This window comes from Hemibagrus wyckioides, linkage group LG11, assembly GCF_019097595.1.
Source record: "Hemibagrus wyckioides isolate EC202008001 linkage group LG11, SWU_Hwy_1.0, whole genome shotgun sequence".
NCBI lineage: Eukaryota > Metazoa > Chordata > Actinopteri > Siluriformes > Bagridae > Hemibagrus > Hemibagrus wyckioides.
The window spans coordinates 18268410-18329357 of record NC_080720.1 but is presented as its reverse complement, the minus strand read 5'-3'; the positions used below and the strand labels follow the sequence as shown (position 1 = coordinate 18329357).

General features: G+C 41.0%; 1 protein-coding gene across 3 annotated transcripts; it reads left to right on the top strand.

Moving 5' to 3' along the window:
- Positions 1-5689: 5689 nt before the first annotated feature.
- Positions 5690-41561, top strand: shmt2 (serine hydroxymethyltransferase 2 (mitochondrial)). Of its 3 annotated transcripts, none has more exons than XM_058403250.1 (12): positions 5690-5845; positions 25096-25278; positions 31404-31483; positions 33567-33767; positions 34173-34254; positions 35622-35744; positions 38273-38412; positions 38752-38914; positions 39274-39373; positions 39544-39699; positions 39800-39907; positions 40848-41561. In XM_058403250.1, exons 1-12 carry the CDS (start codon positions 5813-5815, stop codon positions 40973-40975), a joined length of 1497 nt encoding a protein of 498 aa, XP_058259233.1. In that variant the 5' UTR covers positions 5690-5812; the 3' UTR covers positions 40976-41561. The 3 variants fall into 3 exon arrangements, with proteins under 3 accessions (XP_058259233.1, XP_058259234.1, XP_058259232.1); XM_058403251.1 differs by lacking the exon at positions 5690-5845 and adding an exon at positions 6479-6611; XM_058403249.1 differs by lacking the exon at positions 5690-5845 and adding an exon at positions 10066-10152.
- Positions 41562-60948: the final 19387 nt, after the last annotated feature.

Sequence of the window (60948 nt, the reverse complement as noted above, 5' to 3'; positions counted from 1 at the left end):
TCCAGCTATGAGCAGCATCTGAACATGCTAGCAGTACTTAGCCCCAGGCCTGCTAGTCGATAGCTAGATGGCAACATGTAGGAATATAAAGCTTAAACATCAAGAGTGTAGTGGTCCAGTGTAATGTAGCAAGTGCACCAGTGGCGGTGTACTGAGGGACAGCACACGATTGATTTAGGCATGTTTGGCCACTGGCCCACTTGTCAAAAGAGTGAGGGCTTTGGGAATTAACTAATGCTCTGAGGCAGGTCATGCTAAATGGAGTGAAATTTGAGGAAAACCCATCTTCTGCCCTTATATGCATATCAAATGAGACCAGCTAATGTCACAAGCTCAGAAAATGGCTTAGAGAACCAGTCATCCATTCTATGTGAGAATACCGTCTTTATATTTTGTGTTTAAATGCAGCAACAAAAATATCAAACATAATATCATACAACATATCAAACATTAATTGCCTGCCACATTATTGTATTGAAAAAGTATCAAACATTCAATATCTAAATGATTATCTGATTATCTCCTCATCATGGCACCTGTTAGTGGGTGAGATATATTAGGCAGCAAGTGAACATTTTGTCCTCAAAGTTGATGTGTTAGAAGCAGAAAAAATGGGCAAGCGTAAGGATTTGAGCGAGTTTGACAAGGGACAAATTGTGATGGCTAGACCACTGGATCAGAGCATCTCCAAAACTGCAGCTCTTGTGGGGTGTTCCTGGTATACAGTGGTCAGTATTTATTGAAAGTGATCCAAGGAAGGAACAGTGGTGAACCGGCAACAGGGTCATGGGTGGCCAAGGCTCATTGATGCACGTGGGAAGAAAGCCTGGCCTGTGTGGTGCGATCCAATAGATGAGCTACTGTTGCTCAAATTGCTGAAGAAGTTAATGCTGGTTCTGATAGAAAGGTGTCAGAATACACAGTGCATCACATTTCGTTGTGTTTTGGCAGCAAAAGGGGGACCAACACAATATTAAGCAGGTGGTTATAAAGTAATGCCAGGTCGGTGTATATTGGCAACCCATAGAAAAGTAAATGAAAAGGGAGCAACAAGAATAACACAAATACCTTTCAGAAACACTGATGGGGCTGATGTTTGACCAAAAGTTCTGGTTTCATATCTGCCAAACATAAAGCATTCAAAAGGAAAAAGTCTGAGGGTGCAATAACGTGGCGTTACATTGCTATAGAGACATTGAAAGGCTGAAAAACTTTTCACGAGTCCTTGGGGATGAAAGGGGTCAAAGAAGCAATATGTAAAAGATGTTAAAATTTCCTCCACTGAAAAAGTGCCATAATAATCACTATGAAAATCTAACCCAACAGATTGCATTCTTCAGGTTAAGACATTTTACTGAAAATTTAATTACGGCATAATTTTGAAGGTATGTGAGAAAATACTGGTATTCAAAACAAAGATCCAAGACAGACTTATAAATTGATGCTGTCTAACAGTGTATGCACACATATGCATGAGGTGTGAACATCTCTCTCTGCACCCTGTGCCATTACTTGCTGCTTGTGAAAACAAACAGTGCAGTTGTACAGTATTAGTTTGTAACTACTTTTACATATATGTGTGGAACTTCTGTTATTAAAGCTCTCACAACAAAAACGTGTCCCCTGGATCATGGGACATCATAGAATGGGAGATCATAGAATTTGGGTGTTTGATGTCTTAAGAGTGTGTGTGTGTGTTATTTTCTGGTGTTGAGAACTGCTATTTTAAACTGAAATAGGTATTGATGCTAAAATTCTGGTATCATTAGATAGATACACTACTCACAAAAAGTTAAGGATATTTGGCTTTTGGGTGAAATTTATGGAAAATGGAAAAAGTTCACACTACAGTGAATATCATGAAAGTAGGATATTTAAGTAGAAGCATGCAATGGTGATTTCCTCATCTCAAACAATTTATTGAAACAAAAGCCAATAACAGTGGTGGGTATACCACAACAAAAAATGTCAACGTCTCAATAATTTGTCATGTGCCCTTGACCATCAATTACAGCTTGACAACGACGTCTCATGCTGTTCACGAGTCGACTTATTGTCTGCTGAGGCATTGCATTCCACTCTTCTTGAAGGGTGGCCCTCAGGTCATTGAGGTTCTGGGATGCAGGGTTACGAGCCTCTACACGGTGACTCGGCTGATCCCATAGGTTTTCTATGGGATTCAGGTCTGGAGAAAGTGCAGGCCACTCCATTTGAGGTACCCCAGCCTCCAGCAGCCGTTCCCTAATGATGCAACCTCGATGAGCTGGAGCATTGTCGTCCATGAAGATGAAATTAGGCCTGTGTTCATGTAGGTGCACAATGACTGGATTAATGATGTTATTCAGGTAGTATTAGCTTGTCACTGTACCATTCACAAGATGTAGGGCAGTTCTGTATTGAGTAGACACACCTGCCCAGACTGTAACACCACCACAACAGTGGCTGATGCATAACGCTCTCCTTGACATCTCCAACAGGACTGTTTAAATACCCATTCTAATTGAACCAGAAAATGGACTGGTCGATTCATGGATCAAACACCAGTTGTGAATTTTGCTGTTAAGCACCTTGTTAGAGAACAGCAAGTTATGCAAAAAGTACTGAAACACTGAACAGTTGGACATGTGCATTCAAAAGTGTAGAGAAGGTCAAATTAAGTTCACCTGTAAAGGTTATAGTGCATTTTAGGTGCATCCTGAAATTTCACCCAAAAGCCCAATATCCTTAACTTTTTGTGAGTAGTCTAGATAGATAGATAGATAGATAGATAGATAGCAGCTTATTCAGTAACAAGATACAACACACACAAAAATATAATCTCTATCTAAAAATATATGACTAAGAAGAAAGAAAACCTTAGATATACACTGATCATGCATAACATTATGACCACCTGCCTAATATTGTGGTGGTCCCCCTTTTGCTGCAAAAATAACACTGATCCATTATGCACACCTTTCATGCAAATCCTTACGCTCAGCCATTTTTCGTGCTTCAACACATCAACTTTGAGGACAAAATATTCACTTGTTGCCTAATATATCCCACCCACTAACAGGTGCCATAATGAGGAGATAATTGGTGTTATTCACCTGTCACTGCTCATAATGTTATGGCTGATGGGTGTAGAATTCAACGAGTTAAATTAAATGTAGCAGGGCAGATATGAAACACATTTGTGGATTTAACCATATTTATATCAGTACTGTATTCACATCACATTACACATGTCACTATGTCAGAGTTTCTCAAACAGTGATGATCATTTCCTTGTAAAGAAATAGTATTTCTTAGTTTTTTTTTTCAGACCCTCTCTGCTAAAACAGTGCATTGAGAATGACGTTTTAGGGAAAAATGAGGTACAGGTGAACAGTTCTATTCTGGCAGGGAGCTCATTTCAGGGCCAACAACATGCAAAGCACAGGCTAAAAATGTTGCAAATTATAGGTTTTAAATTATTCTTGAGATTAGGAATATATATATTTAAACATTACAGATCCTCCAGTCTCCTGCCAAAGATCCTGGAAGTTGGATTGGCTATGCTGCATAGTCTTATGTGTGAGTGAGTGTATGAATGTGTGTGTATCCGTAGTGCTCTGAGATAGACCAGTATCTGATCCCATTCCCACTACACACCCAGTTTTCCTGGGATAAGCTCTGGATCCAGCATGAGTTTGACCAGGATAAAGCTGGTACTGAAGATGAATGAATATAGTGATATAGAATGTTTAATCAGATGCTCTTTACAGCAGCTTTAGGTGTTAATGGAGCGGTGTGAGGTTTATCGAGCCCCTTTGAGCCGAACTGCACAGAAAACATTGTTAAGCATTCTTATCACCCTCTCTGTTGAATCTATGGTCTGGGTGTTATATTTTAAGAAAAAACAAAAAAACAAAAAAAGGAACACTGTTGTAGCTGAGAGCTGGGATCATCTCTGAGCCTAACTCATCTGAAGAATTAAAATGAATATAAACATTGCATTTCAGTGTTCAAATTATAGTTTCTAAGTTAGTCTTGAAATTATATGATTATACAGAGACAGACAAATTAAATGTGAGGGCTAGTTATGTGGTGGGTGGCACAGTAGGTTGTGTTACTGCCACAGAGCTCCAGGGTCCCTTGTTTGATCCTGAGATCAGGGTACTTTATGGATATACAGGCTCTCCATGTAGGCTTTCTGGTTTCCACCAGCCCTCGAAATAAGACAGTAGGAGGACTGGCTATGTTAAATTGCGGTAAGTGTGTTTGTGCATCTGATTGGCTCTGGCATTCCATTCATGGTGTATACCGGGGTGCCCCATCTTACCTGCAAAGAGTGTGTGTGGCTTCTGATTGGTTAAAATAAAAACTTACAAATATAACAACGCTTTCTGGATTAAACTGGAGACCAAGCTGACTTAATATTCCTTGATTTTTCTTTTCTGTTCTTATCTGTTTCATGAAGATTTCAGACCTTCAATGAGAAGAGGCCAACCCTGCACATAGGGCGAAAGGCAGGGGTACACCCTGGACAAGTCCAAACACAAACATATTTAAAGAAAATAGAATAAAAACAAAACTATGCAGCAGAATTAGATATATGACTATGTTTGTGCAAGTGTACAATATTTACTTATGTGCAAAACAATATAACAGTGGTACGTGCAAAAATTTAATACAACTGTAGATGGTAATAGCAGCTGTAAATGGTAATAGCAGCAGCAGTAACATTAACTCATCATGGCACCTGTTAGTGGGTGGGAAATGTTAGGCAGCAAGTGAACATTTTGTCCTCAAAGTTGATGTGTTAGAAGCAGGAAAAATGGGCAAGCGTAAGGATTTGAGTGAGTTTGACAAGGGCCAAATTGTGATGACTAGACGACTGGATCAGAGCATCTCCAAAACTGCAGCTCTTGTGGGGTGTTCCCGGTCTGCAGTGGTCAGTATCTATCAAAAGTGGTCCAAGGAAGGAACAGTGGTGAACCGGAGACTGGTAACGGGCGGCCAAGGCTTGCCCGTATGATCCCATCCAACAGATGAGCTACTGTTGCTCAAATTGCTGAAGAAGTTAATGCTGCTTCTGATAGAAAGGTGTCAGAATACACAGTGCATGATGGGGCAGGGCTGTTTTGGCAGCAAAAAGAGGACCAACAGAATATTAGGTAAGTGATTATAATGTTATGCGTGATCAGTGTATGCTGTATTTGCATCACACAACTCCAACTGACTGTACATGACTGTAGAAAGGACATTGTTAATAATCACACTCTCTGTTGTTTATAATAATTTATAATGACACTCTCCGGTGTCACCCAAATGAGGATGGGTTCCCTTTTGAGTCTGGTTCCTCTCAAGGTTTCTTCCTCTTACCATCTAAGGGAGTTTTTCCTTGCCACAGTCGCCTTAGGCTTGCTCACTAGGGATGACTTTGTCTAACATTAATCTTGGACTTTTGTACTATATTTCTTATGTTCCGTAAAGCTGCTTTGAGACAATGTCCATTGTTAAAAGCTCTAGCCAAATAAAATGGAATTGAATTGAAAACTGGACACCCCTGGTGTATCCCCTCCTCATGCCCTGTACTCCAGGATAGGCGAACACAACACTTTTGTTATCTGTAGTCTTGACATTTTATCAGTGGTACAGCTCAGTATCAGTTAGTTCGACCTGGCTAGTCAAAAATGTAAACGTGGCTTGGCTCGTGCAGGCTATGCAATGATAGAAACTACAATTCCCATGAAGCCCTTGCACATTGTGAACTCCACTGGCGCAGGCTGTCTGCTCGTGTGTGCAGAGTCTTGGGTGCTTCGAGCTTTTACACCACGTTATCATCATGCTGACACTGCCACTGAGATATTTAGTCAGGGTGAGTATAAAACCATGTTTGTTTTTATTTATTTATGAGACACTGTTAATAGCACATGTTGTTGCTTCTGCATTAAAACGTGTTTGTTAATATGCTGTAGTAGCTCTGTAGTGTCTGTGTGTTAGCCAGCTGGCCTAACGGGAAGATTTTCTCAGCAATATGTCTGGACTTTTATTCTCTTCAGATAAATGCGAGTTTAAAATGAAAATAAATGACAAAAAAAAAAACCTCTCTTCCATTACTGCTCCAGGTTTAGCCTGCTAGCTTTCCTGTGGAGCTGTGTGCTAACTGGGTTACGTATAATGACAGTCACATGCTTATCAAGCAACAACCCATTAAACATTTAGCTGGGCTTTTTTTAATGCAAGCTGGATATTTTTGTTTGTTTGTTTTGCGGGTGAAAATATTTTCGTCTCGTGTCGTGCGGCGTTTATTAGTTCAGTTGTTAGCCGAGTAAGCTAACGAGAAGTTTCCGAACTGCACCAAGCTTTAGGCAAATAATGAAGTGCTCTAATGAGTGAGGCTTTACTTATCAGGTCCGTGTTGCTACTTTTATCTCCGCCTCACAGACTGGTAAACGTTAAACTGTGGCTTTTTGGGTGTAGCTGAAAATAATGCAAAGCTGTGTTTTAGTGCTGCAGGGAAACTTCCAGTGGAGTGAAGCGATGATGCAACACTTTCATCAGAACTTGAAGCAGTGTTACAGCAGTGAGGCCAGTGCTCTGTGCAGGGGAAAGTACCTAAGGCATCCTCCAAGAGTCGCCAGGTGACGTCATGAACTATTCTGCCGAGCCTTGGGCCGATCGTTTCGTTCTGCGCATGCGCGAAATTACTACCAACAACACATATTAGTATTATTTTAACAACAGTATTATAAATACCCAACACTGATGTAAATCGTTTCGTCATGCCTGAGACGAGAATTAGGCGCATTTCCGCACATGCGCAGTACAAATCCGAACGCACTTAAAATGGGTTAGAATTCCGCAGTATCTGTCCTATTTCAAGAAATTGAAATATCCATGAATATCAGTAACAAGAAATGAATAGTGATAGCTGATATTTCAGACACAGTATAGGCAAATTTTTTGTTCACTTTTGCAACAAAGGATAGTTTCCAATGAAACCACAGATAGAGTGGACAGAGCATTGCATGTTGACGTGTCAGCAGACAGACTGAGGCCATGTCCACACTAATACGTTTTCGTTTTTTTTAAAAAAAAAAGCATATTTTCAGCCTTCCGTCCACAGAGACGCCGTTTTTAGTCAACGAAAACATGTCTTTTTGAAATCGCTCTCCAAAGTGGATAAATTTAAAAAACGGCATTTTTTGCGTCACAGTGTGGACTGTGAAAGCAGAGGACTTGACGCGTTTTTAGTCATGTGACCAATTCGGCTAATTTCCTTCACGTATTGCCGTGATGTTTCAAAAAGTAAATAAACACCAGGCAGAAATGACACAGGTCGAAGCGTCTTACGTTTCACTCATACGCAGTACAGGGACGTAGGATTTTTCCGACGTTTCAGTGTGGATGACCAGCTTTTGGGAAACGATTGATAAGGATAATATGGACGCGGAGGCATTTTCAAATTTAGTGTAGACGTAGCCTAACTGCTTATAGCAAGTCCAGGAACAAGTTGTGTCCCAAATGACATACTATGCACTATTTTAGAAGTATTGGCTCAAATGGAACACAGTTTTATTTTTTTTGTTTTGCAAGAATAAGCTGTTTGCCTGTCAGTGCCAACTGACATCATACGCACGTAATGTGACACCACCAGCTTTAGCAGAATACAGAGATAAATGTTTAAAATGTTGACACATTGTGGGCTAATTTTAAAGACATTTGTCTTATCTTGTCCACCAGAGTGTCATCACCCATCTTGAATTTTTTTTTTTTCACGTCCAGTGTCAGCGCCTGGTAGCTCCTCCCCCTTCTGCTAGGTAAGCCAAGCTGAGAGTGTTGAGTGCATGACGTGTCCAACCTTCCACACTTCATTATTTCAGTCGAATGAGCACATCTTCCGGGGACTTTTTCAATGTAAACACATTATTTCTACTACAAAATGTAGTAGGGCTTAAGCATTTGGGACGCAGCTGCATTTTCGGTGTAAAGAACTGTTGCTAGAAATGGGATTTTATGTAGTGAACACAGACAAGTGGAGTGGTGCAAAAAGAGTAAAATGTACCAATATTTATTTCTGTTAAATATCAGCACTCCAATCAAATGAGTGGACAGGACCTAACTGTAGTGTAATAATAAATACAGTGTCCTAGTGAGCGCATGGAAGAAGAACCTGCTGCTCAAGTGAAAGATTCCCACAACCTGTCAATCATGATTGTTTCTTTAACAGTGTTTACAATTGAAAGAATTAATGTTACATTCCCAGTGAGCTGTTTATAAGCGTCCTGAAACGGACAGTTTTTTTTTCATTTCCTGAATATGTTGTATTTAATCTGAATCAAAGTTCTGCTCATGCTGTGGCAACGTTAGCGTACCGAGGAGCGTGCGAGCCCATCTCAGCACTGTTTGTAGTGTTAATGAGTTTTAAATGATTTCCTTCTCAGCATTCAAGACCATGGATGCTCTATTTGTCAGAAAATAACATACACACATTATCTATCTGCAATACGCCTTTATGCTTCAGCTAACCTTATTAACTACATCAGAAGTAAAAAAAAAAAAAAAAAAAAGCTTTATTTCCCCCCTTATTTTACAGTGTGTATGTTCTGTGAATTTCAAATCCTCAGCCAGCTTAATTGAGGTCAGTTCCCATCCTTCAGCTGCATTAAAATTCATTTGATGCCAATCTAACCTCATAGTTATTTTAGTTGTTTCAAATTTTTAACAGGAGGCATGTTTTCCAGTCACTCTAGGATTTTGCAATTTCAAAAAATAAAAAAATACTGCAGATTTGGGACGTGTCACGTGATGTCATCACAACAAACACTAAAGCCCTCTGTTATGTACATGGGTTTGAACATGAGTACAACTATGATAGAAAGTCAGTACAGTGCCAAACGTTTTGGGACACCCCTCCAAATCATTGTTTTTCAGGGGTTGGGCTTGACCCCTTAGTTCCAATGAAAGGAACTTTTAATACTTCAGCATACCAAGACATTTTGGATAATTTTGTGGGAACAGTTTGGGGATGACCCCTTCCTCTTCCAACATGACTGCACTAGTGCACAAAGCAAGGTCCATAAAGCTCCATATCTATATATTTTTATATATTGTTTATATATGCATTTTATTTATATTTGTTTATATACTGATTATATATGCTAATTATTTGCACTGCGAAAATGCACTTCTGGTTAGATGCTAACTGTATTTTGTTGCCTTGTACCCACATGTGCGGTGACAATAATGTTGAATCTAATCTAATCTAATCTAAAGACATGCATGAGCGACTTTGGTGTGGAGTAACTTGACTGGCCTGACCTCAATCTGATAGAATACCTTTGGGATGAATTAGGGTGGAGACTGTGAGCCAGGCCTAAACTGGGACATCTGCCTTTACATGCACATGAATGTAATATGGAGTTGGCCCACCCTTTGCAGCTATAACAGCTTCAACTCTTCTTGGAAGGCTTTCCACAAGGTCTAGGAGTGTGTTTATGGGGTTGTGTGTTCTATCAGATTGAGGTCAGGACTCTGTGCAGGCCAGTCAAGTTCCTCCACACCAAACTCACTCATCCATGTCTTTATGGACCTTGTGTTGTGCACTGGTATGCAGTCATGTTGGAACAGGAAGAAGCCATCCCCAAACTGTTCCCACAAAGTTGTACCAAGATTATCTGCATGACTTGGAATAGTTGCAGGTTGCAGGCATTGTATGAGATGTGGTTTTTTTTTTTTTTTTTTTTTTTCCTCTTCAGCTGACTGACTTTATCCTCATGACATGTGCTGTGTAATTAACACAGTAAATTAGTTTGGACATTGAGTTTTTTGGATCTTGTAATGTTTTGACATATTCCCTTTGTAGCGCACTACAAATAGTTTCACTATAAACCTGTTGTCCAGTCAAAGTACACTACATGTACACACAGTGTAACACAATACAGAGCAATACAGGCTTAACATGTGCTGGTCATGACTCTGTAGTGGATATCAAGATGTTTAATGATCACTCAAGACGACACATTTTGGTTGTTGTTGTATTATTGTTGTATATCTATTTAGGTTTTTTTTTTTAGCTTTCTAGGTTGTTTGTAACAGTGGATCAAGCCGATGTCTCAAGCAGTCAGTCTGGTGTCTGTGATGGTGCTCTCCTTACATAATGCAGTCTTTCTAGAGCAAACAGTAAGTGACAGTGATTTCAGACACAGAGATAAGATTTTAGCTAGCTTCCCCAGTGTTAGCTTGTTACTCTCAGCTTCGTGCTGTGTTCTGATCATTTCTATTGCACATGGATAGAAACTCCACACAGACCATAACACAAGCTCAGCATCTAATCAGTGACCCTGGAGCTGTGAGGCAGCCATCCAGACCAGTGCTTTTTGCTTTGTTTGTTTTTGTTCAGTTACAAAATTACAAGGTAACACAGTAACAACAATAATAAACAAACTACCTATGGGTATAGTTCAATAATTTAGGAACACTTGAAGTCCTATAAGTATTGTGTGTTTATATAGATTTTTTTCTTTCTGTCTCTATACCGCTGTAACAATGCAAATTTCCCTGTTCTGGGATGAATAAAGTAACAATAATAATAATAATGTAGTATTATTATTATTATTATTATTATTATTATTATCATTATTATTATTATTATTATTATCTTTAACTGGAGAGGCGTCGATCTTGTATCATTCGAATGCTTCATTGTGATATTCACATGTCAGAGTTCACCAAACTTTAACTAAATCCTCTTCACAGCGAGTTTGTGAATGGTCAGAAGTCACACTTCACTCTGCTGAACACTGACAGAGAAAGTTGCCCTGCACAGGAACTTTTATACTACAGATTTTCTAAATCCTGCTCAATATACGGACACGCAAATAATAATTTCTTCTTGTAGTTTGTTTTTGTCTTGGTTTTATGTAGTAATGTGCTGTGCAAAGGATGTACCTTTTCATTACTTTATTTAGCATTAATTATGCCATTATGCAAACAGCATGAGTACCATAATAATAATAATAATAATAATAATAATAATAATGTGCTGTTATTTGTTTATTTCAGTACTTATTATTATTTAAAATAAGCAAATCATTTTTCGGCTGCTTCCTGTTTGGTGTCGCCACAGCAGATCACCTGGTCCACATATTTGATTTGGCACAGGTTTTACACCAGATGCCCTTCCTGACACATCCCTCCCATTTCAGCCGGGCTTGGGACCCTCGTTTAACCCCTCAGTGGCTGGGTTGGTTCTCTGCCCAGGAATCAAACCCAGGCCACGGCGATGAGAGTGCAGGATCCAGGGAATTGCATTAAAAATAAATAACAGTACATTATTATTGCTATTATTATTATTGACTATTAATAGTTGTTATTATTATTATTATTATTATTATTATTATTATATACGTCAGTATAATACATCATTGCCATCACACTGTTTTAATGACTGTAGGTTTTCTCTCTGGTGCTTCTTCGAGGTGAGTGAGGTGATGTAAATCTCAGCTCCACTGCTCCAGGCTTGTGAATCAAATTACTGCATGGATGGTTAATTTTAGCATCTCCTGCTTGGTTTTCAACACATTTGCAGCTGTTGTGCATCATTGGAGGAATGTCACCACTTTTTGAGCCTCGCTCCTTCACATTTTCGCCTGAAAGGTTCAAGACAGACGTAAAATGCAGTTTGTGGTCCCGAACCAGCGTTTGATTACACTGAGTATTAAGCACATTGTCTGTGGTTCCACTGATCATGTTTCTGGGACTCGTCTCTCTCTCCATCAGTCACCGAAACTCTCGTCTGCTTTTCTCTGCGAGAACTGTTATGAAGAGGCTGTTTAAAGGCTGTGTGTGTAACAGACACCTGAGAGATGTCTGCGTAAATGTCTTAAATGAAAACTCCAGTGTTTTTGTATCTAATCTCTACCCACCATGTCTGTAGCCTGCATGCAATTACCTTGCAGAAGTGTTAGAAAACTCATTTATACTGGAAAACTGCATTAGGCTTGAGGTGATTGAGGATAATATCGGGAACCGGCGATAGATCCGCGATAGCTATTAAGCTGGATGAGCTACATGTGGGAAGGCATGCCGTCTGCAGCTTTACAACCGACCAAAATATCTTTCCATTATGTCTATTTTGTGTCCTATACGACTTCAGAGCAGAGGAACAAAACCTCTTTTTCTGACGCAGCGTGGCTTTCCTTTTCTGTCTTAATCAGATCACACAGCTCATGCTTGCTTTCCACACCTAGAATGTTTTCACTTGACACGTGTTGATCATCAGCGCTACTGCATTATACACAGTTTGAGTATCTCTGCTATTGTCCAGCACAGAGAACATGAACACAGAAGAGCTTTGCTTACAACTGACCAGCATTAAGCATCATAAAAACATACACTTCTGTCATTCGTCACTTTGTGTATTGTGTAATTGGACACTTCATCTTTTTAAGTCTCTTTGCTTTCTACTCAGTAGGCATTTTGGCAAATGAAAGCCTGAAGTAATCCTTCTTGTTCATGTTTATTACACTCGCTGTGATTTCTTAGCAAACACCGGCTTATAGAAACTGGCTCCAGGTCATGTGTGAGCAGTTTGGGCTGAAATGAAATCAGCCTAAGCCTCTGCCCCAGACCAGTATGTGTATTTTTATAATAATAACAATAATAATAATAATAATAATTATTATTATTATTATTATTACAATTTAATTCATTGGTGGTGCTGTTCTTATTGGTCCTGCGAATGTTATACAAAATAAATAAATAAATAAAACGATCCGCTTTGTTTCTGGTCCATTAAAAACACTTCAGTTTCACCTGAAGTATGATGAGGTAAGATCAGGACAGTAAGAGCTAGGGTACAGATACAGAGAGGGTTTATTTTGCACAAAGACAGCTGAAGAAATCCTTAGTCTACACGAGGAGGTAAACAGTCAACGTTTACACTGAGGTATACGTCCAACACACTGAAGTCTGTAGTGATAATATAAGGCTGCAATAACTAAAAAGCATGAGCAATGACAAAAACATCACAATTATCCTTCTACAAATCCAACAATAGGAATAGATCCTACCCTTCTGGCCACCAACCAAGCATCAGATAGCAATGTCACATCAGATGCAGGCATTAAGCCTAATAGGAGCCAACATAACTGCAGTATCTGCTACCTGAGTCTGTTCAGACATACAGGCAACAACAGCGAATCATAACAAGCCGACAGGAGGATGACAAAGACAACCATGAAACAATGAAACACAGTAGGATTTCACGGCCATATTGCCACCAGGAACCCAGCCAGGCACCATACCAATCACTCTTAACTTGATCAAGATGCTGAACACAATCCTTTAGATCTTTGATGCTTTGAGACAGATTTGGCGTAGGGTCAAAGTTTAACAGCAAATAATTGTGAACGCCAAACAAATCAAGCCTTGCTTCATCCCCCTTTTCCTTGAAAGAGATGGAGACATAATGACTATAAAGACTAGCCTCTTTATAGCAGCTCATCCTGCGTTTCAGGATCCATTCACTGATCTTGATTTTCTCAAGCTTTGATGAAATCTCTTCAGTTTGATAGAGGGAAGCATAATTGATGTAGAATTTAGTCTGATGTCTCTGTATACTAGGAGTGAGGAAAATATTCGTTTAATAATTATCAGTGTATTACAGTGCTTTCTTTTATTTGGTACAAAACTATTATGAGAACCACTGTGAGGTGTTTCCAGTGGAAGCTTGTGTTAGCAGAAAAAACTGTCGCAGTTTATCAGAGAACCTTTGAGCGCGCTTGCATATCAAAATTGGCCCCAACACTGATGAGGTAGAAAAGATAACTAGATCAATCACAGTATTTATTGCTAAAGATCTGTCTCCTGTCTTTAGTCGGAGGGAAAAACAACAGCAAAGCTTTCATTTTCTGCTATACGCCTAAACACAGACAAGGTGCACCGATCAGCCATAACATTATGACAGGTGAAGTGAATAAGACTGATGATCTCCTCATCATGGCACCTGTTAGTGGGTGAGATATATTAGGCAGCAAGTGAACATTTTGTCCTCAAAGTTGATGTGTTAGAAGCAGGAAAAATGGGCAAGTGTAAGGATTTGAGTGAGTTTGACAAGGGCCAAATTGTGATGACTAGACGACTGGATCAGAGCATCTCCAAAACTGCAGCTCTTGTGGGGTGTTCCCGGTCTGCAGTGGTCAGTATCTATCAAAAGTGGTCCAGGGAAGGAACAGTGGTGAACCACAGACAGGGTCATGATGGACGGCCAAGGCTCACTGATGCACGTGGGGAGTGAAGGCTGGCCCGTGTGATCAGATCCAACAGATGAGCTACTGTTGCTCATATTGCTGAAGAAGTTAATGCTGGTTCTGATAGAAAGGTGTCAGAATACACAGTGCATGATGGGGCAGCAAAAGGGGGAATGTCATAATATTAGGCAGATGGTCATAATGTTATGCCTGATTGGTGTATAATATACCACATTCACTCTGTGTTTGCTTTATACAGCAACTCGGCGCTAGGAGGCGTGGAGTTTGGGAGAATGGGGGTCTTGTAGCAATAACCTGCGATTCATGGATGTTGCTTCTTGTTAAGGAGAAAAGAATCCACATGTCTAAAATTCGAATTGAAATGCATTTGATTCCTCTGAATTGTAATTGAATTAGCTGAAGATTCTCCACTCGTATCTCCAACCCAGAATCTTGAGTCAGAGGCCTTATGCTGTCGAGCTGCAGTATTAATGGCTCTAAGCGAGCATTGCTTTTCCTTGCGCCCCTTTTATGTTTTTATCTTCTTTTTTTTCTGTCCTTGTTGCTTTTGTTCATTTAAGAAAACAGTGTCCCAGTTCAGTCTCAGGTTAGAAAAATGGCTTATTTGACTCCCAAAATCAATTGTTTTTCAGCTTCTTGCAGCACGAGCAGGCCACGGCAGAAAAATGCACGCAGACCCTAGGGCTGATATCTGCAGACTAACTGGATCGGCAAGCTCGTGTTTGTTTCCTCAGATATCCGAGGTGGAATAAAGGATTTTAAAAATGAGGTCAGGCCACTTGACTGCAGTGATGATGCTGGTCGTGTTTCAGTAGCTTTGAGGCAATGGGTCATTTTGCCAAGTTAAAGCTTTCGTTCCTCAGCCAGACTCAGCGAGATGCAGTGAACAACAAGACCCTTATAATACACACTTGATTAATTTATCTCTTGCTTTGTTTCTTTCTCCAATCCAGCTGACAACTCGTGGTCTCTGCTTAATCATTTGACTTAATAATTAACTTCTGCTTGTGTAATGCAGATTTCAGGAGAGCCAAAGCTCACCTCCGTTGTCCACCAATGAAAGCGATGCTTCGGTGGCACGCCCTCCGCTGGGGTCAGAGGAGACGGACCTGAACGTTCCTGACGCACAGGAAGTTATTCAGAATTAACTGGCCTTTGCTTCTTATCTGGTTAATATTTGTTTACTTTTAATCCTGACATCTTTATCGGTTTCTGCAAAACTGTTTGTTGTGAGCTAAAGCCTCACTTTCGGATCAGTCTGAAGGTCACTTAATAATTGATTAGCTTATATATTTGAATGGTTTCATGTTTATTTTTAGGCACGCTCTGCAGAAGCCCCAGATTTGCAGCAGTGTCAGGTTTGGGAGGGGAATGCTCCAGCTGCCCGTGTTAGCGCTGGCATCACACCGCTGTCAAATCCAGACCTGATTGAGTGCGCACTCAAAAATGCAGAGTTACTCCAGATGCATATTAAAAAGATTTCTTCATGTTCCTCGGCTCCGAAACGGCCGGCGAGAAGAGGAGCCGTTTCAGTGCCGGTGAGCTCGGTCTTCACCTCAGCGACACCAGATGTGCCCCATCATGCACCAGTGAACACGGGCTGACAGAGACTGACGCGTTCCAGTATCACTGCTCGTATTCGACTCCATCTCCAGGATTATGGCGATAATGTTCCCCAGTCTCTGCAGGAAATTGGCTTTCCACCCTCTTGATTGTTCTGTGTCACGCAGGGAGAGCCGAAGGCTAGAGGAGCAAAGCTCTCTTCCACCTTTCTATCTCTGTCTCACTCTCCATCTCACACTCGCTCTCGCTCTCTCTCTCTCTCTCTCTCTCTCTCTCTCTCGCTCTCTCTCCCTCTCTCTGCCCTGGTCCGTGTCATCCTCCGCCAAATCGGCGGGTAATTTGTAACGGCTGCTCTCCTATTAGTCCCTGACAGGGAAAGAAAAGAGCATGTGTCACTCTGACTGATTCTCCGTTTGCTGACACTCTTCAGCATGCTCTATCCCTCGTCCAGTGCACTTCCTCCTTCACCCCGTGTTACAAAGCTGATTGTCATCCGGCGAAGGCTTGATGGACAGTAGTCATCTGTAAAATTGACTCCTGCCCTTGAAAAACAAGAAATAGAAACAAAAAATAATAAGTCAAATGAAATGACTTTTGTCCGTTTCTTTTGGCTCCTGCTCTGTGACTCTGGAAGAACAGATGTGAACTGGCAAAATGACAAGTGTGTGTAGACATGGCATCAGTCCTGCCAGATAAGAGTGTGTGTGTGTGTGTGTGTGTGTGTTTGAACTTGTCTGATGCCCGGTACAAAGTTCTCACTTCAGAGTTCACCTTCAGAGCCTGCTCTCTCTCTCTCTCTCTCTCTCTCTCTCTCTTTCTTTCCCTCCCTCTCACTCTCTCTCTCTCTTTCTTTTTTTCCCTCCCTCCCTCCCTCTCTCTCTCTTTCTCTCTCTCTCTCTCCGTCTCTCTCTCCCTCCCTCCCTCTCTCTCTCTTCCTCCCGCTCTCTCTCTCTCTCTCTTTTTCTCCCTCCCTCTCTCTCTTTCACTCTCTCACTGTCGCTCCAGTTCCATGACAGATTCATTCCTTAAGACTTCAGCTGAAAATTACAGTGAATACATGAAGTATTTTCATCTTTTCTCTCATTTCAAGAATATTTAAATACATGCCGCAAATGTTGATCATGCCCTACAGAGAGGGGTGTGTGTGTGTGTCTGTCTGTCTGTCTCTGTGTGTCTCTGTCTCTGTGTGTGTGCGTGTCTGTCTGATTGCATGTGTAATTGTAACTATAGATAATACAACTTTGTGTGTGAGTGACTCAAGCTGATGCACAGACAGTTCAAAAGCTTCTGTGGGACATCTTAGTGCTTACAGCTAGTCTTAACTCGCATGGTGTTTGTGCATGTACACACACACACACACACTTACACTTCAACATTACTCCACCTCCCACTGTATCACAATGGCTCTCTGTCCCCACTGGAAGAGCAGACAGCAAAGGACAAGTCCTGTCAGAGAGTAATGACCTGTGCTGCGTGTGTGTGAGTGTGTGTTTGTGTGTGTGTGGACGAGGTGGCCCATGAGAGACAGGCAGACACATTCAGCGGGTGTGCTGGCACAGGGTGCTGCTGCTGACAGAAATCCAGAGGAGCTGAACCACTTCTCTCTGTATTACTGTGCCAGTGCAGCTCCTGCTCACCTCAGTCCTTTCTGCAGCGGAGGACAGGAACATGTGTGTGTGTGTGTGTGTGCGCGTGTGTGTGTGTCTTTGCTTAAGTCTTAAAGCTGTTTAAAAGACAGTGAAAACACCACATGCAATTTTGCACATTTTGTGACAGTTTTGTTTGTCTCTGTGTGCATGTGTGTGTGTTTCTGTGTCTCTGTGTTCATCTCTGTGTGTGTGTGTCTGTGTGTGATTCTGTGTCTCTGCGTCCCTGTGTCTGCGTCTCTGTGTGTGTGTGCTTGTGTCTCTGTGTGTGTTTGTGTGTATGTGAGAAATGTGGGTACAGGAGCACCCTCATTAGCATGTCATGGCATCTGTCTCTCTTAGCACGTCTGTCAGTGTCGCAGTAAACGTGTAAATGATTCAGTGCCTCAAATCAAACTGATGGAATTTTTCCACTCCTGTACACACTCTCTCCACACCTCTGCTCTTGAGCTTTAAACAGCCAGCTTCACTTCCATTCAACTTCAATTACATTTTCAGGGCAGAAAGTCCGCCTGACTCTGCTAGTGGTTTAGCTAGTTCTAAAAACTGTTAACCAAGCTAATATCCCATAACATTTCCTAGTATACTTAATAATACATATCCACTGTGTTCAAAACAAACAGCTCTGGATATAAGCCTCCAGATTTTTGTCGTGTAAAAGTTCTGACTTTAGTTATGCATTAAAACTAATCTAAGAAAACTTTCATCCAACATGTACACTATATTGCCAAAAGTATTTGCTCACCTGCCTTGACTCGCATATGAACTTAAGTGACATCCCATTCCTAATCCATAGGGTTCAATATGACGTCGGTCCACCCTTTGCAGCTATAACAGCTTCAACTCTTCTGGGAAGGCAGTCCACAAGGTTTAGGAGTGTGTTTATGGGAATTTTTGACCATTCTTCCAGAAGCGCATTTGTGAGGTCACACACTGATGTTGGACGAGAAGGCCTGGCTCTCAGTCTCCACTCTAATTCATCCCAAAGGTGTTCTATCGGGTTGAGGTCAGGACTCTGTGCAGGCCAGTCAAGTTCATCCGCACCAGACTCTGTCATTCATGTCTTTATGGACCTTGCTTTGGTCACTGGTGCACAGTCATGTTGGAAGAGGAAGGGGCCAGCTCCAAACTGTTCCCACAAAATTGGGAGCATGGAATTGTCCAAAATGTCTTGGTATGCTGAAGCATTCAGAGTTCCTTTCACTGGAACTAAGGGGCCAAGCCCAGCTCCTGAAAAACAACCCCACACCATAATCCCCCCTCCACCAAACTTTACACTTGGCACAATGCAGTCAGACAAGTACCGTTCTCCTGGCAACCACCAAACCCAGACTTGTCCATCAGATTGCCAGATGGAGAAGCGCGATTCGTCACTCCAGAGAACGCGTCTCCACTGCTCTAGAGTCCAGTGGTGGCGTGCTTTACACCACTGCATCCAACGCTTTGCATTGCACTTGGTGATGTATGGCTTGGATGCAGCTGCTCGGCCATGGAAACCCATTCCATGAAGCTCTCTGCGCACTGTTCTTGAGCTAATCTGAAGGCCACATGAAGTTTGGAGGTCTGTAGCGATTGACTCTGCAGAAAGTTGGCGACCTCTTCGCACTATGCACCTCAGCATCCGCTGACCCCGCTCCGTCAGTTTACGTGGCCTACCACTTCGTGGCTGAGTTGCTGTCGTTCCCAAACACTTCCACGTTCTTATAATACAGCTGACAGTTGACTGTGGAATATTTAGGAGCGAGGAAATTTCACGACTGGATTTGTTGCACAGGTGGCATCCTATCACAGTTCCACGCTGGAATTCATTGAGCTCCTGAGAGCGACCCATTCTTTCACAAATGTTTGTAAAAACAGTCTGCATGCCTAGGTGCTTGATTTTATACACCTGTGGCCATGGAAGTGATTGGAACACCTGATTCTGATTATTTGGATGGGTGAGCGAATACTTTTGGCAATATAGTGTATTATGGTGCCAATTACAGCTAACTAAAGCTAGCAGAGGCTATGCTTCTAATGCCATGATGCTACAAAAAGACCCCAATAACAAGCAGCTATAAGCATAGTGTTTTGGTTATTTAACACTTTGCCATTTATCCCAGACATTACATTCTCTAGAGCTAATGTGAACACGGCTCCTCTTGTGAAACTCGACAGTAATGTGAACACCGGTATTAATGAAAACTTTTCGTTAACAGAGATGATATGCACTCGTTTTTCCACATTCACGCAGTCAGTGATATCAGACAGGATGTGTGAAAGACCAGACAGTGGTGGTGTTGATTTTGGGCGAGTCTGTGCACACTAGTCTCCTCTTCTTGGCTGACAGGATTGATACCTGCTGTTGGGTAGCTCATCCTCCTTACATTATAAAGTGTTGTGCATTTTTTGAGCTGCTTTTCTGCTCCTGCAATTCTTCTCTGGCCTTTGTCACCTCCAGCACAGTTTCTCCAACAGAACCTCTCTTCACAGTAATTTTTGTTTGTTTCAGGGTTTTTTTCCTTTGCCGCCCTCCTGTGTAAACTATCCAGACTGCTGCGCTTAAAAACGTGCAGTTTCTGAAAATAAACTGGAGCTCTTGACCCGCATCTGTGTGATTTCCTGTGCTGCCACATGATTGGCTGCCCGCAATAACCGCATGAATGAGGAACCAGTGTTCCTATTAAAGTGGCCTGGGAGTGTCTATGCTTATTTTTTTAATAGTTGATCATTCGTAGTAAATTACAGACCCCCTCCTATCATAGACCTTTTCACTTCCAAGTAGCAATTCTGATCTCAGCCAACAATCATGTACGTAGTTAACATTTTCCAATCACATTCTTGTTATCGCTCTAACCTGTGATATTTTCTGAACCTTACCTGATTTGCCCTTCTGCTTCAGCTGAAGTAATAAACACTTTATCCATTATGTCCAGTTCCCCAAGGACTATTATGATGCTCATTAGCGTTATTTATTTACTCACCCGATTTCCCCACTTACACCATTTACCCATCATATCCCTAAGGCACCGTAGGTGTCTGCTTTACAGCATAAGATGGCTCCTGATGAAGTGACCAGGAGTTGTCCACCCGTTAAGCGAAGCCGGTCTCATACATCGTCTCCTAATGCTCCCACATCATTGGGCTAATTGTTTTTTAATAACGTTTTTTAAATGAAGCAGTTCATCACGCTCCTGGCCTCCCGTGCAGCGTGGCGCTTTGGTGAATTGGAAAAAGGATGGGCAGCAGCTCCATTATCTTTATTACTGTTAGTTATGATGTTTTTGTCAGCGTGTTTATTATGCGCTAACATCGGCTCGGAAATTTTCCCCCGGAAGAACATCATTCCAAAGAAAGCTGCTACTGAAATAGTGAACCGTTTTGAAGTTTTTAAGCAATTTCTTTTTCATAAAGCACCAAAGAATGCAAATGAGTGGAAGTAATGATATGGGAGAGAGGAAACTGCCAGCAGAAGGGAGAGGATACTGAGAGGGTGATTTAAACTGCAGTCAGAGCGGCTGTACACGGGGAGGTGCGCTAATGTAATTATTACTAGTGTTTCTCTGAGATTTCAGCTCCTTCCAAATTCATCTTTTCAGTCATTTTTTACCAACTGCACATCTGGAAAGATTTGCCACATGTTCTGCTCACGGAATAAGATTTCCGGATATCCGTCTGTTATTGTAATTCTGATTTGCACATTGATTTCTGTATAAATTGCAGGGATAGGAGTGTCTGAATGATGGTTCATGGTTGTCACACTGACAATGCACTGACATTCTTAAGTAGGTGTACACCGATCAGGCATAACAATATGACAGGTGACTTGAGTAACACTGATTATCTCCTCATCATGGCACCTGTTAGTGGGTGGGATATATTAGGCAGCAAGTGAACATTTTGTCCTCAAAGTTGATGTTAGAAGCAGGAAAAATGGGCAAGAGTAAGGATTTGAGTGAGTTTGACAAGGGCCAAATTGTGATGGCTAGACGACTGGATCAGAGCATCTCCAAACTGCAGCTCTTGTGGGGTGTTCCCGGTCTGCAGTGGTCAGTATCTATCAAAAGTGGCCCAAGGAAAGAACAGTGGTGAACCAGCGACAGGGTCATGGGCGGCCAAGGCTCACTGATGCACATGGGGAGTGAAGGCTGGCCCGTGTGATCTGATCCAACAGACAAGCTACTGTTGCTTAAATTGCTGAAGAAGTTAATGCTGGTTCTGATAGAAAGGTGTCAGAATACACAGTGCAGGACGGGTCAGGGCTGTTTTGGCAGCAAAAGGGGGACCAACACAATATTAGGCAGGTGGTCATAATGTTATATCTGAGGGGTATATATTCATACATGTGTGCATAGTACTTCACACGACTGTAATGTGCGTGTAGGATACTATGCTCTGTGCTCAGAGCTCAGTAACTTCACCTAAAACCACCAGAAGGTCAGCATTTCTGACAGGTCCTTATACACTGTATGTGTCTCGACGTGTTCCAGACAACAATGCAGGATCAACAGCATTATCGGAAACCGGAAAACGCTTAATCACTGTGAGACTGAATGCCAGAGCTCTAAACAGCTGCTCTTCATAGCTGCTTTCGTTCATTTAGAACTTTTCTTCGATCATGCGATTTAAACGGGAGAAACAGTCTGTAGAGTTACATGAGAGATGATTTGCCGGACCTTTCTGCCCGAAAATAAATGTTGCAGAAGACTGGTGTAATAAATATATGTGACAGTCTTCCTCCAGCGGAAATGATGTATGAAATCGGCGAGACGCATTCATAATGTCAGGTGTAGCGGCTATACTGCTCGGCTGTTCGGATTGTGAGCCGTTCACGCGGGATGTATGTTAGGCGGTTTTCACACCTTTGCTGTGGTCCGAATCTGAGTGTGGTGTTTTCATGGTGCCCCTGCAACATGCAAACTTGCACCACGTCTGTATCGCAGCTATGCTATACTCTCTATAAGGCATCTTATAGTCTAGTGCACCTACAGGTAGTCACAGGGTCAGTACCACGCTGTGCTCCTCATGACACCGTTCACATTACCAAGTTTTCATTCAAATGAAATGCTCTGTTTCTCTGACTAAACTACCAGTGTGAATGCTCCCATAATGGCAGATGTGAACATGGCCTGTAAGATCAGAAGTCTCATCCAATCAGAAACGAGCATCCCAACCTGGAAGTCAGTTTTCCAAACAGGTTTTAAATATATATTTTTATAAATCTTGATTTACATGTCTGCTAGGTTATTTGTACAAGTAAGAAATAAAAACTATTGCACATTTCAGCGATTTTAGATTTTCTTCTGTTAAGTTGGGCGGGACTTTGTGGTACAGGTTAAACTCTGTACCAAAATATTAATCACAATGAGCCATCTGCTCTCTCTCTGTCTCTCTCTCTGTCTGTCTCTCTCTGTCTGTCTCTCTCTCTCTCTCTCGCTCTCTCTCTCTCTCTCTCTCTCTCTCCCTGTCCCTGTCCCTCCCCCCCCCCTCTCTCTCTATACCTATGCATGAGCAAAACCACTCATTTAGAATTTGTCCCATTTTATATACACTGTATTTCAGTAGTAATGGTAGTAGGTAGGTAATGGTGGAAAGTAACTGTGCTGGAATTGAGATAATACACCTAATACTGTAAAAAGATTATCAGCCAAATAGCTTTTATTTTTATAGAATTAACCCACCTTTTTTATCGTACCTGTTTCTTACATATTGGACTTGGCAATAGGGATGTTGGAGAGCTACTGCTAGTATAACGTCTCACAGCAGAAGGCATTATAAATGGAAAAACTCCTTGCTCTGATCTTAGCTTCACCAAAGCTCTACAATGACTCTAAATGGTTAATAAGCCCCCAAACTCCCCCACCCCCCAAAAAAAGGTTGGTGTGCATAACAACTGAGCCGTATCTAAGAAGGGTTGATGATCAATGGCACTGAATGTGTTTAGTCTGCATTTCTTTCTGTAACTTCTCTTGCTGTGTTGTGGTGATATTTTCTTGCACTTCTGCAACCCTGGCTTAACATAAACAGCAGATCACTGTAGAGTGGTGCCTGAAAAAGCAATTAAAATGGTATGGAAGCATCACGTGTCCTCTCATACCGGATTATGCTAGTAGCCGATTCCACCCCGAAGTGCCCCACAGTTATGTAGGCTATTTCTGTTCAGAAGAACTGGTTGGCTGTGATATTACTGATACAGCATGACTTCGTCATTTACATTATTCCGCCTCGATCCTAAAGCCTGCGTCCTATTTATCATAAAGCTCTTGGCTCTCTGATGCTCAGCTGTGATCTCTTCCACACTCTAGGGTGTTAGCCGCGCTGCTAAAAGTGGGATGGCCCACAATTGGCTGTGAGATGAAAGTGATTAGTTCCAAGACCCTGCAGTTGGTCTATATTTTATCTGAGATACCCAGCGCTCTGAAAAATGGAATCATTTTAGCATTGCTTTTCATTATATTAATATTCATTTAGTAATGTCTGTACTACTGAGCCTTAAAGCTGTTTCTCAGAGCTGTGTGTGGGTGTGTGATTTATATACATACACACTGTTATGCCATAACATTCAAACTGCCTGACTAATATTGTGTAGGTCTTCAGCTGCCAGTGAAGTGAATAACAACGATTATTTTGTTACAGTGACACCTGTCAAGCTGTGGGATGTATTAAGCAGTAAGTGAACAGTCAGTTCTCGAAGTTGATTTGTTAGAAGCTGGAAAAATGGGCAAGTGTAAGGATCTGAGTGATTGACAAGAGCCAAACTGTGATGGCTAGATTGTGATGGCCTAGTGTGATGCCCTGGGCAATGTTCTGCTTGGAAACCTTTGGTCCTGGCATTCATGTGGATGTTATTTAGAAAGTACCACTTCCCTAAACATTGCAGTCGTCATGGGAACAGTATTCCCTAATGGCACTGATCACTTTCAGCAGGATAATTCACCCTGCCATGCTGCAAAAGTTGTTCAGGAATGGTTTGATGAATAAGACATAAGTTGAAGTGTCAACTTGGCCTCCAGATTACCCAGATCTCATTCTGATCTAGATTCTGTGGGATGTGCTGGACAAACAAGTCTGATGCAAAGAGGCCCCAACTAGCGACTTTTAAGACTTGTTTTGGTGCAAGATACCACAGCACACCATCAGAGATCTTGTGGAGTCCATGACTTGATGGGTCAGAGCTGGTTTGGAGGCAGAAGACCTAATGGTTTTAATATTGTGGATAATCTGTGTGTGTCCTGGGTTTGAAACACGAATGAGGATGTGAGGATATTGTGCAGTGTCAAAAAGCATAGAGTCAGCTTTATAATTATGTGCAATTTTTAAAATAAATTTTAATTGCCCTAAAACTGCTCTGCCTGCACTATCCGATATCCCTTGAAACTCTTGCGTGTCCCAGCGTTGTGGAGTGAGTCATTTAGGGACGTGACTTTAGTGGTCTACCACAAGATAAGGATTGAAGCAGTTTGTGTTTAGAGGCTTTTAGTAGTTAATGTGGACTAAAAAAAATTCAATAATTTATTTTATAAATGGTTTATATAATCATTCATTCGTTGGTTCATCTCTCTCTCTCTCTCTCTCTCTCTCTGTTTGAAAACAGACCACATGTTCCCAATGGGGTTTTTTAAATATTATTATTTTTTTATATTATCTTTTTGTCTTGTCCCCAGCCTCTGTGCCAGCGTGTGAGTGTGAGTCTGAGAGGGCAACACTCTGCAGCAGCACAGGCACCTGATCATGAGCGGCCCTGGACCGGACAGGACAGCCTGGCGCAGGACGATCCCGAGATGTGGGACCTGCTGCAGAAAGAGAAAGACAGACAGTGTCGTGGGCTGGAGCTCATTGCTTCCGAGGTAAAGAATAAAACAAATACATTCTCACTGATTATTACTTGATGCTGCCTTCCCGTGTGTTTGAACTGTATTCATTGTAATTTTATTTCTTTTTTATTAAGCCTAATGAAATATTTCAGAAGTGGGCCATAATCAAAAGTGTTGAATTCTGTTTTAATTACATTCGTTGGCACCTAAAACAAATCAGTACATCAGATGAGACACGCTTGTACGGATCACAGTGTTGTTTTTTTGCTGTACACACACAGCAATAATCTCTAAGAGCAAACTTTTTTCTTTCCCGCTCATTCTGACACTAACAGGTTCAATTCCACCCCAAATGAGGTTTTGCCTACACATTCACATGTGTCATTTTACACGAACCCACAAATGACTACAATGAAAAGAAATGTATGGATGTTCCAGATATCCTCATTAGTGGCTGTCAGTCTGAGAAGTGGTGCAAGGTCATTTCCTTGGTGCCGGGAACCCAAAAACATCTCGAGAAACGTCGAGACAGTAATTCATCTTCACAGGAGCGGGCATTAAGCCAGCGTGTCTCCAGCAGCAGCAGCAGCAGCTAAGGTCGTTGTATAAAAGTGGAACTTGTGACATGATGGAAACCACTGTTTGATGAAGGATAACGTCACTGTCATCTCACTCTGAATTGGTCTTAAAGAGCAACTCCATTGAATTCCACACAAAGGTCACAAAAATATGACATGAAGCTGTGTTGTTTAAGGAATAACACATTATAGACCGTGTGATTATACAGAAGTAACGGTTGTGTGTGAAGTGCATTACTTTGCTATAACTACACAGTCTGTATTGTGTATAAAGTAAAGGAAAACCACAGCAGCTTGTCACCCTGTGTATATATAATGAACAACATGTAACAGACTTTGAAGAGCTACAGTCAGATTTAATGCTGCCGAAAGTCTGACAAGTTCATTCCTTGTGTAGCCTTGATCGCTCTCTCTCTCTCTCTCTCTCTCTCTCTCTCTGTCTGTTGTTTGTCTATCTGTCTGTCTAACTGTCTACCTCTTTCTCCCTCTCTCTCTCCCCGTCTGTCTGTCTAACTGTCTATTTCTTTCATTCTCTCTTTCTCTCTTTCTCTATCTCTCGCCCCGTCTGTCTGTCTTTCTGTCTGTCAGTTAGTCTAGCTGTCTAACTGTCTACCTCTCTGTCTCTCTCTCTCTCTCTCTCTCTCTGTCTCTCATCTGTCTGTCAGTCAGTCTGTCTAGCTGTCTATCTCTCTTTCTCTATCCCCTCTGTCTGTCTGCCTATATTTCTGTCTGTCTGTCTCTCTCTCTCTCTCTCTCTCTCTCTTTGCTAGAGGGCAGTCCCTCCCTAGCAAAAAACACAACTTGACACTTTCCTGAGAAACCGGAAAGTTTTCTTTGCTGGGAAACTTTTACATAGTGCTGCTTACCTCCAAGACTCATTCTATAAATAAAAAATAATTGTCTCCTTACAAAAAAAAAATCAATGATTATACATGTTCCTTTTTTTTCTATCTTAAATTTCACTTATTATTAGTCTTTGATTATGTGGTACATCTGCTGTACTAGTCCCTGTGTATGACTTGTTGCCATAGAAACAATAACGTATTAGAATAAGCGCATTAACATAAACCTGTCGTCCGTGTTACAGCTGCAACTGTCTGAAATACCTAGTACCTAAATAATGCTAGAATACTAAATAGATAAAAGATCTACTGACCAATCAGATTCAAGAATTATTTGGATAATTTGTCAGACTTTAAGCTAAATTTTCTGTCACACTTGTGTCACAAAAACCTGCCTCACTTTGTGGCACTCTCTCAGATTCGAACCTGCTGATGTACTCGACACTAGTGAGAAAAGCAGGCTTTATGAGTGTACTGGTTAACGCCAGCTTCGGGTGGAAGTTTCCAGCTCATTTAGTCAATAAAACTCATGTTCTGTTCAGCTAAAACAACCAGCGTATAATTTTTTCTTAAAGTGCTAGGAAATTTAACATTTCATGATGCCTCATTTTATCTAGAAAAACATGAAAAAGGACATATTTAGTTTTTGGTGCATTTTTATACCCTCTTTATATTTATGTTATACATTTAATGCACAGGAATGAAACATTTTATTATTATTATTATTATTATTATTATTATTATTATTATTATTATTATTATTATGGTTGTATAAAGTGTCTTATTTGCACTCACACTTGATTCCACACACATACACACCTGCTAACAGGAGCAGCTGCAGCCATGAGAAGTGGATTTGTGTGTCTTTTCTGTTTTTTTTTTTTTCCCCCAAAACCACAGATCTATTCAAGGTTGGTCATTCCAAATAATATCCGTCTCAGCCGCCCGACTCGATACGACCTGTGAAGAGTCCATTCATTACTAAATAGCAAAGACAACACAACGGATCACACACAGTTCAAACAATTAAACCGTTTGTAATGGACTCTCTAATTACTTCAGTGCATTTTTTCAGTGACCATCACACATGACTCTCATTCAGTGGAGCTCAGAGCTTCTTTTGGCTGCTTGCTTAGTATGAGGCAGTAAATGTATTGTCAGAGTGGTCTGTATTGCCCATTTGGAATCTGTACTGAAGCTATAACACTTCTAGCTTTTACCTTTTTCACCTCACGTTTGAGCAAAAACAGACACGAGAGATGCAGCTTGAGTTATAGAACATACAAGCCGCTGTTTATCTTTGACACAAACGCAGGGGTTGTTATCAAACACTGGGAATTAATGCCCATTTTTGCCTGTGGAGCGTTTAAGCTACACAAAAGACCGTAATACATGCCATGAAGTGTCTTTAACAACACACTGCTGTTAATTTTTGTTAATTTTTGTCAGTGACACAAACACAGGGGTTATCATCAAACACTGGGAATTAATGCTCATTTTTGCCTGTGGAGCATTTACGCAAAAGACCGCAATACACGCCTCAGAAAAATACCATCAATTGTCTTTTAGTGGGTGATCCTCCCTCACCAGCGATGATGTCAAGCTTCCCAGCTGCCCATGATGCAGGTGGTTTATGAACACAAGCAAGAAAACAGGAAGAAGTTGCCAGAGTGGGTATTTAAGTCTGTCAAGATTTTTATTCACCTCTGTGGGGAAGTGAATAAAAAGTGGAACATTTTGAACACTTTGCTTTGTGGCAGCTATAAAGGGAAGCAAAGTGCCTCGTCACGTCTGTCAGGTATTGCGATGGTCAGCTGGACATAAATCTGTTAAGTGGTTTAAGATATTCCGCATGATGACGTGTGATGGATTTGCTTGCATCTGGTGCTGGAGCAGCTGGAGCCTTTCACCTCTGCTACAGATGCATCTGTTCTCAGATGATACAGAAGAACTGAATTACTTTTGTTATCATAAAACAAGTGTCACTATAACTTTTTCAAGTAGAGATGCACAGTGTATGAGTACTTTTTTTAAAATGACAGCATTCATTTTAAATCTGTGATGCTGTGATTGCATGTCGGTTCTTATTGTGTGTGTTAATTTGTCTCAGGTAGGTAAGGCATGCACAGTGACTCAAGTGGCAAATGCATAGAGAAACAAAACAAGTTACATGCCAGCATTTGGGGGAAAACAAAAACAGGAGCATATTGTGCATATTATTTCTTACCTCGCTAATGAAGATGGGCAGCGAAACAGACACAGCATTAAAAAAAAAAAAAGGTGTTATAAATCCCTCCACTGCAAAACAGCCAGCATAAGCAACTTGGCAAGAAAATCATGGTGATGGCAACAAGTTTCAGCACGTTAGACAGCTAAATGTTTTACTGAGAGCAATTCAGGCATGTAATTAACTGATCATTTTTCTGTGTCATGACTCATGAAGCTTGTAACACTGAATTTGCTCATTCACGATTGCTATCACAAATGATTAGTTCAAAATTAGGATACATAAATATGAGTCAAGTCAGAAAATGTTCGAAATAGAGCTAGATGTTAAGCAGGCAAAATATTGTAGCCTTGTGAATCGATGCTGTTTAAGGGTACATGCATTCACATGACCACTGCGTGAATCGTGTGGTCATTTGGTTCTGCGGCACTTTTGTACGTCCTCATTGCTCAGTAATGATCTGATCAGCCATAACATTAAAACTTACCTGCCTAATATTTTCTAGGACCTCCCTTGTCCTGTTCCTCAAAACCATTCCTGAACAGTTTTTGCAGTGTGGCAGGGTGAATTATCCTGCTGAAAGAGGCCACGGACATTAGGGAATACTGTTGCCATGAAGGTGTGTAGTTGGCCTGTTTAGGTAGGTGGTGTGTCAAAGTAACATCCACTTGAATGACAGAACTCAAGGAAATCATTGTTCATCAGACCAGGCCATCTTCTTTCATTGCTCCACGGTCCAGTTCTGATGCTCACATGCCCATTGTAACTGCTTGTACTGGCCAGGTGGCAGAATGGGTATTCTGACTGGTCTGCAGCTACACAGCCCCAAACATAGCAAGCTGTGATACACAATGTGTTCTGCATCAGTGAGCCTTGGTTGCCCATGACCCTGTCCCCAGGTCACCACTTGTCCTTCCTTGGACCACTTTTGGTATGTACTGACCACTGAATACCGAGAACACCGCACAAGACCTGCTCTTTTGGAGATTTTGTGACCCAGTCATCTAGCCATCACAATTTGGCTGAAGTCAGAGTCACTCAGGGCCTTACACTTGCGCATTTTTTACTGCTTCCAACACATCAAATTCAAGTACCCACCCCTGGACACATGCCGCTGTAAGAAGATAATCCAGTGTTATCCACCTCACCTTTCTGTGGTTTTAATGTTCTGGTTGATCAGTGTATGGGATTTGTGACAGAACGTAAGTTTGCTTATTCATTTTGGGATGCAGTGTCACGTGGTGCTATTCTCTGGCCGCTATTTATGTTGGTATTGCAATACATGGATTGAAAGTACTGCAGGTTTCATGACAGCACATGCCAAGAGTAGAAAGTTTCATAGAGAAACAGTGCTAGTCAGTGTGTTTAACTTCACTGTGCATGAAATCTGAGTATCACAGTTCCACTTGGAATCCAGTTTAGTTACTTGTTTATTATTTCTTATGACTGCTGTCTTAATCATGGGAGGAATTTACAGTTTAGCACTCACAATCTGTGTGTATGTGTTCCCATTTTGATGGATTTATATCTTGGCAATATATTTGATACTGAGAATCACATTTCCACACTTGATATTTATATAGAAATTTTGGTTAGGAATTAATGGCAGTATTAAGAACAAGTAGTCAGATAATGAGTACCTGACAGAGCTCTTGTCAGTTGTATTTTGCAGGAAGTCGTGGACTCTTTGTGGCAGTTGTGTTTGACTGCAGTGAAATTCTGAGAATTTAATTGTTTGTTACTCTGAAAGTTTCCATGTTGTTGATTTGGACTGGCACCAGGCTGCTTAACTGAAGATGTGTTAAGTGTTCAGAATCATAGTGCTGACAGCTGTTTCAGTGTTGCCTCAGCCTGAACGCTTTCTCCTCATCTGTACTCCACTGTCTCAGTGTGTCTCACTCCAGCTTGTCTGAGTATGTATAGCAGAGCAGACAGGAAGTGTAGAATAGCATAAGAGAAAACTAATGACTTCCACTTTTCTCCTCCACGCTTTTTACCTTCTAAGTCTGTGATGCATGCCCTCTTTTTGTGCTTTCTGTCTTGGCCCGTCATAAACTCTCTTTTCTGGTACTTCTGGACCCTCCTGTAGTGTGTGAGGGTGCAGAAGTTCTCAACTGCATTTCCAAATATGTGTGTTTGCTTTCGCAGTGTGACTGTGACATGTGTTTGAGAGGTGCTGCCTGCTCTGTGGTGTCTGACAGTCTGCGTCCAAACATTTAACTATGTATGTGTTTGTGTGTGTGCGCGCCTGTGGGTGTGTGTAGTAAAAGTAAGAGAGAAATAAGCAGTTCTAATGAGTAGAGGCCACACTGCAGGGGCATCTTTTTACTGCTGATCAGAAGGTTGTGAATTCGAATCCCAGGACCACCAAGCTGCCAATGCTGGGCCCCTTAGCAAGATCCTTAACCCTCAATTGCTCAGTTGTATAAATGTAAATCGCTCTGGATAATGGTGTCTGGCAGTTACATAAATGTATATGTCTCCCTCTCTCTCCTTGTCTCTCTAACACAGAACTTCTGCAGCCGAGCAGCACTAGAGGCCCAGGGCTCCTGCCTCAATAATAAGTATTCAGAAGGCTACCCAGGAAAGCGGTAGGTCTCTCTCTCGCTCTCTCGCTCTCTCTCTCTCTCTCTCTCTCTCTCTCTCTCGCCCTCCCTTCCTCCCTCTATCTGTCTGGCAGTTTGTGTGTGTGTGTATGTGTATATATATATATATATATATATATATATATATATATATATATATATATATATATACACACTATATTGCCAAAAGTATTCGCTCGCCCATCCAAATAATCAGAATCAGGTGTTCCAATCACTTCCATGGCCACAGGTGTATAAAATCAAGCACCTAGGCATGCAGACTGTTTTTACAAACATTTGTGAAAGAATGGGTCGCTCTCAGGAGCTCAGTGAATTCCAGCGTGGAACTGTGATAGGATGCCACCTGTGCAACAAATCCAGTCGTGAAATTTCCTCGCTCCTAAATATTCCACAGTCAACTGTCAGCTGTATTATAAGAACGTGGAAGTGTTTGGGAACGACAGCAACTCAGCCACGAAGTGGTAGGCCACGTAAACTGACGGGGCGGGGTCAGCGTATGCTGAGGCGCATAGTGCGAAGAGGTCTCCAACTTTCTGCAGAGTCAATCGCTACAGACCTCCAAACTTCATGTGGCCTTCAGATTAGCTCAAGAACAGTGCTCAGAGAGCTTCATGGAATGGGTTTCCATGGCCGAGCAGCTGCATCCAAGCCATACATCACCAAGTGCAATGCAAAGCGTCGGATGCAGTGGTGTAAAGCATGCCGCCACTGGACTCTAGAGCAGTGGAGACGCGTTCTCTGGAGTGACGAATCGCGCTTCTCCATCTGGCAATCTGATGGATGAGTCTGGGTTTGGCGGTTGCCAGGAGAACGGTACTTGTCTGACTGCATTGTGCCAAGTGTAAAGTTTGGTGGAGGGGGGATTATGGTGTGGGGTTGTTTTTCAGGAGCTGGGCTTGGCCCCTTAGTTCCAGTGAAAGGAACTCTGAATGCTTCAGCATACCAAGACATTTTGGACAATTCCATGCTCCCAATTTTGTGGGAACAGTTTGGAGCTGGCCCCTTCCTCTTCCAACATGACTGTGCACCAGTGCACAAAGCAAGGTCCATAAAGACATGGATGACAGAGTCTGGTGTGGAGGAACTTGACTGGCCTGCACAGAGTCCTGACCTCAACCCGATAGAACACCTTTGGGATGAATTAGAGCGGAGACTGAGAGCCAGGCCTTCTCGTCCAACATCAGTGTGTGACCTCACAAATGCGCTTCTGCGCTCACATCAGTTTAAGTTTCACTTGTTAAAGTGAATTACACAGCTTAAGTTTAAGTGACAAAAAGATAAACTGACTAAACTGACCTTGCATTCCATCCACCCCAAAATTGTGAAGTTGTAGATCAGAATGAAGTCAGTTTCAATTTTTACTTGCATTCAAAGTGATTACACAGTGGGGGAACAAATTGGACAACTCTGCAGTATTTTTGTCTTTTGTTAGCAACAAGGTCACCATCTAACTGTGATGAGTGATGACTTAAATCCATGTAATCAGAGTTATGGATTAACAAGCATATGTTTGTGTGTTGATTGATTGGTCTAAAACACATCCTATACATTATATACCACATAACTCTGTTTCCTGTAAGAATTAGTTTACTGTTCATGCTGTGAGCAGCCATGCTGAGTTGACGTTGCTTGCTGAACTCAGACGAATCTTAGAGCTAAGGATCTCCCATGTAGGATTTTTTTGTTTTTCCTAGTCGGAGGTAAGGAATGACAAATTACAGCTTCTAGTCAAATGCAGCATATATCACTGAAACTGTCACTGTCACATACGTGGGTCTTCTGTAACCTCTATGAGTGTAGTCCTAGTTACTTTTTTGTCCCTTTAGTGTTGCCATAAATTACTACTATATTGTTACCCAAAGTTTTAGTCCAGGGTGAATTTCTTTAGTATCACTTTAGTATCCCTAATGTTTTAGAAGTTGTTTGTAGTAGTGGTATAGACCTATTTCATCATTGTCAGTGACCTTGGAAGATTTGTCTGATGTCCTTATTCAAAGGTAATTCTTCATTTTCACATACCACACTATGAAGTGTTAATAATGTGAAGAATGTGTTTGTGCACATGTAGGTATTATGGTGGTGCGGAGGTAGTGGATCAGATCGAGTTGCTATGTCAGAAGCGCGCTCTCAATGCATTTGATCTGGACCCGTCTCTCTGGGGAGTCAACGTTCAGCCGTACTCGGGCTCTCCGGCTAACTTTGCCGCCTACACTGCAGTGCTGAAACCCCACGAGCGTATCATGGGTCTGGACCTGCCTGACGGAGGACAGTAAGTGCCTCACACACACTCACACCCTCTCTTCTTTCTCATGTTGGTTCTTTCAGTGTCATTCGAGTCATTTTACTCAGACTGCTGTTCTCTCATGCACCAGGTTGCTCACTACCTCACTCCTTTGCTTGCCCATAATTTAAAAAATCATCGGGTGCTTGGTGTGATGCTTAGTACTCATTACAGCTGGTAATATAAAGAGAGGACATTGCATCTCACCTGTTTAAAGGAAAAGTGTAATACTGAGAGATCATTATAGGTGTTGATGGCTAGCTGAAAAAATTAACCTACCAAGAACTCATCATGGTTAGAGTCTCTCTATACTTTGGCAATTGATAAAAGTTATTCTAAATGTCTTTTATTCTTTCTCTCTCTCTCTCTCTCCCCTTCTACCTCTCTCTCTAGCCTTACACACGGCTACATGTCTGATGTGAAGCGAATCTCTGCTACTTCAATCTACTTTGAGTCTATGCCCTACAAACTCAACGTAAGTCCATCACATCATACCTTTTCATGCTCAGTTATTAAATGTTTTTTTTTTTTTTTTTTTTGATGCTGTTGATTTTTCAGATGATCAGTACTTAGTAATTACTTGTCATTTTATCAGCGTTCACGTCGAAACCGTCTCACTGTTAATCTGTCTCTGTCTCCGGCTCAGTAAAAGCAGTAGAGCTGATTGGTTAGAAGTATCTGTTTCTGTGTGAATTGCCATCTGGCATGGTGTTTTTTTCCCTCCTGTTTCAGGGTTTTGTGGTTGCTACTGTTTATTTATTTAGATCAAGCAAACCTAATACATGCCCTGGTGACTGTGTGTGGTTGTGAACAAATCTTAACCACTGGTCTGTCTTCACAAGTGACTGTTGATGCTCTTGTGAGATCGATTGATCAGTGCCAATGTGTGTCTGTGCAGCTCATCGATGCAGGCGCGTTTTTTTGGGTGATCAATGTGCAGGGGCGTGTCCTGTCTCCGTAGTCTGCCGTCTGATGGATGAGAGGGCCGTACCCTCTCTACGGGAGAGATAATAGGAAATCGACAGGCGGCCTTGGCCTCACACACACACACACATTCTTGCAGACCCTCACAGCCCACGTCAGTGATGGAGCAAGGAGGTGGACTAAGAGTTAGAGAGGTGCTGGAGATGTGAGAGCTCCAGCTAGAGATCTGCTACAGATGTTGGCTTTAAGGGAATAAATAAATTAGTTCTTTTTCTTGTCAGTTACTTTTTATTGACTGAGAGCTTGTTAGAAGGTTGGAACAGGAAGTAATTTGCATATTGCTCTATACCTGTGGAAAGATCAAATCTATCATATAGTAGCTACAGTTCTATTTCCATATTCAAGGTTTTTATGTATCCTAGTATTTCTCTTTATTTTTTGTGAAGAAATATGGTGAAATTGGCATGCTCTAATTTACTACCAATTTGGGAAGAGTTTTTGTTTGTTTTTACTGTTTTGTATTTATTACATAGGATTTTTACCATATTAAATTATTTAATAGATATTATTTATTTATTTAGTTTAGTTAGTTATGTTTTTAACTATGTATTTTTCTGCGCCATTTGACAAGTAATAATCTTTAACTTAATTGCAGCAAAATGAAAACGACCCAAAACTGGAGTCACGCCCACCCACCAAATCCCTTCCTCCATCCACATAAATATTAATGATGTATTCACTCATAATTTGCATGTTTTATAATCATTGCACGTGTCTGCAACATGGGCCGAACTGCATTTCATGATATTTCAGAAAGCAGTAAGATAGAAAGTTATGGGGAAAAAAGTAGAAAATGAGTGTCATGAATGTGGGAATGAGATTCCTTTCTCATTTTTTTCTTACTTTCTTTCCGCCTAGCCTAAAACAGGTCTGATAGACTACGACCAGATGGAGCTGACTGCGAAGCTGTTTCGGCCTAGGCTGATCATCGCCGGCACCAGTGCTTATGCCCGCCTCATCGACTATGCTCGCATCAAGAAGGTGCCACACACCTCTCTATCACGGTTTTACACTCTCTTTATCATTATAACCCTCTCCATCTGCCCTTTTTTTTTCTTCTTTTTTTTTTTTCCCGCATTCCTTCTTCTCCCCACTCTCGTTCTCTCTCACTGTATCTCTTCCTCTTTCACACGAACACACATTCGTTAAATTGCTTATTCCTGGCACTCCTGGATTTTTTTCACACTTCTCGCACATTGTTTGTCACTCAGATGCTCTCTGCTGTGTCTCTCTCTCTCTGTCTCTCTCTCTCTCTCTCTCTCTCTCTGTCTCTCTCTCTGTCTCTCTCTCTCTCTCTCTCTCTCTCTCTGTCTCTCTCTCCCTCTCTCTCTCACTCAGACACACACACCCCTTGCTTCTCTTTCTATCTCACACACCCTTATCCTGCTTTCTCATTCTGTCTCGTACACACACACACACACACACACATACACACACGTACTGTTGCTGCTATCCCATCTTCATGAAAAGGATGTTTTTAGCACTGCACCATGTGTTGTGTTTCCTCATTGGATGAGGTCCATGAGACACACCCACTCAGCTTCTCTGCCTCTCTCATGTTCTCTTGAATTTCTAGTCACAATTCCAAGCCCTAAGACAAGAGGTCAGTCAAGAGTCCAGGTTTTATTTTAACTGCTTAATGTTTAATAATCAGTGGAATAAGCACAGTTTGAGAACAGTCCCTCCGGAGACAAACAGAGACAGAGAGGCACTCCGTCTCCCAGAATGCAGTTATGTTTTATAAAGTCAGATTATACACTCATCTGGACATTTATTCATATTCAGATTGATGTTGAATTGATCCACCACATCCACTGTCATACAGTATGCTGTGTTTTTGTGCTAAAATTCAATCTTAACATGTCGTCCTGCCATAGTGCAGACACGAATACCAAAGAGTTTAACAAATAGTTATCAATAGGTGCATGTGCATTAGAGTTTGATTAATATTTCCAGAGTCAGCAGAGATCCCAGGGCATGGTGGATAGAAACAGAGATGTTCTGCCCCCCCCCCCCTTTTTTCCTCTAATGCAGCATGTCATATGATAAAGGCTGTGTTTTGCAAACAGCTGGTGTACCAAACAGTGCTGAAAGAATGTGTTCATCAGTATCGTGCTAGTCAGAGCTGTAACACAGCATTATGTTAATCTATCCCCTCCTTTCTAGAGAAGCAAAATAGTCCTGCTTCTCTATAATTATCACACCAGAGTGTGGCTCCATAAAGCATGCCAGAGTGTTTGATTCAAACATATCGTTCGTCTTGTTACACTGGGTTTCTTTGGTCAGTACTTAGTTTTAAAAATAGCAATTACAGTGTGATATAACAGGCTTATAACAGATTACTTATTTTATTACTATTTCCACCACCCAGGTGGCCAGGTACCATGCCGTCCATGCAGGAAGTACAGGTGGAGGTAAAATAGTGCAGGACACAGTGTGTTTATCACAGAAGCATACGCATTAATGTCTCTACCTCCACAAAAAGTGTGCTGGAATTTGCTTGACATTATTCCACTTTTTGGAATAATAAAGTGGCAGAATCATGGTTTTCTCCAAACGTTTAATGCTTCAGATTAGTTTTGGTTTATTTACCCACTATAATATATTCCTTCAGCTACAGTCAAGAAGCTTTCTTTAAATTTTTATCCATATACAGCTGGTACAGTACACAGCAAAAAACAAAACACAATCCTCCAGGAATACACAACTACCAGAGACAACACAGGACTAAGTACACTACATAGAGCTACACAGACTGTACAGTACAGTAATCGACAAGGGATTCCTCTCTGTGTTTTTGTTGTTCTTTTGGCTGCTCCCTGTTCACTCGGTCCACATGTTTCGTTTTGGCACAGGTTTTAAATTTTCACTTCAGATGACAGTATTGCTAGACTTGATTGTGTTTGTATTTTACGAATCGTGCATATCACTAGTCTCTACCCCACAGAGAACTCTCCCTATTTTCATAAGCAGTTATTTGACAGATAAATTATTTGATATGTACTCAGCCTCTTTAGGAACAGTCCTTGAGTAGGATTTGTTATATCTGTTTATCCATCTTTCCCTCCATCTCTTTCTCTCTCCCCTTTCCTTTCATGCTCTTCTGGCTCTTCTTTTATGGCTCTTTATCCCCTTCTTCCTTCAGGGCCAGATGTTTCTGTGGCCTGATTTTACTGCTCGATAAACATCAGCCACACACACACACACATACACACACACAGAGCATATGCTTGCAGACCCATGCATAAAAATATCAGTTGAAAATCAGATAAAATGGAAAAATCTCATCCAGTGCTGTGCAGTGATGTCACTTCCTCCCCACTATAATTTCCTTTGAAAGCAGCTATTTAAATGATACTTATTCTGTCTGCTGCTGTCTGTCTCTGTATGTCATTCTTTTCTTCTCAGCCTGATAATGAAACCGAATGTGGAAGGAAAGAAGAGAAATAGAAATATTTACATGGTTGTTTAATAAAAAGATCCTTTTCTTTATCTCTCTCTTGTTCCAGCTGTGTACAGAGTTAAATGCATACCTGCTGGCAGACATGGCCCACATTAGCGGCCTCGTGGCTGCTAAAGCTGTTCCCTCTCCGTTTGAGCATGCCGACCTCGTCACCACAACCACACACAAATCTCTCAGAGGAGCCAGGTATTCATTCTTTCTCTCTCTCTCTCTCTCTCTCTCTCTCTCTCTCTCTCTCTCTTTCTCTCTCTCTCTCTCTCTCTCTGCACACAGACGGACATACATGTGTGTCAAGCACTACTATTCAGTGACCTACGTAATGACACAGTAATCCTTCAGACGCAAAATAGATAAGAACGATTTATTTCCCTTTAGTTAATTAACTAATTAATTAGTAAAAAAATATCCTAAACACATTACGAGTTAATTGTGTGTAAGTTCAGGTGAGGTTCAGTTCATTATCTTGAGCGACCGAGGTGCTTTGTTTGTCCATTTATAATGTAAATTCTTCCTCTTCCTCCGCAGAGCCGGGCTGATATTCTACCGTAAGGGTGTGCGCTCTGTGGATAAGAAAGGTGCTCAGGTGATGTATGACCTCGAGGACAAGGTCAACTTCTCAGTCTTCCCCTCTCTCCAGGGAGGTCCCCACAATCATGCAATCGCTGGGGTTGCTGTGGCTCTGCGACAGGTACAATATAAATCCAAATGCACTTCAGAGCATTCCTCTTTTATCCCCCCCCCCCTTTCCTGCTTAGATTCTGAAATAGTTCAGCTGTTTATTTAGCCTTATTTACATTGACCTAAAAATACTTTTGGCCCTCAGTGAAATACCACTAATGCAACTATTGCAGTATCTCATTAACATTTTTTAAATGAAGATATTGCCAACATGACTCATTTTTCATTTTTGCAGCGGTCTCACAAACACACACACACACACACATTGTCACCCCCCAGCCCCCAACCCCCCCGGAGTGGCGGGGAGGTGGGTGGACAAAAATTTTAACATGTCTATATTTTTTTTTTCCCCCCTCATCCCATCTTCAGGCCAACACCCCAATGTTTAGAGAATACATTGCACAGGTGATGAAGAACGCAAAAGCCATGGCTGATGCATTGCTGAGAAAAGGATACACTCTTGTGTCAGGTGAAAACACAAAACATTTCACATCTGGAGTTGCTGAAATGCAAGTGTTTTGATTTTCTTGACTTTTTAATGTCAAAATTCCTAGATGGGGGTTATCTTGATTACTTTTCTATCTCTCTGTCTTTCTGTCTCTCTCTCTCCCTCTCTCTCTCTCTCTCTCTCTCTCTCAGGTGGGACTGATAATCACCTGGTGCTGGTAGATTTGAGACCACAGGGAATGGATGGAGCACGTGCTGAAAGAGTTTTGGAGCTGGTCTCCATTACAGCCAACAAAAACACCTGCCCTGGGGACAAGAGCGCACTCACACCCGGAGGCCTGCGACTGGGTATGTAGCACAATACATTCACATTCAGACTTCTACTCTCCAGCATCCCTGATACTCATACGGATGGTGCTTGTTGTCTTCTGCACCGCTTGTATGCCAGGTGCCCCGGCTCTGACCTCTCGGCAGTTTAAAGAGGCAGACTTTGCGCGTGTTGTGGACTTCTTGGACGAAGGCTTCAAAATCGCTCTGGATGTCAAGAAAAAGACCAGTGAGTTCAAAAATCTTTACCATTTCTTATTTATGAGGTGCTTATTGCCATCTGTATGGCACTTTATAGTGTTTCTATATCTGTGATCATGTAGCATATGTAGCTGGAGTGAACGATCATAAATCCTTTAACCAGCCCACCAGGCAGGACCAGCCTCATGTTTGTGTTGCCTGGCAACCTTTACTTGTCTAAAAAGTGGTAGCTAACAGAATGTAATATTGTATGTAGCGCTATTTATAGAGTGGAATGCATTAACAGAGACACAAGTATACAAGTGTATAAAGTGGCACCCTTAAAAACATCAATTGAGCCTGGCTAGTGTTTTCATGTTTTTTATGCATGAGATAGATGTGTGTTTTGACAACTTTACATTGCAATTGTTTCCACACACCTGATTCTGAAAAGGTTGCATGTCATCCATGCAAGCTCATTAGTGCTGTGGGATTCAGACTGAATAACGTGCACTACAGTTACAGCACCGGGGTGTTTCTGCCACCATTCTGTACATATGCAAGCTAAATAAAACATTCGTTTTGCAAATGTTAACAGCGAGTATAGGTTTTTTTTGTTCTTTCTCTGGTTGTAGAATAAAATATTCAACACCCAGAGAAAAAAAAAAAAGACAAAAGATTGATGACCGCTCGTCTGCTGAGTCTACTTGTCCGGCGGGAGACTATGAATAAAAACTAATAGCCCATACACGTAATTTTGTCCCGGGTGCCCGGGTTAGTGATTTGTGCACCTCTGTGTAGTGTCAAAACAGAAAAAGGGAAATCAGTGTTTTCATTGCTATAGTGTTTTGGCTCACACACAGCAGAGGGCTCTAAACATTACAGACTGCTTCTTTGATTACTGTTGATTCTGAGCTGTATACTATCCTCATGTCCACTCTCCCTCCCTCTCACCTTTCACCTTCTCTTGTCTCTTTAATGGCATGTAGAGAAATTAGCGGAGTTTAAGAGCTTCCTCCTGGAGGACCCTGAGACTGTTGCTCGGATCGGTGACCTGCGCAGTCGGGTGGAGGCGTTTGCCCGGCCTTTCCCCATGCCAGGCTTCTCCGATCACTAGCCCCGAGCCGAGACTGAGAACCGGGTGAAGCTCCGCATCCATCTAGGAGCCTTTCAGCTACTTGCAGCAGAGTTAACAGTGAGAAATGTATCAGTATTGGGATAGAACTTTTTTCCGGTTTAATATGAGCCTCCTTTGTTAATCAGGCTCCATGTTGGAAAACATGATGTGAAGGGTTGCTGCTTGAGTAGCTTCGTCACCACACAGAATTCTGAATATAAGAACAAAATGGTTTTTCCCCACCCGAAATGTATAAGTCTTAATGAGCCTGTAGTGCACAAATAGACCGTCTATAAACAGTTTTCTTCACGTTGCAGCTCTGTTGTGATGTATAACAAGAACCGATGTGTGATTAGTTTTGGTTGCCCACACATTTTGATTTTTTCATTTTTAAATGCTGAATCAAGGGCCTGAAAATACTGGGATTTAAATCCAAACTCAGATTGAACAGGTGTGCTATCAGACTGTTCAAAGCTGTTCAGTGACAGTCTGGCCTGGAGAACACAAAATAAACAGCTCTAGTTCCATTTCTCTATGACAGTTTTAATTCTGCAAGAGTAACCAGTTTGTAACTTGCGTTCATTTTTATATTAATTAACAAAACTTGTGAGACCTCACCTCATAATATTTGATAGATCATTGTGTTGCACAGACACTTAATCGTTCTTAATTGTTTAGCACAGAACAGATATCAAACACACATCTGGCTATACATCAGCATGGACCATTTTCTGTCGCAGGTTAACCACCGCTGCTGTGAAAACAAACTAAAAAAAAATTACTTAATTAAATGCAACATAGAGTCTAATATTACGGAAAGTCTGGAGGCTTAGCTCGTACAGGCTGGGGTCAAGTAGTGCCAAGATCTTTTAACAGTGCAGTTTGCCAAATATGTACCTTTCCATTTTACCTTAAAGTGGTTATAACAGGACGACCTTGTATGAATATCCAATAACTGTATACTGTCGTGTTCTTGTCTCAACTTCACCCTGTTTACATGACTCATTCTCCAGCATTCTGTTCATCAAACCTTTTTATCTGTAAAGTTTTCTAAGTAGACAATTTACAAAGTGATTTTATAAAACTAATCCCAATAAATTTGAGCATTAGCTAAACTACCCTTGTTTTTATTCCTGCAAAAATCAACACCTTTCGTAATCACAAGTCAAATATGCCCCCCCCCCCCCCGGCATCCTGAATGGCTGGATGTTTGTGCGTCATGTAGGGGTTTTGTCACCTGGATTACAGCACAGAGTTTTCTTACTGAGCAGATATGATATAGACAGCTGACAGAATGTAAAGAGAACGGTGAACATTAAAAAAAACGTTGTGTGTGTGTGTGAGACTAATAAAGCTTGCAAGAGATGATAGCTGAAGAATGTGTCCTGTTCCACAGCTTTGCTTTAATGACAGACCAGCAGTGGAAATTGTCCCACTCACAAACACCAGGTGTGAGCAAAAAATACACACACATACACACACACACACACACACACACACCAGCCTATCTGCTCTATGTCACAGAGTAGTAGCTTTCCTGTCAGCCTTGCTCTTTTGCTCACCCTAACCCTGTCACTGTTAGCCGTACAGCACCACAGCTGCTTCTCTCTCTCTCTCTCTCTCTCTCTCTCTCTCACTGCTGAGACAGGCAGGCACTAATTTGACAATGAATCACCACTGTTCAGTGAGGGACAGATAAGCGACAGTGCCTACAATTAATTGGACTCGTTTATGTAGAGTGGCACGCGTCGTCAGAACTCTTGTCATAATTAAAAACGCACTGCAACATGACGCGTCATTATGGGCAGACGCCTGCTTGGGCTTTAAGTGCCATTTTAGAGTTAAGCACCACACTGTCCTGATGCACCATAATTATCTCATAATAAAGTGTAAGTGTCTCTTATAGATGTGTGTGTGTGTGGGATGGATGGATGGATGGATCACAAGGGAGTAGAGAAAGCGTTCTACTCGTCAATTAACAGCTTGACAGCCCCCTGGAGAGGTGATGAAGGGGAGGTGGTACATCCTGCTTCATAAATTCATGCTTTCTTCTTCTTCTTCCTCCTCCTCTTCTTCTTCTTCTTTTCTTCTTCTCCTCCTCCACCTTCTCTCTCTCTCTCTCTCTGCATATTTGTCAGTGGTTCTATTAAAGTGTGATGAAACCTCTGCTTTTACCAGAACTGAGACCTCCAGAGTACCAGGTAACACTGAAAAGAGAGTCCAAGTGTCTAAACCTGGACACTTGTCTTGTTCAGCTGAGGCCAGCTTAAAGCAGCTTAGAGACAGAAGTAGTGCTTGTTTTCTTCATGATGCAACCAGGGCACATGTGCATGCAGTCAAGCAAGTACAGTTTCTTTTCTTTTTAGTGATAAGACAGCATGAATGACTTCGCATCAAATGTCCACCTCAAATGTCCAGGCAAATGGCTCCAAATGTGCTGCTTGCTTTTTTTCTCACAAGCTTTTATATACACCAATCAGTGTTTTGATCAGATTTGACATGTTCCTCAAACTATTCCTGAACAGTTTTTGCAGTGTGGCAGGGTGAATTATACTGCTGAAAGAGACCATGGACATTAGAAAATACTGTTGACATGATGGTGTGTACTTGGTCTGCAACACTGTTTAGGTTGGTGGTATGTGTCTAAGTAACATCCACTTGAATGCCAGAAGCCAAAGGTTCCCTACAAAACATTGTCCCGAGAATCACACTGCCTCTGCCAAGTTTCTGCCTTTACATGATGCATCCTGGTGCCATCTCTTCCCCAGGTAAGTGAATCCAATATGTGCAAAAGAAATCGGGATGCATCAGACCAGGCCACCTACTTCTGTTGCCTCATCGTCCAGTTCTGATGCTCATATGCCCATTTTAGCTGCTTTTATTGGTGGACAGGGGTCAGCATAGGCAGACTGTAAGGCCAGATTGGACTTTAAGAAAGAAGAAAAAAAAATCTGGAGCTGATCCAAACCATACAAGCTCTTTGGTCACATATGGTGGAGGTAGTGCTGTGGCTTGGACTTACATGGCTGCTTGTGTTACACTAATCTCTTATTGATGATGTAACTTATCATGGTAGCAGCAAAAATTAGTCTTGAGAAACATTCTGTCTAGCAAATTACAGAGAAACGCATCTAATCAAATTGGGATGAATTTCACCAAGCTGAAACTCCCTGACAACTCAACAAAGGACTTCATTAGGGGAAAATTGGAAGGTTTTTAGATGTGATTAAGTCAATCACCAGACCTGAATCCAATTGGGATACATTTCACCTTCTGAAGAGGAGACATAAGGGAGAAACCCCATGAAACAAACAGCAACTGAAAGAAGCAGTAGTAAGAAGAATGCAACAGGTGGTGAGGTCATGGCAGGCAAGTGATATGCAACAAAATTTTAAATATTATTTACTTTAATTTACATTAAGACTCCTTTCCAATGCACTTAAATATTAGGTAGTCAGCTTCCATATTCTCCTCTAAGCTATTGTCGTGTTAGTCTTTTGATCTGAAACACATCTTGGACAGCTTTCTCAGCTTCTGATAATGCTTACTGATTGTCAGTGGGCCTAAGTGTTTACAAACAGCAGACAGTTTAACCTGATGAGCTCAAGCCAGATACGACACTGAGCCAGGACTCCAATCTGCCAACTAAGCCCGTGTCTACACTGACATTACTGTGCAGTCAAGATGCAGAAAGTTTGATTCAGACAGCATTCTTAAGATGGTCAATGCCAAGGCAGTGGCCACATGATGCATCATTGATTTTTTTTACAAGTGATTCAGACAGTGTCTGCATGAATGAAATCCCTGTAGCATGGTTAGAGGTGGCTTTCTAGTGGCAGACATTTGTATGGCAGGAATTACCCCTTTAACAACAAAGCACTGTGAATTAGTGGGAATCCCATTAAAGAATAGCAGACTCAGCAGTTTCAGAGTGATGGGGCACTGACTAAATGCTTGTTTTCCACGAGATTCTGACACAATCCAGGCACAGACCCAGCTAAGTATTTTGCTTGTTTGTTTGTTTGTTTGTTTTTTTGTTTTTTGTTTTGTTTTTTTTAAAGTACAGTCTCTGAGCCGATAAATGTTTTGACATAAAAATGGCTGTAGTTCACTGACTCTAGTTTTTCTAAACGTGAACCAGCACAGCTCCTGTAGCAAATCCTCTGTTAAAGTAACTCAGCAGACCAGAGACAAGCTACAAGCTACACATAGTATGATCCTATTAATTTAGCCATGAACTAGTTACTAATGATTAAACATTAAAATAGGCAAGTGTAAGGATTTGATGACTGGATCAGAGCATCTCCAAAACTGCAGGTCTTTTTGGGGTGTTCCTGGTCTGCAGTGGTCAGTATCTATTAAAAGTGGACCAAGGAAGGAACAGTGGTGAACCGGTAACAGGGTTCACGTTTACTTTACATCACATGGATGGCCAGGAACATGTGTGTTGCTTACCTGGGGAACACATGGCACCAGGATGTACTATGGGAAGAAGGCAAGATGCTTGGGCAATGTTCTGCTGGGAAACCTTAGGTCCTGCTGTCCATGTGGATGTTACTTTGACACGTACCACCTACCTAAGCATTGTTGCAGACCATGTACACCCTTTCATGGAAACACTATTCCCTGATGCCTGTGGCTTCTTTCAGCAGGACAATGCGCCATGTCACAAAGCAAAAATGTTTGAGGAATGATTTGATAAGAACAACAATGAGTTTGAGGTGTTGACTTGGCCTCCAAATTTTCCAGATCTCAATCCAATCAAGCATCTGTGGGATGTGCTGAACAAACAAGTCTGATCCATGGAGGCCCCACCTCATCACTTACAGGACTTAAAGGATCTGCTGCTAACATCTTGGTGCCAGATACCACAGCACACCTCCAGGGATCTAGTGGAGTCCATGCCTCGACAGGTCAGGGCTGCTTTGGCAGCAAAACGGGGACCAACACAATATTAGGCAGGTGGTCATAATGTTATGCCCTATTGGTGTATAGAACAATTTAAATGAACCCAACTCTGTTTGGTGAAAGTGAACCACTGCCTTTGGTGTTTACAATGTAAGTAGACATAAAAGGAGACCAGATTCTTTTTATGGTCCTCAGCATCATTGAGCCTCAGGGGGGTCCTTGCTCACACCACAGCTCCTTAAGATCTCAGATCACAGCTATTTGTTAGATTTTGTCTCATGTGCACATGCTTTTTTACTTTTACACAACATTGAAGTGCAGTTCTACTGTAACCTCTACCCTTCATTTTTTGCAAAAACAAAAGAAAAACTTTGTTCTTGTATGTTGAGGATGTCGAAATGAGACACAGCGTATATAGAAACACTGTATAACAGTGCATTGTGTCACAGGCTCTTGTAGCGAACATGAATAAAATTACATTACATATACCAAAAAAACAAATGAACACAATTCAGTCTCACAAGTTTCCTTTCACTGCAGCAAAAAAAAAACCAAAAAAAAAACCTACAGCCCACCCCAGGGATCTGGAATGAAGGCAAACTGAAAACCCAAAAGCTTTTTCAAGAAATGGTTCTTGAAAAAGGTTACCAACTATTTTGAAGAATCAAAAGGATTTTCTTGAAAAGTCCGCCTTGAAAATGCATTTGTAAGGATGTCCGCAACAAAAATCGATTTCTTCTCCTTTGTCAGCCATTGTGAATTAATATATATATATTTTATTTACTTGTATTTTATTATTTGTGCAGTTTGCTGCCTCTGACTACTCCAATTATCCAATCAAAGGACGGGAACTTGCTCATGTAATCTTATGCCTGCTAGATGGCCCCAGTGACACCATCTCGAAATCTGATTGGTTAATGGAACATTTTCATTGCCACTTATTTTAAGCTACAATATTAATTCTGAAGGCCTTAAGGCTGGGCAACACATGATGTCAGCCACTAGCTGAAATATGATTGGATAAATACTGTTATCATAAATACTGGAAGCAGCACAACCAAGAGAAAAGTTTTCATGGAAAAATATATTAAATATATTAAAATGCAAGTCAGTGATTCAGATCACTGCTGTTTAGGCCAGCAGAGAAGGTCTTGCTGGCCCTGACGGTCTGCCACTGCTGTATATCTGTAAGTGCAGAGGTCTCCTCCTGAGATTACACAACACCATGAGCAGACGTTGTGAAACCAGTGACAGAAGATATGTAGGCAAACCTGGAAGTGTTTCTGTCATAATGAAACACCAAGCGGACCGGTGTATCTTTGTGTTCACATCACACAGATCAGTTGAATCACAAAACAACACACAAATGAACCGTACATAGTCAAACTACTGAAGTGGCCTCAGTATGGTTTGTTTCAGGGTCCTAACAGTGGGGAATGAGAACATTTGGCATGTTCACATACACAATATATTGGCCTGAGATTGCTTTGAGTGCTCAGTTGAACTAGGTATAAAAACACATTTTGTTACTTATCATTTTATACTCTATATACAGTATATATATAACGTGAGTAGCATAAGCGGCAGTATCTGTGTAATCATATTAGAGTATCGGGTTAATCCAGCTATAAAAAAGCCATTTATATGGAGGAAATAAAGAACATCCAATGTTTGTAAGTGCTCAGCCCCAGATAGGTACCACAGACAAAAATGACTAAAGGCTAGCAGATGCACTGATGCATACTGAAATATGACAGCATGAAGAAAGTGAAAAATAAGCTTTTATTTTTGTCACATTACAGCACATTGGAATTCGTTTCTTCACATATCCCAGCCTAGGAGGTTGGAGTCAGGGCACAGGGTCAGCCATGATATAGTGCCCCTTGAGCACAGAGGGTTAAGGGCTGAGGGGCTGAGCAGTGGCAGCTTGGCAGTGCTGGACCTTGAACCCCAATCTTCTGAGCAACAACCCAGAGCTTTAACCACTGCCTGGAATTGGACAGGACAAACTGGACAGCTCCATACAATTCTCCTGTAGTCTTATGTAAACAGAATAACTGTTATTTGACAGCAGTTTTGATCACAAATACAGTAAAATGTCCTGAGGTGATATTGTTGGAATATTTCATCATACATGCACATTTACACATGGACTGTTACACACTGCCCCTGGTGGTTAGGAGAGGTGAAAAAGAACACTCATTCTTGCATGCTCACGCTCTTTCTTTGACACGTTCGCCTCAGAAGCCACACTAACACTTTTTCACATACTTGGATCTCAGCTGAGAGATGAGTGAAACTGCATGACACACACTTTTATGCAATGCTTACATTCACACTCGGCTCCAGGCTGCACCTCACAGCTTGTGGTGTCTGTTCTCACTTTCTGTCCTCCAGAGCACACTGGAGCTTAAAAGAGGAAGTAGACAGGGATAGAAGGAGAGGTAGAGGCTGTAATTTTAGCGCCACGTGCCAGCCTTTACATCTTTTGCTTGCCAGTTTAGGTTTTAATCATTTTCATGTTTGTGACCTTTTTTTTTTATCTTTCTATATAAATAGCTTGTCTTCTGATCTCAGACTAATTAGCATAAAACATTCTCAGGGTTTGTGCAAAGTGCATGAAGTGCGTGAATTAATCATTTTAAAAGTTTTTGTTGTTGAGATGTGCTTATATGAAATATTAAGTATTTTAAATGGCATTATAAGTTTTATTGGTTTGATCGATTAGCTACCTTGATTGGTACAAACACACACATGCACAACATTACAAGATTATTATTACCTGATATTGGGATTATTAGTTATTGGATTAGGTATTTTAAAACCCCATAAAAATGTTTATCTGATCCATGTATTTTGTTAAAATGATGCATAAAAAAACACTTTTTTTTGGGAGTGCAATGAAACTGAGGCAAGTGTTTGTGCTTTTTCTGAAATTAGTAATTAACATCAAGGACGAGGTCCAACATCAGCACCTGGTGTAGTGGTGTGCCAATAACTATCTGGCCCTCGACACCCAAACTCACTGCAGACTTCTGATGGAACAAGAGGAATCATACGCTCACCTCCAATCACATAAATAGATAAGACATAAAACATGTGACTAGTATCAAGTTCTTAGGAGTTCACCTCTCCGGATGATCTGACCTGAAGCATTATATCCAGTGCCGTAGTCAAGAAGGCACAACAGCACCTTTTTTCCTGAGGAGAGCTTAGAAGATAAAGGCTCATCTATCTCCACTGATACTGGTGAACTTTTGTGTGTTCAAATCCCAGGTCCACCAAGCTGCCACTGCTGGGCCTTTGAGAAGGGCCCTTAACGCTTAATTGTTCAGCTGTTTCATGACATATGTGACATAAAATGACATAAAAATGTAAGTCACTCTGGATAAATGCCTTAAATGTAAAATGTAAACCTTTGCTTTTTACTTTTAACCAGGTTGGCTTGCTGGTTAGCATGTCCGCCTGCATGCTCCTCCTGTTCCTGTTCAGATATAACCCAGTTGCTCTAAAAACACACACTTTATGACTACCGCTCACTAGAAGTTCAGCAGCTGAATAACTTGATGTTCTGTAAACTGGAATTTGTTGCTTGTACTCCTTAATGAAAGATGACTTTTTGTGTCTGCAGACCTGGAGAAGTTTCCAGTGTTTTCAGGACCGTAAAAATTACAAAATGGAGACAAGATATGAATTTTTGGAGCATTAAACAGTGACATTGCTCTATATTCCCATGTCCACTGATGTACTCAGAATACTGGGCTCTAAACTATTCATTTCTTATAGCATTTCTTCTTTTACTGGAGAATCCTGCAATATCGTAAAGCCTTCTCCAACTGTCAGAATCAAGAACAGTCACCATTAGCTGAGTATTAGCTGTGCATTAGCTGAGCATTAGCTGAGTATTAGCTGAGCAGATGTGTAAATTCTGCTAGATTAATTGGTAAGAAATGGTTCATAGGTGTTCCTGTCCTGTTACATAGACTTTATAGATTTAAAATAATATAACCAATCATGCTGCAGGGTGTCTTGTTTGTTAGAAAGCGTGCAATTGGAAGCTAATAAAAACAACCTCACGCAATCTTGATGTATTTCAGGCGCCACAAAGAACATATGTCTACATAAACCAAACAAATAGCCATTTCAGCACAATCCTGCATGTGCATGCCTGGGACTGTATTGAAAATAATTATGCAAAGGTGTGTGTGTGCATGTAGTTAGGTTTTCTACATTGAGTTGTATAAGCATGCATGTGTACAAAATTCAGAGTTCTGCTAGAGTAGCTGTATGTGTGTTGGGATTGCATGTACACAGTGGTGCTGTGTGTGTTGATTGCCTGAGGCCTGCAGGCGAATAGCAATACAAAGAATAACAAATGGAGGCAATGCAATCATAATGGGCCACCAAGCCTCCCATTTTGGTGTGTGTGTGTGTGTGTGTGTGTGTACGCGTTTATGCCTGGCGCATTGCCTGAACCAGCCTGATTACCTGTCAGCATGTGCTTGGACCCTGACAGAATCTCTGCAATTTTCTCTCACACACATAGACCTGGACGGAGCTTTCTGGAAATTCATGTGTTAGTATGAGGCCTCTTACCAGACTAACTAGTGTGTGGATTCACTAAAGGAATACAGACAGGGAATTGTGTTGGAATATATCCTTTAGTGAGGAGCTGAAGAGTTCATCATGGGTATAGATCTCTCTCTCTCTCTCTCTCTCTCTCTCTCTCTTTCTCACTCTCACACAGAGAGAGAGAGAGAGAGAGAGAATACTTCTCTATGGGTGCTCATCTGTGCAAAGGACAGACAGAGATTGCTGCTAGATAACATGTATTATTCTCACTACACTGACTCTGGCTAGCAATTCTCTCATAATATGTCCCACAAATGAGGCAGTCACAAACTTAGCAATGTTTCGAAAGCTTCATCTACTGCTTCAAATATCACATATTGCTGCTTTATTGGCAAATATGTTGAAAGTTATGTACACGATAAGAACTATAATGCAGTCTGTAAGTAAGTGGACACAGTTTTGACTCTGGACTCCAGCATCAGATCTAACTATTTATTCCTATAATACATATAGGAATATGATTGTATGCATAATCTTTGGAGATTGTGAACAATTGCTGGTCATTGATGAGTCATAGTATCATTACCTTAGGCTAGTAATGGAGCTTAGATTATAGATGGAGTTAAACTGATACATTTGCAAACACTAACTCATAACCTCTGCAAATCTATTCTCACAACAAGAGAAACAAAATCACAATGGCAATAAAGGAGAATACTGTATGCTGAAAACATGGAAGTTAAAGGAGAAGTTCACTCCCAAAACAAAATTTTACAAATATTTTGCTCACTCTCGTCATCCAAGATGTTCATGTCTTTCTTCATTCAGTCGTAAAGAAATTATATTTTTTGAGGAAAACATTTTAGGATTTTTCTCCATATAGTGGACTTCAATGGTGCCCACGAGTTTGAACTTCCAAAATGCAGTTTAAATGCAGCTTCAAAGAGCTCTAAACCAGGGGTGACCAATCTCATCCATAAAGGGCCAGTGTGGGTGCAGGTTTTCATTCCAACCAAGCAGAAGCTACACCTGATTCCAACTGGCTAATCAACAGATCTTGGCTTTCAGTAGACTCAGGTATGGCTTCTGCTCAGTTGGAATGAAAGCCTGCACCCACACCGTTTTGCGGATAAGATTGGACATCCCTGCTCTAAACGATCCCAGCGGAAGAGGAAGAAGGGTCTTATCTAGCGAAATGATCGGTCATGTTCTTAGAAAAATAAAAAGTTGTATAATTTTTAACCACAAAAGCTTGTCTAGCACTATCTCTGGGATGCGCGTCTGCGATGCTACATACTATGTAATCACGTGGGAAGGTCACAGAACCAGTTTGTGTGGAGAAGGAGGACCGCTCCCAAGTTGTTGATTGTGGAAAGACTTTGTGCCATTCCACACACAACAACTTCTGACGTGATTACGTAGTGTCGCAGATTGTGTCGCAGATTTTGATCAAATTTAGATTTTCATTTTCATGAATCAAAATACACAAACATACCTATCCACATATTTGGATGTCAGTAGAATTCCATGACTCGTGTTACCTGAACATGCGACAAGAAAATCACTTCACCTATAATAATCCCATATACTGCAATTTACTGCAGCAGGAAGTGACATAGGAAATTACATCCTCTGAAATGACTGCATATCGAAAGGGCTGACACAAGTAACTTCAAATTAAACATGAAGCTTTAAATACATGTGACCTGTCTCAGTGACCACAAGGGCCAATCAGACTCCAATATGCAAATATCATATACATTGTTATGACATATGGGTGAGGTAACTTAGTGGTTAAGGTGTACTGATTGGTTGTGAGTTCAAACCCAGCTCCACCAAGCTGCCACTGCTGGGCCCCTGAGCAAGGCCCTTAACCCTCAGTTGTGTAAAATGAGATAAAATGTAGCTCGCTGTGGATAAAAGGGTGTCTGCCAAATGTTTTGATTTCATTTACAAAAACCATAACCAGAAAATATAGATTAGGTAAAGATCAGAAGTGTGTATTCCACTACAGATAGCTTTAAATGTATCTTTAGCTTCCAAAAGTGATGGATGTGCTGAGTCAGCTATTGATATATCATAGCAACCGGAGGCATGGAATCAAGAGTTGAAAGGCTGCAGGGGTGTTAAAAGAGAGCAATCATAGGAGTAGCATTATCAGCCATTCTTCTGAGACTTCCCCATCCCCTGAAGACTTAAAATCCACTTGACTCATGGCCTTGAAAAGTGGGAGCTGATAAAGTTTACTCTACTCACCTCAGAGTGCCATACAAACAGTGTCATCACATGGCAGCTTGATTCAGTGTTGTTCAAATCCCACTTCATACCAGCGTATGGATACTGTTTTGCTGCTCATTTATTATGTCCTATTTAAATGCAAATTGCATATTACATTTTACATTATTACATATTGCAACATACACCATATGACCAAAAGTATGTGGACACATGACCATCACCCCATGTGTCCAATCCAAAATCAGATGCATTAACACAGACTTGATCCCCACCTCTGTTGTTATAACAGCCTCCACTCTTCTGTAAAGGCTTTCCATTAGGATTTGGAACATGGTTATAGGGAGCATTAGTGAGGTCAGGCGCTGATGTCAAGTGAAAAGGTCTGGTACGCAGTTAACATACCAATTCCATCCTAAAGGTGGTCAGTGCTTGGGTCACTTGAGTTCTTCCACTTTACCCTGAAAGGCAAACCATGTCTTTCAGCTTGTGTTGTGCACAGAGGCAGTGTGATAGGGAAACCGGTTTGGACCCTTTAACTGCAGGAAAAGGAAATCTTAATGCTACATCAAACAAGAACTTCTAGGCAATTGGGTGTTTACATCTTTGTAGCAACAGTTTGGGGAAGACTCACATATAGGTGTGAAGGTCAGGTGTCCACATACTTTTATGTATATATAGTGTATAGCACCATAAATATCCAAAAAGGCACCAAAAAAGGAAACAAAAACTAGTCTTGCCTTACGAGACTAAATACAATTCTAGCTTTTATATGTAAAGTTTGTTCTCTGAACACCTGCATACCTTGTGCACATGCAGATGCATTACAAGAGCTTCAGCAAAGTCCCAAAGTGACCAAAGGAACCTTTTTGACAAAGTGTTTGGAGATGAGTATTATCATGGAATTATCAGTAAGTTCTTCTTCATGGTGTAAAAAGAGATCAAAAATATTATCGAAAGTGGTTTTGGGCAGAAAAACGTTTTCACCACAAGGTCACACCAGAGTCATCCTGCCTCCATTGCAGGTAAGGTGAGCTTATAGCTAAGGTAGGTATTCTTCCCACTATTTTTGCGGAAGTGATTGCTAGCATGTCTTTAGGGAAACATTTCAGTTTGGCATACTGATGTACTTAATGTACTTACAGAGAGGTCTTAAAGAGACTACAGTACCAGCATGGGATCCCACACCATGCTCTTGGTGGAGCATGGCAAACAAAGGCACCTTGTTTCCATCAAAAAGCCTTGACAAGTTTATGAGCCCCGAGTGAGATACCCTCCATGATGATGTGATGCACGGCAATAGCAGGAATGAATCACAGAGTAGTAAATGCAGCTGGGTGGAGAGAAAGAAGAACTAGTGGAGAAACTCAACTCAAGCATCAGTGTTTTGTTCTTTGCTGTCTGGCTAATGATGTAGCGTAGCTATGCACATCTTCTGAACATGTTAGCAGAACATAGGCACAGGCCACTGCTCAGCTAGATGGTAAGACATGAGAAGATAAAGCGGAGACTTCGAGGGAGTGTAGCAGTCTAGCAAGCTCAACAGTGATTGGTTATATTGAGGGAGACCGCACAACAGCATAAGGCACACGATGCCACAGGCCCACTAGTCAAAAGACTACACAGCTGTGGGTCTGAGCCAAAGCACCAAGAGAGACTCTATTCACTGGCGATGTGGGAGAATGAAAGGAAACCCAACTGTATGAGTTTTCTTGGAATTCAGCTAACTTTTGTGCAAGGTCACAAAAATATATCTTTGAAATACGGCTAGAAATTTACACTTGTATTGTGTAACTCTGTCTGGCATAATGGACATGCTTGTTCTGGTTTGGGAAAACTTCCCGGAAAGCAGAATATGGATTAAAGTTACAGCGTTTTCACATGTGGTCTCAAGATAAAATTCAGACATGGACAGGGACACAGCGGTAAACGATACCACTGGAAACGAGTGTGTTTGTATGTATCCCCAGAGTCCCAACGAGGACCTTTAAAAGTCAATCGTTTTCCTTCTACAGATACGTGTAGTCTGTAGTGACAGCCACCAACTGTGAAGCGAAGGAGAGAGGGGAATATATTTAAATCTACTTAGCTTAAATTAAGATAATCAGGGTGTCGACGAGAAGCGAATGCACTCTAATGCGTGCATGCATACACATGTTGATACTGTCTGTCTGCTCATCCCCACTTTCTTGCTCCCTTGCACTTAGGGGGTTGCACTTACCACATCCAAGCTGTATTAAAAAAGCGATTTTCTCTCTCTGACATGCTCTGAGTGTCTGCAACAGTTTCCACTGTCTATGGCACCAGACCCAGTTTCCTTGATTATTTGTATCCTGCATATTGACCATTTGTCTGCCTAAACACACACACACACACACATTTTTTGCACTGGAGTGTGGATTCCTGACCTTTAACAAATTTTGATAATTAAAGTTGATAATTAAATTCATAATTGTATTCAGAAAAATATCTTCCAGAGCCACACTCCAACCCTCACCTCAGCCCCAGCAATACACTCACAGCACTTTGGATATTTTCTATTATTGCTGAATTTACTTGCATTTTTTATAGATCTTCATTAGCCGTTCAGTGTTGCCCTCGAACGGTACGTTCTGTTATTCCAAATGGGAACAAAATATTCTTAGCAGGTGATTTAGCATTAGTGAATGGGCTTCCAGCTACACACACATTCTCAGACAGCATGTCTAAAATTCACAATAACCAGGCTGCTCATCTATACTGTAAATCCTTTTCTGGGTATAAAGAGATGTTGTAGAATACCTCTAGAAATTGTCTTTTTTTTTTAAAAAAAACCCAGATTTTTTTGTTCTTGGATGAATTTTTAAGGTAATATATGAGAGCAGGAGCAATCAGAGAGCATGTTACTCTATACAGATAGCAGGGACTGAAGGGACTTGTGCCGCGGCTCAAGGTTACACTTCCTATTCCCTCCTGACAGAATGAGGATAAAGCTGGGGCTGGAAAAGAAAAAAAAAGTGGAAAGGAAAGAGAGAAAAGGAGGGGGGGAGGCAAAAGATCAAGATGAGCAAAAACAGAAGGAGGGAAGAGAAAAGAGATGAAGGGAAAGCAGAAGGAGGGCGAGTAATTATCACTTGAGGTGAAGGAGGGCAGCGTTTTGGCAGTCTGCCGCTCTTCATTAAACAAAGTTTGTTTCTCACAGAGGTAGAGCAGCCTGCAATAGTGCATTGCAGGCCCCAGACACCCTTGTGTAATCGTATATAAACACACACACTCTCAGTGCATGCATGGGTAACAATAAACAGATGAGTGTATGTGGAGTATGGAACATGGGCCTGGCCAAAAAAAAAACTACTGCTGGGATTTTACAGGTATTAAAGCAGCAGAAAGTGTAAGAAAGCAAATAGCATGTATTGCTCTGTGAACTGTTTCTAATCTTTATGAAGGTTGTGACTGATTTTACTTTCCATATGTTGAGATCAGATATTTAATAACAATAATGCTCTTAAATGACTTTGAGAGCAATCCACCAAACATTATGCAAAGAGCAGGGTCAGAATAGGCACAGGTCAGTCAGACCATAGACAGGTTCTAAACAGGCTAGACAAAATCATGGTCAAGATTAGAGAAAAGCCAATAATTAATCCAATAATCAGGTAAACAGGAGTGAAAGACAAAGTAAACATCATGAATGTGAGAGAACTTAACATGCTTCACAAAGTGCAAACTGAAGCACAAAGGTGCTTATGAACAGTACTAAACCAAATATACATAAATGTAACACAAGTGAACACAGTTAGAATGATGCTGATGGGAGCATGGAAGTGCAGGTGGTTGCTGGGTGTCCATGGCGGCCATGTTTGTAGGCTGTGGTGAAGCAGAGTTAGTGACGTGATGAAGTGAAGTCACAATGGTTCACAGAAAAGTGCAGACATTAAAGGGTAATTCTCCTGTCATACTCACATCTTTATGAATGAAAACCTCTAAATTCTCACTCTGCCTCTGTTTGTTAGTTATGCTTTAAGTCATGCAGTCATAAAAGGCAATCATTCGTCATTTGCTTTTCCACAGCAATTTTTTTTTTTTTAGTTATGACACACCCTCAAAGGCCCTTAATCGCAACAGCTCATAGTCAATGCATGTATTTTGTTGCCAGGTTACATTGGCAGATGCTGAGTAAGCATTTGTCTGTGTTTCTTTCTGTACTGTAAGGTAATGGCTTTCCTGAGGCTTTTATTCTCATGTCTTTAGTGTGCTTGTTTACATTTTCTGGCCAGTTTCTCATGGTATTAGTAATTACCATCCAATACACCTATTTATCTGCTAGATTCCATGGCTATTACACCATATTCTCCTAATCAGTATCTAATTAAGACGAATCGGTTGTGCTGGTGGTGGAATTTAGCTAATATGTGGAATGAATGGAGTACTACAAGGAAAAACCTGTGTTCTTCTAGACACAGTCTTAGAACCTAGCTGCATAGAAAAAAATGTGGTGGGGGCGGCGGTAGCTCAAGTGGTTAAGGCTTTGGGTTGTTGACTTGAAGATGGGGGGTTCAAGCCCCAGCACTACCAAGCTGCCACCGTTGGGCCCTTGAGCAAGATCCCCAACCCACCCTGCTCTAGGGTCGCTGCGTCATGGCTGACCCTGTGCTCTGACGCCAACCCCCAAGGGAAAAAAGAATTTCACTGTGCAGTAATAAAGTCTACTTAACTTAAATGACCACCAATCAGGTAGATTTGACCTTCATACATTGCACCTGAGTAACAAACCAGACTCAGAAATGTTTATTAAAAAGATAATCCAGAACCCCAATCCCATAAACAATAAACAGGTTAAAGCCAGACAGCAGATCCCGAGAATAATCAGAAAGCCATGCAGGGGGCAAACACAACAATATCAACAGATCCAAAGTCCTTTCCTAAACAAAGCTAAACTAATGGTTAAGAAATTCAATATTAGTGGTGTTAACAGGGATGCCTCAACTCCCAAGTCTAGTCCTTCTTGTTACTAATTTGCATTACTTTAAATATACTTCAAACAGAAAGGAAGCTATTGAAGAAAAACTATGTCAGTTATTCGACCTCATTCTATTCAGAAAAATGAGAAAACAATTACTAAAGAATTCATGTTAAATATCCACCATGCAGTCTCTTCTGCAAGCTCCTAAAGGTTGCTGTGATGTTCCCGCATGTTACCCCAAAGTTAATATTAATGGAAGATGTCATTTTGAAAGCTACTGATACTAAAGCCACTAGTGAATTATTGGAGGACAGTAATATAGGCTCATGGAATATGATTTATTTTAGCAGAACAGCATTCCCAGAAGCACAGGAAATGCCTAGAACTGTCAACCTCCTGTAGCCTTCTGTAGAGGCTTTCTACATTCTTACTACTTGTATCTATATATAGCTATGGTTTATAGCTTTGTATTTCTTTCATTCTGGTTCCTCCCTTACACACACACACACACACTGACTGGTTGTTGTTTCCTTTAGTCTCTAATTCATATGGATGAGAGATGGCATGAAGTGTGTGTCAGGCTGGGTTGAGCAAGCAAGGGCACAGCAAATTGCAAGACGTGTGTGTGTATGTGTGTGTGTATGTGTGTGTGTATGTTACAACTAGCACGCACTGCCTGTCATACTGAGTGACAGGATCAGAGACTCTCTTCAGGAGGACCTGTGAGAGGAGGAGGGCTCATCTGTCGGAGTTTGTGCAGTCAATGATAGAGATTAAAATATAAATATATAATATTATATAAATAATATAATAGTAAATGTGAGATGCCGAAATAGATTTTTTTTTTTTTTAAGTAGACGTCCTGTAAAAATGTTGTATTCTATAGCAGTTGTTTTCATAATCCTCACAAGTTTAGTCTCATTAGCTTACCGAGTGTGTTCAAGTGATCTTAAATGTCAGCAGCATGATGCCTGCTAAAAGTTTATGCCACTCTCATCTTCTTTGAGGTCAGAACTGTGATAAATATTCATGTTTAATATGTTTGATTAAAGACTTGCCGAAAGCTTTCAGAAAGCCATTTTGCAGTAGTAGTAACTTTGCTGTATTTATGTCTTGCTTGCTGAGCACATGGCTGACCAAGAACAAAGTCTCCCACTGTGTGACTCTCATATAAACAGAGAATAAACTCACTAGACAAATTGTGCTTATTTATAGTGGTACAAACATATTCTTTTTCATCTTTTTTGCTTGTCTGTCCCTGACAATGTTTGTATAATACCTTATTATAAAAGCTCTCCATTAGTCCTTTGAGTGCAATTGAATAACCTACTCTCTGTATATGATAATGGTATAATGCTTAAATATACAATTTTATGTGTTCATTGGCTCATTTATCAGACATTACTCATGTATTAATGAAATACTTGTGTTTTTCAACATGCTTTCTATCTAACACATCTGTAGCATAATGTTCCAGCTGCCCTTAGACTTTCAATATAGATATTTTAAGTTAAATAGTTTTCTTTTCTCATTACAGGGAAATCTGCAGAGCATTCTTGTCAGTAGAAACCCTACATGCATTTTGCACCTGGTTTGATTGTGCCCATATTCAGCATTGATTTTCTTTGTCATGTCAAACTCCACAGTGGACGTATATATGGCTCATATAAAAGTAGACACTTAGGGCTTTAAGAATTTGTAATGTTTCATAAGTATTTCTGTTTGCACCTAGGCTTCTAAAGGCAATATTTACATAGAAAAGTTCCAGAAAATGGTGATATCAAACTTATTGCTGCTCTCAGAGATGCCTCAAGTGCTTGTTCATAAACTCCTAAAAATTGAAGGTGTTATTTTCAACCACTAAAGTTTTGTGTAAGTATATCTCTCACACTGATATCCAACACTGTCCTGATTCATTTCATATCAGAACTTGAAAATGTCCGAGTAGTCAATGAACACTAGTGTACTGGTTAAAAAGGGTTGAAAACATGCCAGAGTATTACTGTAATGAGCAGCTTTATGCGTCTAGATTCTGTGTATTTCTGTGCGAGTATAATGTTCATGATTAAACTACAGCTACTCTCAGCTGGCACATCTGCTCTTCAATGAATCTCAATAAGTGCACGTTTCACTCTCAATAATTTTTCACTCTCTACATCTCACTCTGCTGGATCCCCGCGAACTGCTCGCATCAAGTTTATGTAACTCATGTAATTTCACTCATTTAGATGCAGCACCTAATCAGATACCTGTGTTTCATCCTAATTGTGAGTGGGTGTCTGGTCATACCAGCATCATGTCAGGTTAGAGGGTGCACATGAACAACAGCCAGCTTTGATTTATGCAATCACTCATTTAACATACAGCCAATCAAACTATGTTGAGAGCATGAGCCAGAAGATTCCTCAGGCCAACAGAGTAACTAGCCAAATACAGCAGAAATGTCGGAAGACCCACAGATTTGCTGTGATCTGGGAAAAATTGAGATAATTATGAAGAGTTGATTCAAACTGCTACTGACTCATCAGTAAGTTTCATTCACACATCCTGTTATTCCAGGTCCTCTTAATGCTTGGGTGGTTACTTGGGTCTAAATAACCTTATTTAAAATGAGAGTATCAGGCATCTGTTTAGCTGTGCTCCACCAGCTGGCTAGGATTTCTTAATGGCCATAGTTTATGTTTGTGCAGGTTTTGTTTTGTTTTTTCAGTCAGTTCATTTTTTATTTTAAAGTAGCCCTGCACTAAGACTCTGTTATGTATAATATCTTCACTGAGATCCATTTATTTAAAAATTTGTTTTCTTTTTTAGAATGAATTTCCTGGTAACATAATTGCACTTTTAGACCATATAGTGTTCAGTTATACAAGGGAAATGATTTATAATCACACTACCAGTGTCACATAGATGAGTCTGGTTCCTCTCAAGGTTTTTTAATATCATCTTTTCCTGGACCTACATAAATGTATCAGTCATAGCTATAAAAGAATTTTCCAAAAATCTTCTAAATGTCAGATTTATATGAGTGGTGTCCTGGGAGAGCCGTTTATATGCCCAAATCTGTGACATTTTTCTATTCTATTTTGTTCTGAAATCGTCAGATTTTCCTGAAATGAAATGTCTTTTCTTTTGTATCTCAACCACAAGTAAACTTATAGGATTTTAAAGTCCCCTTAAAAGTGAAAAAGAAGGAAATCCTAACCTAAAGTAATCTGTAAGCAGAAAGACATCAAATGAAAGGCGAGAAAGTAGCCTGAGGTAAAAACACTGAAATATATTTACGGTTTCTTAAAGTAAAGCTGTCAAAGCAAAGTTT

Bases quoted from the DNA above. Each gene is read 5' to 3' on its own strand.
- shmt2 (XM_058403249.1), top strand. From the start codon at position 10,081: ATGTCTCAAGCAGTCAGTCTGGTGTCTGTGATGGTGCTCTCCTTACAT. The intron at 25,279-31,403 runs GTAAAGAATAAA...TCTCTAACACAG, and splicing joins TGGAGCTCATTGCTTCCGAG to AACTTCTGCAGCCGAGCAGC. The intron at 33,768-34,172 runs GTAAGTGCCTCA...CTCTCTCTCTAG, and splicing joins GACCTGCCTGACGGAGGACA to CCTTACACACGGCTACATGT.